The sequence below is a fragment of the Desmodus rotundus genome, chromosome 11, assembly GCF_022682495.2.
Source record: "Desmodus rotundus isolate HL8 chromosome 11, HLdesRot8A.1, whole genome shotgun sequence".
In the NCBI taxonomy this organism is placed as follows: domain Eukaryota; kingdom Metazoa; phylum Chordata; class Mammalia; order Chiroptera; family Phyllostomidae; genus Desmodus; species Desmodus rotundus.
Window position 1 is genome coordinate 1,599,360 of NC_071397.1, and position 71,135 is coordinate 1,670,494.

The 71,135-nt window shown below is 45.7% G+C and overlaps 3 protein-coding genes across 3 annotated transcripts in view; 1 reads left to right on the forward strand and 2 right to left on the reverse strand.

The window, feature by feature from the left end:
* Positions 1-26,085: 26,085 nt before the first annotated feature.
* LOC112302160 (SLA class II histocompatibility antigen, DQ haplotype D alpha chain) lies at positions 26,086-32,721 on the forward strand. The gene is made up of 5 exons (XM_024557754.3): positions 26,086-26,245; positions 30,464-30,712; positions 31,143-31,424; positions 31,679-31,853; positions 32,015-32,721. The coding sequence occupies exons 1-4, from the start codon at positions 26,164-26,166 to the stop codon at positions 31,831-31,833; spliced, it is 768 nt and encodes a 255-aa protein (XP_024413522.2). The 5' UTR covers positions 26,086-26,163; the 3' UTR covers positions 31,834-31,853; positions 32,015-32,721.
* A 9,259-nt stretch (positions 32,722-41,980) lies between these two features.
* Positions 41,981-49,282, reverse strand: LOC123479457 (SLA class II histocompatibility antigen, DQ haplotype C beta chain). The gene is made up of 6 exons (XM_045193052.3): positions 49,092-49,282; positions 46,997-47,266; positions 43,939-44,220; positions 43,330-43,440; positions 42,872-42,895; positions 41,981-42,305 (listed from the first exon to the last, which is right to left on the reverse strand). The coding sequence occupies exons 1-6, from the start codon at positions 49,192-49,194 to the stop codon at positions 42,292-42,294; spliced, it is 804 nt and encodes a 267-aa protein (XP_045048987.2). The 5' UTR covers positions 49,195-49,282; the 3' UTR covers positions 41,981-42,291.
* Positions 49,283-69,982: 20,700 nt separating this feature from the next.
* Positions 69,983-71,135, reverse strand: part of TAP2 (transporter 2, ATP binding cassette subfamily B member) — a 13,974-nt gene continuing 12,821 nt past the window's right edge. Inside the window, exon 12 of the mRNA XM_024557839.3 lies at positions 69,983-70,886. Coding sequence (XP_024413607.2) covers positions 70,710-70,886 — 177 coding nt within the window. The 3' untranslated portion in view covers positions 69,983-70,709. The remainder of the gene's footprint in view (positions 70,887-71,135) is intronic.

The following is a 71,135-nucleotide window of genomic DNA, read 5'->3' on the forward strand; positions in this document are numbered from 1 at the left end:
CTGAAGAAAATACACGAAAACGACAAGCAGGGAGGCGAAGGGTGAAGTTGCAAGCAGGAAGAAGAGCCCTGGCTGATATGAGAGAAAAGTTTCCGACGAGGAATGAGAACAGATATAAAGAGTGGAACCAGCTCAACAAAGCAAAAGAATTGTGTGGCCGCAGGCAGAAAGGGAAATGAACCAATAAGTCATCTTGGTAACTCCAGTGTGGCTAGAAGGCTAGGAAGTGACAGAATGTAGGGTTTGGATTTACTGGGCACTAATATTCTCATAACTGTGCCAGGAAATATCATCTGTTGAAGAGAAAAAGAGGAGTGTTTTCAGAAAGAATTCACCTTCCCTCTTCTCAGAGATAGTAAGTACAGACTCAGCCTTCAAACCCAGAACCTGCCTCATCAGTGTTAATTAGGGTTTGGGGAAGGCACTCCAGCTTTTTGCACTGAGGCATTTTAAGAAAGAGAAGCATTCCTGGAAATCCCCATCCCTTCATCGACCTTTCTCGTCCACCAATAGGAATAGAAAGTGAAGCAGCATCACTCGTCTCCAACAGAGGTATCTACTAAGACGGTCTGACCTGATGCCAGGTCCTGGGAGGCAGGTGGGACAGGGCCACTGTGTGGTGAGTGGCACAGCTGACAACTGGTTTCATGGAAAGAATCAATACGCCACGTGGAGAGCCGGAATACCACGTTGTGTGGTTGTGGAGCAGAGTGGAGAGTGAGGGTCTAAATATTGAGTGCTGGGTGGGGCGGGGAGGGTACCTGATACTATTCGTGCACCTGTGGGAAGTCCCTGCTAGTCGGAAAAGAAAGGACATGGCTGTGATGCTGAGTTCCCCCTGCTGGAGGCGCGTGAGTTCCTGGGGTGCATGCGAAGGAAACTGAGGAAAAGCCCCTGACCGCAGGTGCTGATGATGGTCATGGGACAGTCCGAGGGAGTCGTGTTATCACTCCCTGGGCGCCCTGTCTCGGGAAGCCGCACTCCTGGGTGAATTACCTCTCAGTCTTTAGACAGACTTGCATTTTTGTTAACTGCTGAGTCTTGCGCACCTACAATAGCTCTCCACATGCAGTAAATATCTGCATGTCAATTAATTAATACATAGGTAGGGCACTAAGAATGAATGAGTTTAAGTGATAAAACATTGTAATTATTAGGATTCAAACCCAGTTCTAAGTCCAAAATCCAGGAATTAAACTTACTAGGTTTTCTGCGATCAGAAGAGTGTCCGGAATAAAAACGGAAGACCGCGTCTTCATTTTATGGATTTCACCCTCCTCGGCTTAATTTTTTTTCTTCCAATGTAACTGATTCTGGAGCTTGGTTAGTGAATATATACTGAACGGTAGACAAGCACTGCGTTCCTTATTATGTGGTCAGAATTCGGGTGCCTAATCTATATGGTGGTCCAGTGATTTACTCTTTTGAGTTTCTATTTCTTCATTGAAATTAAGGGCTTGAATTACATTTCTTAGGTTAATGTTGTGGGGAAAACTTGATTCTTCTTGCCAGTGCAGTGGAGAATTACAGACCAGTAAGTCTATTAGTATGCAAACAAAGTTTATTAGCAGTATGTTCTCAGGGAAGAGACAGGCCTTGCCCAGGTTGGGGAAAAGGGCATAGGCAAAGGGCAAAGGGCAAAGGGCAAAGCAAGGCAAGAGCGGCAAGGCCTCGGGTCCTTCGTTCTGAGGACAAATATAGCTGGTGGGAGGGGTGAGGGAGTTACATATTAATTGGTGGGTAAATGTGGTGCCAGCTTCCCCTGGAGGAGGGGATGTGATTCCATGATCCCTCAAACGTAGGCATCCCAGCGCGGGTGTCCACCCTTTTGGCATCTCTGAGCCACACTGGAAGAAGACATTAAATACATTTTAACACGTAATCACACACACACAAAAATCTCATAGTGTTTTAAGTAAATTTACGATTTTGTGTTGGGCCGGTTTATAGGCATTTGGAGCCCCATGCGGCCTGTGGGCTGCAGGTTGGACGCCCCTGAGGGTTGTCAGCCCTGATCGTTATCTCGCTCCAGACCACATTTGTCCATCTTGTTGTAAAACAGGTTTGCGACAGGAGGCAGTGGACTGAAGTGGAGGCAGTCACCCAAAGTTAGTTATGGGCTCTTTCTGTAAACACTGTGGACCCCTCCTCTTCCCCCTTCCAGACCTGGGGATGGATACACAGTTTCAAAGGCTTTGTTTACCAGACAGTGGAAACGATACTTATAGAACTTCAAGGGCTCCCCTCCTCCTGAGCAATTTTGAGAAAGAACAAAGTGGGAGGGATCACAATGCCTGATATCAAACTGTATTACAAGGCCACTGTAATCAAAACAGCCTGGTACTGGCATAAGAACAGACACATAGATCAGTGGAACAGAATAGAGAGTCCAGAAACAAACCCAAGTCTCTAAGGTCAATTAATATTTGACAAAGGGAGCAGAAGCATAAAATGGTGTAAAAATAGCTTTTTCAACAAATGATGTGGGGAGATCTGGACAGCTACATGATTACCAACTTACACCCTACACAAGATTCTTAGGGTATAAGAAGGCTTAAGGATAGAAGTCTTAGGGATAGAAGACTTAAGTATAAGTCGTGACACCATAAAAGTCCTGGAGGAAGACATAGATAGGAAAATCTCAGACACTCCTTGCAGCAATATTTTCACCAATATGTCCCCTAGAGCAAGGGACATAAAAGAAGGAATGAACAAATGGGATGCCATCAAAATAAAAAGCTTCTGCACAGCTAAAGAAAACAGCATTAAAATGAAAAGGAACCAGCCATATAAAATGTGTATGGGGAAACATATTTGCCAATGATACCTCAGACAAGGGTTTGATCTCCAAAATATATAAAGAACTCACACCACTCCACTCCAGGAAGACACAACCCAATTAAAAAATGGGCAAAAGACCTGAACAGTCACTTCTCCAAGGAGGACATACAGAGGGCCCAGAGACATATGAAAAGATGCTCAGCATCACTAGCCATGAGAGATGCAAATTGAAACCACAATGAGATACCACTTCACACTGGTCAGAATGGCCATCATAAACAAATCAACAAACAAGAAGTGTTGGAGAGGTTGTGGAGAAAAGGGAACCCTAGTGCACTGTTGGTGGGAATGCAGACTGGTGCAGCCACTGTGGAAAACAGTATGGAATTTACTCAGAAAACTAAAATTGGAACTGCCTTTTGACCCAGCAATTCCACTACTGAGATTATACCCTAAGAATCCTGAAACACCAGTTCAAAAGAACCTATGCACCCCAATGTTCATAGCAGCACAATTTACAATAGCCAAGTGCTGGAAACAACCTAAGTGCCCGAAACAACCTAAGTGCCCATCAGTAAATGAATGGATCAAAAAAACATAGTACATTTACACAATGGAATACTACGCAGCAGAAAGAAAGAAGGAGCTCCTACCCTTTGGGACAGCATGGATGGAACTGGAGGGCATTATGCTAAGTGAAATAAGCCAGGCAGTGAGGGACAAATGTCATATGATCTCACCTGTAAGTGGAACCTAATCAACAAAACAAACAAGGGAGCAAAATAAAACGAGAGAATGGAGATAAAGAACAAACTGGCAATGACCAGAGGGGAGGGGGGAGAGGATAACAGGAAAGAAGGGGAAGTGTCATCAAGGAACATGTATAAAGAACCCATGGACAAGGACAACAGGGTGGGGGGGGGGGAGATTGAATGTGGAAGGTTGGGGTGGGTGGAGTGGAGGAGAGTAATGGGGTGAAATGAGGACAACTATAATTGAACAACAATTTTAAAAAAAGAGAATAAATAAATAAAAAGATGTGGATTCTGGAAAGAGCTGAATGCATAGAAGCAGAGAGTGGAATGGTGGTTGCCAAAGACTGGGTGCGGGGAAAGGGAAATGTCGGTCAAAGGGCAGAAAGTGTCAGCTAATGCAGGTGAGTGACTCCTAGAGCTCTAACATACCTACGGTGACTGTAGTTAGTAGTGCTGCACACTTGAAACTTACTAAGAGAGTCATTGTCTCCAAGTTTTCTCACCACCCTAAAAATAAATAAATAACAGCCACCTCTGTAAAGTGCAGTTGCCGGGTCAAAAGGCAGCTCCAATGTTAGTTTTCTGAGGGAATTCCATACTGTTTTCCACAGTGGCCGCACCAGTCTGCACGCCCACCGACAGTGCACTAGGGTTCCCCTTTCTCCACAACCTCGCCAGCACTTGTTTGTGAGCGATGGATGTGTTAATTAGCTTGTGACAATCATTGCACAATGTACACATATATTCAAATATCACATTGTGCACCTTAAATACATACAATTTTGATTTGTGCTTTATACCTCAATGAAGCTGGAAAATTTTTCAAAAGACTAAGTATCTGCTCATTATCAAACTTCAGTAAATAAGGAAGTGGCATTGGTGCAGGGACAGACATATAGACAACAGAACAACAGAAGACCCTGAACCAACTCACTTACATATGGAAATAGTATATATTTTAGAGTTGGCGTTGGAATTCACTCAGGAAAACAGGGCCGTTTTAAAAAAATTATCCTGAGACAGTTGGTCATCCAAAGGGAAGACTTAACACTGGACCTGTACCATGTAACATCCACAGAAATCAATTCCATGCAGGAAAACACTTAAATGTGAACAAGAAAATTTGTTAACCTTTAGGAGAAATTTTAGAAGATTATCTTTATGCACTTGGGTCAGAAAGCATTTCTTAACAGGGACACAATAGCAAAAACATTTAAAAATATTAATAAATTGACTTTATTACACATTTCTTAAAATTATATCAATCCTAAGATACTTTAAAAATATGTCACATATTAGGGGAAAATAAATTTTAATACAAAAACCAATATAGGAAATTGAGATCGTAAAGACTAAAACCTAAATGCTATAAACTTATTTCTAGATTATATATATGTATATATATAATATTTATAAAAATAATAAGGAACTTAACGTCACTGGATGGGCTGGAACTAGATTATGAAGAAAACGACAGTAGACCCACCCATGAGAAAGATTGCCAACCTTATTAGCAATCAGGAACATGCATTTTAAAGCCACCACGAGGTATCATTAAATACCCAACAGGTGGAAAAGTCTGAATGCCAAGGGATGGCAAGGAGGTCTGCTAGTGGGAGTAACTATACACGGACAGTAGCGTGTGGATTTAGGCACTTAGTTGTATCTAGGTAACAGCAAACACGTACACTGCACAGCAACTCCAGTCGTGAGTGTGTGCCCTACAGGAACATTCTACGCGTGTACCAAGGATGGTACGCGTGTACCAGGAGGCACACACAAGGATGTTCACAGAAGCCTAGATCAAAAGGGCAAGCAGAGAAAAGTCAGTCGTGGGAAAGGTGCTCAGACACATTCTCAGGGTATCTTCACCATTCACCAGGGACGCAGAGTCTCGGTGTGAAGAGGGACTGAGATGAAAATGCCCAGAGGAAGGCGAAGGGCCTTCAATACGTCACGTGACGCGGCACAGCTGCTGTCCCCGCGACCAACGCCCAAAGCCAGCCGCTTTCTTCATTTTCCCCAAGGGATACTGAGAGCTCCCATATTAAGGAACCATCAGTAACTGAGAGAGAACTAGCAAAGAAATGTATCCGTGGCCCAGTGGTCCTCAGACCTGCAGGCTCTCCAGGTGATGGGAAGATCGGTACAGAAAGAAGGTAACAGAGATGCTTCCTGTCGGTGTTCAAGTGTCCGAAAGGGTTCCTAGTCTTAAATTAAAACTCAGGTATTGGAAGAAAAGGATTTGTCGGCTTACTGGATGATGCCTCAGCAAGACTGAGAAAGATAAAATAAACTATAAGAGAAAATCCCAGAGAGCTAACTTTGAGCACTCTGTGGTACCAGGCTTGTTATAAACTCCTTGATTTTGTGTGCATCCTGATTCAGCACTAGAAAGGAGCAGCTGTGTGAAGGGGCAGGGAGACACATTCCGAGTCGCTGGTGAATTTACCTAGCATGTGCAAAATCGTTTTCGGAGTCGCGTGTTACCACCGGAGTCAATAGCCGTACGAACTAACTTCACCCAAATTATCAGCGGTCACATTTAGCAAACTCCGTCGTGCAAAGCAAATTAGGGCTGATTTATGGGATTTCCCATTGGACAGGGAGAGGAGAGAGGAGGGCCTGGCTAATTCAGCCCAGGACTCACTGAAGGACTCACTGCTCCAGGAAATACACCTGTGCCCTTACTGATGGCCCAGCACATGCCCAGGGCTTGAGGACTGGCCTCCAGCAGGGGTCCCTCTTATTGCCTGGGCCCCTAACTGACAGTCAGCGCGGCTCCAATCTCTGACCAAGCGTGACCTCGACGGATGCAGCCCCTGGTTAATGCACTCACTGCTCACCTTTGGCCCGGTGCCTTGCAAATACTGAGGCCGTGGTGCTTATTGTCTCGCCGGCCTGGAGCTAGACACTGTTCTCAGCCTCACATCAAACAATTTCTGCTCCTTCCTACTACAGTGGGTTTCCCAAATGCTTATTTCTTTCAGGGAAACGTCTGCGTATCAGTTGCTAAAATGTTAGAATCAGATACCGGGACAGCTCCCTCTACAATATAGTGTCGTATTAAAAACTGCTTGCGGGTTAAAAGTGTTAACCTGCACTCCTTTGATATCCTTACTAATAGATTATCTTTTTAGTTCTGTTCTCATTTTGTGTGATGATTGCTGGAGGATTGGCCAAAACTATATTGCTATTTAAAGTTGATATTGAGAGAAACTAGTAATGCCTTTGATGCTTGCAGGCAGGAGGAAGTTATCTGGGCAGGGGATGTGGATACCAAACCGTGGGTGTGGAAGAGGAAGGATGATGACATAAAGCTTTGCATAAACCAAACTTACATGAAACCATGATGTACCATGAAATACTTTTCCTTCCAGCTAATCAGGTAACAGAGTGAAGGCACATCACTTGTCTCCAGCAGACTGACCCCCAGGAAGGAGTACCCCATGCTGTGTGTGGGGGGGTGCAGGAGGACAGAAATTCCATTAGCTTCGCAGTTCAGTGAAATGCGTATACGGAGCATTTGTTTATGCTGTGTGGAGTTCTGAAGTCGCCTGTTCATGCCATCCCCGCCCTGTCTATTCTCTGCTTTTCTTCCCCTCCCGTAGCCTCCATGGTCCCCTGGGACAATGGTCACAAAGTTTCCAATCTTAGTTGAGCTCTCAGGCCTGCCTTTCAATCCTTTTACATATCTTTAGTCATTTCTACTTCCCATTTCCTGGAATCCAAAGTGTTCTTTTCTAACCACTCATTTCACAGAACTCAAGTAGTGGCTACGTTGTCTCATAGATAAGGAGGGAAGACACAAACACTCCCCAAATCTGAGGAGCCTTAAATCCTGACCCTGTGACCCCGTGGTACTGAAGTGAGCGGAGAGAGAAGCGCGCCAGTGAGGTCACACTCTTTTTCCCGGAAAAGGGAACTTTCAGAAGAAATGTCCAGTCTGGAGTTCAAGCACAGCCACTTTGGAGGTGACATTTAAGAGCTGGGTTGGCTGCAAGCCCTGACTTTTCAGCCCCATTTCACAATGGTCTCAGCTCAGGGACATTTCTTTGGGTTTGAATGAAGCTGGAAAGTTTCGTTATCCTCCAAGTTTTTGAACTTGAGAGATTTGTAGTAAGTCTGACAAACAAAATCTCAGACTGCTCAGCGGATCATGAGGAGTCCAAAGCATGTCACCTGTCTCTTCAATCGCCCAGGTAAGTTACCCTGGACCTGACCAGGAGTGTTCGGCGGTGCACGCACCTGTGTGGATCCAACGCTGAAGGGTATGAGAACCGAAGAACGAGGGAGCACTGTTTTCTATCCAGTCCTCAGAGGAAGGCTTTGTCAGCTGCAGAAATGCAGCTTTCCCCCTGGGGGCCCGCCCTCGAGAAACACCGCCAGGTGCAGGCAGTGGAAGGCGTACTGGTTGGTTCCTAGGTGAAGGCAGTGTCTGGTTCCCAGGTGAAGGCAGTGGTTGGTTCCTAGGTGAAGGCAGTGGAAGGAGTACTGGCTGGTTCCCTTGCGATTATTCCGTTGGAAGAATTGAGTGGTATCGCCAGGGGTCCAGTACCCTTTAGGGGAAGTGTGGCACCAACTGCCCTCTGGGCTGCAGCGAAGCACAGAAATCCCTCTAGCACATCTGAGGGGGGACCGCCTGGGTTTCGATTCCGGCTCCACCTCTTCTGAGTGCCGTAGACTTGGGCAAGGGTCTAACTCCTCCTTGTTACAATTTTCTAACTGGTAAAATGGGGAGGAGAAGTAATAATAACATACCTACCTCAAGGTATCGTCATAAAAATTAAAAGCACTTAGAAGAGTGTTTGGCATACAGTAAGCACTCAAGAGATATTAGTCTTTATTATTATTATTATTATTATTATCGTTATAAATTATCCTTGGGTAACCTGGCAATCTGTCTTCATTTTCTCACCAGGCTGATGGATAAAGATCCAATATAGCTGGGGAGAAAGTCTCAAGTTCAAACACCGAAGCAAGCCTGGCTTGCTTCATGTTGGGTGGGGATGGGGAGGAGGGAAGGAATCCAAGAACAGCCAATTTTTGCTTTAGGCTTGGACGCCGGTCTACCCATCTCTGGGAAAACAAACCAGCTCCCAGACATCTGGGGAGACAGCTAGGTCCCTCCCCTCACCCCCATCCTAATTTCTTTTCCACCATTTACACATCCCAGAATTTGTTGGTTGACTCTGAAATTGCAAAAATCAAGTTCACACCTGTAGGTGAAACGCATAGTTGATGTGGGGATCCATTGGCAGTTTGGTGACCAGAGCCCGGGCCACCACATATCTGACGCGCACTTGGGACCGAGTGGACACAAAGAAATAAATTATTCCCTGCGCTTCCAGAAGTGGCAACACTTCAAGATGCTGTTTATAGTTGTCATTTCCCTGCAGACCTGTGGGTGAGAGTCCACCCTCAGTTCAAGGTCCCACGCTTGATAGCGACCTGGATCACGTAGTGGTGATCTGTGTCCCTCATCGAGTTGCTGAGCCCTGCCCTTCCCTGTGCACGTGGGACATTTTCTACACAGAGGAGCAGAGCTAAGGGCTCACTGCACATCCTCAGCCAACCGCCAGCTCCAGGCCTCTCTAGCCAGGCTTTGGAGACAAACAACTTTTGTGGAAGCCGGGGGGCTAAAGTGAAACCAAAATAAGATATTGGATACTTTCCTTTTGGGCAAATTAAAACTCTGTGGGCGGCAGCATCATTTGTCTCCGGCAGAATAAACCAGGGAGGACTATCAGAAAAAATATTTAGTTATAGGAAAAGAAAAAAGTAGCTACTAATGAACATATATATGTATATATGTATATATACACACACACACATTTAACAAAGAAGAGAAAGAATTATCAGAGAAAATATTACAAAACTTTTCTGAGGCTACAAGAGGAGATAAAAAAGGAGAGCAGAATACAATATTCCCAGAGAGGTATGCAGTATAAAGATTTGACGCAGTTTCAATCAAAATCCACATGGGGTTCTAAAAGTTGATGTTGTGTTTCCAGAAGCTAATATGAAATGTAATTATATATACATTTATATATATAAATGTAATTATACAAGGCTGCCACTGTATTGAACAATTTTTAAAAAATAATCAGTTTTCTCTTCCACTGTACAAGGGGAGGCCAAAAAATGGAATTTATATAAAAATTGTGCATTTATTCTTACATGTTTAAACTTAGTCACCTTCAAAGTACTCTCCGTTTGATGCAACACACCTGTTGAGTTTTTCCACTGCTCAAAACAGTTTTTAAACTCATTGATTTTGATACCTTTTAGTGCTTCTGCTGATTTTTTGTTTCACCTCTTCCACTTTGTCAAAATGTTTTCCATTGAGGACATAATTTTTATCCAGGGAAACAAAAAAAAAGTCACTCAGGATGAAATTGGGTGAGTAGGGAGGGTGGGGCACGGGGGTCATGCTGGTTTTTGGTCAAACACTGCTGAACACTCAGCGCAGTGTGAGCAGGTGCGCTCACACATCACCCACCCTGAAACGGGCAAATGGGTGTATGATGTTTCTTCTTATATTGACATGATTTATTCCATAGTCTCTGATGACAATATTATTAATTATAGTTTTAGTGTAAAGAGCTAAATCCTAGGGACAGGGTCAGGACACCAGGGGAGAGAACCAGGCTCCTCTACAGTGGCTTTGCCACTGCCTTTCTCTGCTCAACACCCCCGCAGCACCGCCTCATGCACACAAAGAGCGTCAGCTAAACTGGAATTTAGTGACAACGAGTATTTGCAGAAGTTGCGTTTAAGTGGCCCAGCAATGTGACATTGACCATGGTCTCTCCAGCCAATGAGGTCCAGATGTAGGGCAGCATCACTTGTCTCCGGAAAACTAAGCCATCAAGAAAAATCGCAGGACAAGAGATACCATGTATAGAAATACCAACAAAACAATAGACAAGAAGAAAAGAATATGATAAAAATGTACTAATGTGTTTAATGTGACATGAAAAGTTGATATCACAAGAAATTCTAAAATTAACAATGTAATTCTAAAAATCACTTGGAATCATGAGCAGGCAAGACTAACGAAAAACACTTTCCTCTTTTACTGAACTTACTACTTGGTTTATAATTACTCTTTTGTCAACCGTGCTGTTTAGTTTTCAAGTGTTTTCTTTTTTAAGCGTGCAATTTATTTTCTTATGTAGACAATAAACTCCAGTATTTCTGCAGTTTGGGAGTGCGGGATATTTCCTACAGTCGGCTGGTGGGAGGCACACACAAACACAGTTCATTCTCTGGTCCTCCACTCCCTGCCAATAAAAACAAAGGCAGGCAGGACTTCAAGGCATCTGCATTCCCCATAGAAATGACCTGGACACTCGAGTGACAAATTTCACGTTAGTTCTGCTTGTAAATTTACAACCCTTGTCACCCCACAGCCAGCCGGTAATGCCGGTTGTGTGGGATGAAGTATTAGAGAATTACAGGGCTGGAGGAGAAGCCTTCTCGAAGTCTGTGACTGCCTCAGCACGCTTGTAGCCTGGACGTGGGACCCCGGGAAACACTCCCCTCTCCATACCACAGGCTCAGGCTGTCACCTACAAAAGCTCTTCTCGTCAGTGTCTCCAACTCCACCACCGCGGCTTTTTAAAGGACTATGTTCTTCCAGGTTTATGACAGCCCGCCCATCATCTGAGGGACCAAGAGCCTCCCCGTTTCACCCCTAACTTTGGACGGCTGTAAGGAAAACAGAATATAATGATATTATTTATGTTAATCCATGGCAGGAGGAGGAAGGAAACGAGGCTGCATACTATAGCAGTAGTAACGGCGAGACGACCTTTTCCATGAGATTTAGGCAGTGAGGACACAGGAAGACTATAGAGAGCAGTGTTCTCCTTCGAGGGCGACCTCCCCCCATCGCCTCAGAGGGCATTTGGAGACATTTTGGGTGTTCATCAGCATCTCGTGGGTAGAAACCAGAGATGCGGCTAGACGCCCTACGAGGCACAGGACAGCCCCACGACAAACAATTATCCTGCCCCAAATGTCAGCAGTGCCCAGGCCGAGAAAGCCGCTCTAGCCAGAGCCTCGTCCCTCCAAGTACCATCTGCAGGCTGTGGAGTTGCTCAGAAATGCCGGCCGTCAGGGCCCCCCCCAGGCCGAGGGAATCAGAATCCGCATTGTAACAAGATTCCCAGGTGATCTGGGTGCACAATACAGTTCTGGAAACCTGCTTCAGAATAGTGGCCTCAAACAGAGCTGCACACCCAGGCCACCTCATGCCCGGCCCTCCTTCCTAGCCAATGAAATGAGAGTATCTGAGAGTACAAACAGCTCGGGCATATTTTAACATCTCCCCCGGTCATCCCTCTGCCCAGCCCGGTCAGAGAACCACTGCATGAATGCCGTGAAAACGCCCACGGCGTGCAGCTGCAGAGTCACAGTCAGCGGGGAGGAGAGCCCTGGCCTGCCGGCGGGGGTCCCGGGCACACACATCAGCAAACAGGCGGGGCAAAGTGGCCTCCGTCGGTGCAGACGCGGAGTCGAGAGGCTGAACTCCAGGAAAGCAAGGGCAGGAGCAGCACCCTGACCCCCAGCCGGGAAGGCAGCCTGATGACAAGTCTGCCTCGGGAAAGGCCACAAATAACATCTCAACAAACCCATCTCTGTGTCAGCTGGATCAATAACCCACCTGACTCAGTCCAGCAATCTGCCTTTGGACCAGCCAGTACAGAGGCCTTTCAGGAGGAGCCACGGGCAGGTTGTGGTGTCACGGACTCTGTGTTAGCCTGGGTGATTGATGGTTAATGCAGACCGCACAGTAGGGAACAGCAGCCGGAGAAAAAGTGAGGGAGAAACACCGGGGAACTTGGCACATTTCTCCACGGGGAACGGTCCTTGCTGTACGCAGAAGAAACCTTGGACTTGTTCTTTGAAGGTTTGTGTGTAAATCACATCTTAACATCTTGCTAGTAAGTCAGTCTAATTTCTCAGCTTTGGGGAAAGATACCTAACTTTCTCAAAATTTTACGCAAAAAACAAATAATAAATGCAAGTGCCAATATTTTTGTGTCTATTTCTAGACTCTCTACTCCGTGTCACTGATTTATCTGTCCTGATGCCAATGCCAAAGTCACTGGCGTCCTGTACCTTTATAGTATCTTGAAGTCAGGTAGTATGAGTCCTTCAAAATATTTTCTTCTTTTAAAAAAATTTTTGCCTATTCTAAGACCTTTGTATGTGTATGTAAATTTTAGAAATAGCTCAGAAATTTCTACAGAAGAGAAGATGAAGAAGAAGATGTGAAGAAGAAGATAAGGAGGGGGAGGAGGAACAGAAAAGGGAAGAGGAGAAGGAGAAGAGAAAACACTGCTGGATATTAATTAATTAGGGCTGTATTGAATCTATAAATCAACTTGGAAGAATTAACATCATAACAATACTTAAACTCCTATTTAATTATATTGTCAACAAAAGAACATCCAGCCTATAAGAAAGTCTTATAAGAGTTTATTTGAGCCAAATTTTGAGGGCATACCAAGAAGCAAAATCTCAATGGATTGAGAAAATGCTCCAGAGAATGGCAGTTTTGCAGTTTATTTTATTCATTAGAATAAAGGAGATGCAGGGAGGGTTACGTGGAATCCATTGGTGGTAGATTAAGGAGGCAGGAGAAAGCAGGGGGTGGGGGAACCTGTAGGACTTGGTAAAAGGCAAAATGGAGAAGCATCCTTTACACTGGCGGGTGCAGGACAGGGAGTAATGTTTACAGCACAGACAGATGGTGTCAGGAAACAGGACGACGAGGTGGCCTCGAGCTCCGGTGGCCTTGTGTCCTGATGCCGGGGGTTGTGCCTTCGAGGGGTAGGAAAAAACCCATGTTGACATTTTCAAGGTACGTTATCTTCAATGTGCAAGAACAGCGGATGGCGTTCACTTCAGGGAAAGATTGACCGTTGCTGAGGAAGCTATAGGCTGAGACAGGACCACCCGCTATGGCCTGTCCAGTCAGGAATTTGTGACGGGGTCATTCTGGGTGGTGACTTCTGGTCACTGAGCTTGTCAGGCCTGCCATTGGCACCCCCGCCCCCAAGCTTGTCGGGCTGATTACTTAACCCCTTTTTCATTCCCAATACATTATATCGATGTATTTAGATCTTATGGAATTTCTCTCAACTCTGTTTTGTGGGTTTTGATTTAGAGGTCTTCCATATTTTTTTGTAATTATTTTAAATTACATCCTGGTTTTTGATGGCTTCCTTACGAGCATTTCTTCCATTTTTAAAATTAAGGTACACCATATGTACAGTAAAATTCACCCTTCTTCATTTATAATTTCGTGGGTTTTGGCAAACACATACAACGTATACAAACATGACCAGCACCACAACCAAGACATAGGACAGTTTTCGGTTCCGGTACAATATGGCAACATCGGGGGATCCTGAATTCACCTCCTGCTACAAATACACTGAATCTAGCTACATATGGAACGATTTCTCTTAAGGAAACCCCGAAACTAGGTGAGCAAATCCTGCACAAGGACAAGGACAAGGACAAGGAAAGAACACACTGCAGTGAGCAGGAAAGGCTGAGACACGATCTCCCGGTAGGCCCCACCCCCGCTCAGCCACCCACTCTCAGGAGGGAACTTGCCACCTGGAGCCCCTTCCTCCCTGAGGAGGGGAGAGAGGGAAGCTCACATGTAGCACCTGAACTTTTAAGACCTGCACCTGAGAGATGGGCCCCCAAACACCTAGCATTGAATGCCAAGGGGGCCTCTGTCCACAAGACCCCACAGACTGGAGCAAACTGGGAAACAGTTCATAAAAAGCTCATGGGGACCCGCCCCCCCAAAGGCCCAGCCCAACGGCATTCATCTGAAAAGCACCCAGACTGCTCTGTGAAGGAGGCCTGTCTGCTCACGTGAAAGCACTGGTCTGGGGGACAGGCATCTAATTTAGCACGAAGTGAAGGGTCTGCCGAAATTCTCTCCAAAAATGGAGGCACCCTCGCACCCTCCCTCTGCCTGGCTCCGGGTCGCCGGTGCCCTTGAAGAACTGCACCAGGGCTCAGGCGTATTGTGAGGGTGTGTCTCAGCCTCTCCTGCTTATTTCTGTGTGTTTTCTCCTTCTTTGCCCAGTGCGGAGGGTTTGCCCACCTAGTTCCAGAAGTTCTTAAGAGTGGGGGAGGGGAAGGCAGAACAAAGGAAGTGGAGGGGCTGTGGGCTCTATTGAGGGTGCTATGTGTGAGCCAGCATAGTCTGCTCCCGTAAGGATCTCCAAGCCTGTCAATGGTCTGGGTTTTCTTTAAACACTCACCTGGGGATATTGTTATAGATTTGGGACAAGAAGGGAGAGGAAGGAAGAAAGAAACATCAATGTGAGAGAGAAACATCACTCAGTTGCCTTCTGTATATGCCCTGACCTGCGATCAAACCTGCAACCTCTTGGTGTACGGACCACGGGACAACCAACTGAGCCACCCGGCCGGGGCAATAGTCTGGCTTTTGTCAAAGGTGAGCAAATCTCCTGGAGCTGAAACCCCTGCAGGCTGGAGTCTGCTTCCTTTGAGGTTAACTCTTAGAACCTTCAAACAAGCAGGCAGTTTATCCGCAGCTACATGTGATTTTCAAGTCCTTATTTATAGAAACCATGGTAAGAGTGATGGGCTGGGTTACAAACTTCTCAGGCGCCGCTGGTTTTAGAAACGCTGCCCAGGGAACATCTGTTGATCACCTGGCTCCAGCAGCAGGGCTTATGCTCACAGTTCCTGCAGAACTGTACCAAACAGGGCAAGAGTTCGCAACCACCTACCACCCCGGGGCGCAATGAGTAGCTTATCTTCCTAGCTGCGGCCTAGGGGAAAGCTCCTAATTAAACACACATCTAAAGGCCCCCTGTAATCCTGTCCACACACCTCAGAGGCTGGGCATTATCTTTGAGCTCTCTCTGCCTTGTTGCAGATGGCCAGCATCTCCTGGAGGGGAGCTTGTGCACGCATCCAGCTGGCACCTGCTGGTTACATCTGGTGCCTTGGTTTTTGTGGGTGCTGCCTAGTGAACACCCCATGATCACATGGCTCTTGTGGGGCTTGCATTTAGAAGTGCCATGTGACTGGGACAGAGAGACAGTCCTCGGCTGGCTACCACCCTCAGGACACAGCAGAGGCAGTGACTTAAGACACAGTCCCAGTCTTTCTGAAAGATGGTTTGTCTTGGAATGTCAGCCTGAGGGGCTTGCTTCTGGGTGGCGCACATTCAGAAGCATACAGAGCTGTTGTCCAGGCAGAGGCCAGTGTGCACCACCTTTGTGCTTGCCTCCTGACTCGCTCCCAGTCACCACTATTTCCAGGGGGGAGCCTGTGCACTCATCTGGAGCCCTGATTTTTGCATCCGCCACGAAAGGAACACCTCTTAATTACCTGGTTCTGGTGCCCACAGTGCTTGCCCTTGGTCCTGCAGAACCATAAGAGGTGGAGGGGGAGGTGCTAGCTGACTACACCCCAGACACATCAGAGAAGCTGTTACGGAACCACTCCCACCCCGGCGATCATGTTACTCTACAGTTCCTACTGCCTGCCGCCAGTAAGAGTTGTGGCTGTCAATGCCAGAGTTTGGTAAAAAAGAAAGGAATTATTTAATTAAAAGTTATAACGGTTTAGCCCTGGCTGGTGTGGCTGAGTGGATTGAGCACTGGCCTGCGAACTGACAGACCTAGGCAGGCCTAGGAAGAATGGAAAATCGCCAGGTGGGAAAACTGCACCGTGGGAAACTACTGTGGGAAACTGCCTGCCGACCCCACCCAGGACAAACAGATGCCCGGCTAAGATCGGGGTCTGGGCTCGGCCTATCCGCATAACACGATGCAGCTTTAACTTGAACCTGACAAGATGTATCAAGAACAATGGTCAGCCGAACTGGCACCCGGCAACCAGCTCCAGCCAATCAGACTCTGACACCCCAACCAGTTGCCCTTTGCAGGTTTTTGCACTTAAAAACCCTGCCCTAAGAACAACCGAGCGAGTCTTAACATTCCCTAGGTTGGCTCCAATTTCCCTCTTATTCCCTGCTAATAAACCCTGCTCCTTGGCTCGCTGTGTCCACCTGGTTTCTTGAGCGACTCTGACCTAACATGAACCAAAGGGTTCCTGGTTCAATTCCCAGTCAGGGCACATGCCTGGATTGCGGGCCAGGTCCCCAGTAGGGGGTGCTTGAGAGGCAACCACACTTTCTCCCTCCCCACCCTCTAAAAATAAATAAATAAAATCTTTTAAAAAAATAGAATGGTGGAATTCTGCTGTTAAATCTCACTCCCTTCAGAAACAATGCTACACCCATAAGCATACAGTCCTACCCTCCACCCTTTGCCCAGTCAGGCCAGTCTCAGGGCATGACAGCCAGAAGTACTACCTTCTAGAAGAAAAAGAAAAACAAAACAGAAGCCCATAGCTCACTTCTCCCTGTTCCTTCCAGTAGTCCTTGCTTGGCTGGCAGGCCTCCAGTGGTTCCCAGCACCATCAGCTGTGTCACCACGATCTCCAGTTCTTAATCCAAAACCACGTGGCACCTGCTCATGGCCGGCAAGAGTCCTTTCACCTCCTATTGACCCTCATGGTCCAGCAAGGTCCCACACTGTCCCCTCTGCACATTTTGGCCTGCCTTTTTGTTTAAATCCCAGCCTGACACCTCTGTAACCCCATTTCCGACTCCTCCCATACTCAGCTACACGTGGTAACACTCACATATTTTCTGCCTTTCTTGGCTGCCACAGTTAGTCTGGGCAGGCGTGGTCCTGTGCTGTGGACAGAACCATCTCCAAGCTCTCGCTCCTGTAACAGTAGGAGCTGCCTCTCAGCTACATTTCAGCTCCCAGGCAGACTGTTCAGTGTTTCCATGAGGCCAGCCTGCAGTTACTGATACGTAAAACTCCCAATCCCTGGGCTGCTGCTTTTTCCCAGCCCCCAAACTAGGCTTTGGGGCTTTTCAGCCTATACCCCATTCTGAACCTCATTACACACCCATACAAAGCAACATACTAGAAGGCTAGTCTTTCTGTGAAAGAGGCCTGTTAGCTCATGTTCATAGCTGTGGCCGGAAGAGCAGACCTCCAATTAAACGCACCGCTAAGGGAGAGCGATAATCCTTTCCAGGGACCTCAGAGGGCAGGGTTGTCTCCGTGCTCCCCCTCTGCCAGGAAGCTTTCACATGTGTCTAGTGACGCATTTTCATGTCTGGTGCCCGGTTGTTGTGGGTTCCACCCAGTGGTATTTGATCACCTGGCTCTGGAAGCCAGAGGGTCTTGCATTTCTGGGTCCCACAGGACTGCAACAAAGAGACAGCTCTTGGCCGGCTATCAGTTTGCAATTCCAGTTATGGGTATTAATCCAAAGAAAGTGAAAACACTAACTCAAAACCATTATTCCTGCCTGAAGTCAGCTGCTATTCTTCCCCCACCCCCCTCATATAATAGTCTTATTTCCTTTCCACCTTTATAACGTTTGGCTAGTTGGGTGAGGATGTCATGGTTATTGCTGTTCTTCTCCAGCGGTGTTCCTACTTTCTCACTATTTGTGCTTTAAATCCCATAGGATATCCTCCTCCTGTCTTAATCCATTTTGCCTTCTCCTGCCCTTGATCAACTGAGTTAAGAATTTCATTTTAATTTTTTTTCTTTTTTTCCATTTCTTAGCCTGGATTCTATTCCTTACTCATAATAGTTATCCTCCCCTACCCTCTCAAAATTATTTTCCTCTATTGCAGACAGACATCTCATATTCTCTTTTCTCTTGTGTATAATGTTCTTATTCCCTTCCACCTTTATTAATCTTTGCTCAGCTATTGTTGCTATTGACCCTGCTGTGGATTTTCTGCAATTTTGTCCCTGTTGGTTCAATACTGTTTTAATTTTTATTTCAAACCTCAAAGTGTACTCTTCCCTTTTCTTACTCCATTTTTGCCAATACCCTTCCCTGTTTCACTTACATTAAAAATTTTATTCTCTTCCTTTCTTCACTTGGTTTCTATTCACTACTCTCATTATTTATCCTTCTTCTTCCCACTCAAAACAATTTTTCCCTTTTTTAGCCATCTCATATCCCTTATTCCTATCTTATAATATTCTTAATTTCACTCCAGTTTGTTAATCTCTGTTCAATTGCTATTGATATTGCTGGTATGGTGCAGGGGTTTCACTGGCAGGGGGTTGATATTCTGGTAATATTGCCTTCTTAACCAACACCTGTACAACAGCATACAAGATGTGGCAGGAGTTGTGACCACCAGTCAGCCAGCTGGACGGGGGAACCCACCAACTAAAGAGCCACCAGCAAGCAAAGTCCAAGTACAACAGGAGAGCCCACGAATGCTGGATAAAGCACAAGTCTAGAGCATCCAGATCAGATCAAAGAGACCGCACCACTGAGCCCCACAGAACTCATACCACAGAAATCCACCCTCTGAAGACAGCTGGCAAAGCAGAGCATCCTGAGATGCAGAAACAAACAAACAAAAAAGTCACCTAAAATGGGGAAACAAACAACCAACCTCCAATCGAAAGGAATGAAGGAATCCCCCAAAAAAGAGATAAATGAAATTGAGGTAAGCAATCTATCAGACATAGAATTTAAAGTAATGTTTATAAGGATGCTCCCTGAACTCAGTAACAACAGAAACTTAGTGTGAACTACAGTGGCATGAAAAAGGAAATGAAAACTATGAACAAAAATCAGTAAGAAATGGAGAATACAATATCTGAAATGAAAAATACACTAGAAAGAATGAAAAGCAAGCTGGATGAAGCAGAGGCCTGAATCAGTGAGCTGGAAAACAAGCTAGAAAGAAATACCCAAGCAGAGCAAAAGAAAACAAAACAAAACAAAAGACTCAAAAGAGAATGAGGATAGTTTAAGGGACCTTCAGGGCAACATGAAATGTAACAACAGTCACATCACAGACCTATCAGAAGGTGAAGAAAAGTAGGAAGGAATAGAAAACCTGTTTGGAAAAAATAATGACAGGAAACTTCCATAACTTGGTGAGAGGAAAAGTCACACCAGTTCAGGAAGCACAGAGGGTCCCAGTCAAGATGAACCCAAAGAGGCCCACTCCAAGACTCATCAGAATGAAATGCTAAATGTTGAAGACAAAGAGAGAATCTTAAGTCCACGAGGGAAACATAGCAAGTAATGTACAAGGGAGCTCCAATGAAGCTATCGGAAGATTTCTCAACAGAAACACTAAAAGCCAGAAGGGATTGGAGTGAAATATTCCAGATAATGAAAAACAAGGACCTACAATGAAGACTATCCAATCCAACAAGGCTCTCATTGAATAAGTACCTATCAGTAATAGCCTTAAACGTAAATGGATTAAACGCTCCAATCAAAAGACTTAGGGTAGCTGAATGGATAAGATAACATGACCCACACAAGTGCTGTCTACGAGAGACCCACATCAAAACGAAAGATCTACACAGACTGATAAGTGAAGGGATGGGGAAAAAAATACTCCAAGCAAACAGACATGAAAAAGAAAAAGCTGGGGTATAACACTTATATCAGACAAAATAGATTTCAACAAAAATCATAAAAAGAGACAGAGAAGGACACTTCCTAATAATTAAGGGAAGCATCCATCAAGAGAATATAACCATTGTAAATATATATGCACCCAACATAGGAGCACCCTCATATATAAGGAAAATCTTGGAGGACTTCAAGAAAAATATAGACAGCAACACACTTAAACTAGAGGATTTTACCACCCACTGTCAACAAGGGATAGATCTTCCAAAGACTCCACAAGGATATGGTGGCACTGAGCGGCACTCTAGATCAAATGTGCTTAAAGGATATATACAGAACCTTTCACCCCACAGAAGCAAAATGTACGTTCTTTTCAAATGCACATGGGGCATTTTCAAAGAGAGAAGTCATGGTAGGACACAAAAGAAGCCTCAACGGATAAAAGAAAATAGAAATCACATGAAGCATTTTCTCAGATGGAAATACCTGAAACTTGAAACCAACCTCAAGGAAAAAACTCAGAAACATTCAAAATCATTGAGACTGAATACCATGCTATTAAACAGTGAATGGGTTACTAATGAGCTCAAAGGAGAGATCAAAAACTCTCTGGAAACAAGTGCAAATGAATGCACAACAGCTCAAAACCTACCGCACACAACAAAGGCAGTCCTGAGAGGGAAGTTCATAGTGGTACCGGCCTACTTATAAAGGTAGAACCATTTCATATAAACAACCTAACTCTACAAGTATGAGAACTACGGGAACAAGAACAAACAAAGCCCAGAGCAAGTAGATGGAAGGAAATAATCAAGACCAGAGCAGAATTAAATGACGTAGAGAATAAAGTAACAATTCAAAGGATCAACAAATCCAGGAGCTGGTTATTCAAAAAGATAAACAAAATCAACAAGCCTTTAATGAGACTCATCAAGAAAAAAAGAGAGAGGACCCAAATAAATAAAATCGGAATTGAAACTATGAACAACTATACAGCAAGAAGAGTGACAACCTGGGTGAAATATCTAGAAACATAAAATCTTCCAAAATTAAATCAAGAAGAACCAGAAAGCCTGAGTAGACCAATAACAGCTAATAAAATTGAAGCAGTAATCAAAAACTCCAGGCACACAAAAGCCCCGGACTGGATGGCTGGTGAATTTAACCAAATATTTAGGGAAGACCTAACTCCTATCCTGTAAGGCCAGTAATATTCTCATTTTAAAACCAGGTAAACACACAGTAAAGAAAGAAAACTACAGTCCTATGTTCTGAGGAACATAAATGTTAAAATTCTCCACAAAGTACTGGCAAACGGCATCCAGCAATACATTAAAAAGATCATACACCATGATCAAGTGGGATTCATCCCAGCAATGCAAGGATGATGCCATAGTCACAAATCACTAAATGCAATACATCACATAAACAAAATGAAAGACAAAAATCACATGATCATATCAATAGATGCTGGAAAAGCATTTGATAAGGTACAGCACCTGTTTATGATAGAAACACTCAGCAAAGTGGGAGTAGAGGGAGCATTCCTCAACATAATGAAGGCCATATATGAGAGAGACCTACAGCCAGCATCATACTCAATGGGCAAAAACTAAAAGCTTTCCCTCTAGATCACGAACAAGACAAGGGTGTCTACTTTCACTACGTCTATTCAACATAGTATTGGGAGTCCTAGCCACAGCGATCGGACCAGAAGAAGAAATAAAAGGCATCCAAATCAGAAAGGAGGAAGTAAAACTGTCATTGTACGCAGATGACATGATAGTGTACATAGAAAACCCCATAGGCTCCACCAAAAAACTGCTTGACCAAATAAGTGAATCTGGTAAAATAGCAGGATACAAAGTCGATATTCAGAAATCAAAGACATTTTTATACACCAAAAACGAAATGTCAAAAACAGAAATCAGGAAAAAAAATCCCATTTGCTATAGCAACAAGAAAAATAAAGTACCTAGGAATAAACTTAACCAAGTAGGTAATAGACCTGTGCATGGAAAACTACAGAACACTAGAGAAATTAAGGAAGACACAAACAAATGGAAGCATGTACCATGCTCATGGATCGGAAGAATTAACATCATCAACATGGCCATACTACCCAAAGCAACCTATAGATTCAATGCAATCCCTATCAAAATAGTATGACATATTTCACAGGTACAGAACAAATATTTCAAAAATGTATATGGAACCATAAATGACCCTGAGTAGCCTCAGCAATTTTGAGAAAGAAGAACAAAGTAAGAGGGATCACAATACCTAATATCAAACTATACTGTAAGGCCACTGTAATCAAAACAGTCTGGTACTGGCATAAGAACAGACACATAAATCAATGGAGTAGAATAGAGAGGCCAGAAATAAATTCATGTCTCTATGCTCAATTAATAATTGACAAAGGGGACAGGAGCATAAAGTGGAGTAAAAATAGCCTCTTCAACAAATGGTGTTGGGAGATCTGGACAGCTATATATGCAAAAAAATGAAAGTTGACCACCAACTTACACCATACACTAAAATAAACTCAAGATGGACAAAAGACTTAAATATAAGTCCTGACACCATAAAAGACCTAGAGGAGAACATAGGCAGGAAAACATCAGATATCCCCTGCAGCAATATCTTCACAGATACATCCCCCGGGGCAAGGGATATAAAAGAAAGAATAAACAAATGGGACTTCATCAAACTAAAAAGCTTCTTCACGGCAAAAGAAAACATCAGCAAAATGAAAAGGAAACCAACTGTGTGGGAAAACATATTTGCCTATGATACCTCCACAGTCAAGGGTTTGAGCTCCAAAATATATAAAGAACTCATATGACTCAACACCAGGAAGACAAACAATCCAATTTAAAAATGGAAAAGTTAGTTTTTTGTTAAAACGATATACCATTCCTCCACCTGAATATAATCCACTAACAATTTCACTCTATGTGAAAATTATGAGCTGAAGACAGAAGCCACTGGGACAAAGGTTACTGTGTGATACGGGGATGAAGTGGGGAGAGGACACGCAGAATCAGGCCAGGCACCGAGAGCTCCTCCAATCTCTTAGCTGGTGACAGTGATTTACTTGGGCTTTCATTCTCCCCACAGGATGTGAGATCTGACACTGGACCTTCAACTTCCCGTTCAACGTACAATTCTGACCCCGCATGTTTAACACCCTAACTTCCTAATTTAAGTTTATTTTTTTTAAACTATTATATTCGTAGGTGAAATTTTTGAGTACCATCAAGAGAGGTTTCATTCATTTGCCAAGATCTTGAGTAGTTTCTGCAAGATACAAGGCAGTGAAGGCTGAGTCCAGGAAAAAGCACCAGAACGTGTTACTTACTGCAGTAAAGAAGGGCACCACATGGTAAACGGAGCACATTTCCAGTGCGACCTCTGGATTCACAACGGCAGAGGCTAAAGAGCAACAAGGCCACTGTGACACAGTGTCGAATATGCATCCTAATTGCTGCAGGGCACTGCATTCTGCATCCACACAGGAGACCTCCCTCCCCCAACAAGGACTCATGGCTTGTCCTTGTCACATTTCATCTCTGCCACTTACCGGCTAGGTGAACCTGGGCAAAATCCTTCACTTCTCTGAGCTTCAAGGGCCTCCTTATAAAATAGGGCTGATATTAAAATATGACAAGTATATTTAAAAAGTCCTAAGAATTCATTCCAAGTGCAGTTTATGGTTACTCCTCCCAACAACCTAATGAGGTGTTCGCCGTCAACGTCCCCAGCCAAAGCCCACCAGCGTCACACCTGTGGATGAACTAGCTCATGGTATTATCATTCATTGCGTGAGGGAGAAAACTTACTTTGGGGGATTGTGAGGCATCTTAGTAAGAGGGTGTTGGAACCAAAGAAGCAAAATCAGTAGAGGTCTATTAAAGGTAATTTTTGCAAGGAATTAGTTTACACGATTACGGGGACCTAGGCGAGCCCAGGATCCACTGGGCAGACACTGTTAGGAGAGGCAGGCTGGAACTCAGCGCAGACTGAAGCTGCAGCCCAAGGTGGAATCTTATTTCCTCAGGGAAGCCTCAGCTCTGCCCTTGAGACTTCTTAACTCATTGGATCTGGCTCTCCAGTTATCCAGGAAACAATCTCTATCACTTAAAGTTAGTAGATTATGAACTTTAATTGTATCTACAAAATATTAATGTTTAACATTGGTGGTATAGTGGTGAGCATAGCTGCCTTCCAAAATACTAATGTTTGATTGAATAACTAGGGACTATAACCTCCCTGACCCATAACACTGATCATGAAACTCATAAGGTGTGAGCTTGTGTTGGGTGATCTTGGGAAGGACTTAAGGAGCAGAGACTTTATTCTTAATTGGATTCTGTTAGGAAATGGGTGGTGGGGCAGGGTAGTTCTATAATTGAGTGTCTTAGTGAGTCTTATCTGAGAGGAAGGAAGACAATACTGGAGCTAAAGATTTAATTGGTTAAAAAAAAAAAAAGGCAACAGCAGTCACCCCAGGCTGGGTATCTCGGTTGGTTGGAGCATCGTCCCGATACACCAACGTGGCAGGTTCAGTCTCTGGTCAGGACACGTACAAGCAACCAATGAACGTATAAGTAAGTGGAACAACAAATCTCTCTTCCTTTCAAATCAATCAATAAAAATAGGTTTAAAGAAAAGAAGCGGCCGTCATTCATGTTATCTGGGAGAGTGGTGAGCTTGGTCACTTTTGTGGTTCAGAAATGTTCATGTTTTGTTTGTATTCAGACGGTTACCGAGTGACCTCATTTTCTGGGTTGACCCACCATGGCCGCAGAGTATGTGTCCAATACTGATATGCTATTGAATTGCTTATGCTCAGCAAGAAAACACCAGAAGCTGGCTGTGAGCACCAGGCAGCTCCTGGTAACACCAGGCCTGGTCACCAGCACCAGGAAGCTCCCAGACACAGGGCTTTTCTGTCTCCCCTTCTTCATGTCGTGTCACCATGAGGTAAGACAGACGGCTGAGAAACGGGGGGTCATCTGACAGCGACAGGGTAGCTGACTCCAAATGGAACCCCTAAGACCTTGTGGCTTCCAAAACACACAGAAAATGAATTCTTCTGAAACAGAATGTCTCCCTCCTGTGGCTTTAGCTCATTCCCTAGTCCCTCACAAATATATGGAAATTTCACGTGGCTGGATAAAGGCTATGAAAAGATCCAGCAAGTTGAAGGGAAGAATCAATGTTCTAAGTCACAGCAATCCCCCTCGTTCTCCCTTAGCATTTTATTTGACGTTCTTAAATTAAAAAAAAAAAATCTTGGAGTGAGCCAGCAGAGCTTTCTTTACTATAATCAATGCCCTCAAATTTCCTTTAAATGTACACAGGCAGCAGCAAACCGCAGAGCAGGAAGAGTACGCAAGGCAGGGGACATTCAGGTGCGAGACCATGCAGTTACTGTAGGAAGCGCTACGTTGTAACTCCTTTTATTGCCCCAGGTGCAAATACTGGAGCTTTTGAGGGTATTTTAAAAAATAATAATAACTTACTCAACAGCATTCATACGAGTAGAAAAGGCAAAAGTATTCCTTGGCTGCCACAGGCAGAGATGCCCTTGAGGAGTGAGTGGGTCAGCTCAAAATTTGGAGTCCATATGCACCGTGGATACAAAAAGAAAGACGGCTAAGCCACCCACGGAGACCAGGGACGGGGATTGGGCTGGGCTGTCGGGGAGGGGAATCCACTCTGGGGAATCCTTGAAGGTTGTAACCCCGAAAATCCTGAAAGACACCATGTTAGCAACGACTGCATCTATCCATGCGGCTTCCCAGAAACTCCCACCCCTGTGGCCACCAGCAGGCACACACACGCAGGAGAGAAGATCGTGATTTAATGGTCCCCTCCTTTCACAGGAAACTCCCTCGGGTCCACTCGGAGTGGAGGCTGCATCAGAACCAGGGGACTTCCCAATCCCGGCCAGGCCTCTACTACAAACTTTTCAACTGGCAACTGAGGTGTCATCGTAGGGGATTTTTCTGATTGGCCAGATCCTGATCGACAGGCTTTGGTTTGGGGGTTTTTAGATTTCTTTCTCAGCTCTACAACTCAGAACGGCGACTGCTGAGACCACCTCCAGAAGAGGATGATCCTAAACAGAGCTCTGATTTGGGGGACCCTCGCCCTGATCACCATGATGAGTCTCTGTGGAGGTGAAGACATTGTGGGTGAGTGCCCTGCTAAGTGAGTGGGAACCAGACTTGGGAAAGAGAATTGGTGGGTAAGAGAGGTGGACTTGCACAGAATAGTAGATAGTCCAAAAGCAGATCCAAAAATTATGGTCCTTCCTTGTTTTTAAAACCAGAGCCCCCAACATTATGCTAAGTGAAATAAGCCAGATAGTGAGGGACAAATACCCTATGATCTCACCTTCAACTAGAACATAACCAACAAAAGAAAAAAGCAAGCAAAATATAACCAGAGACATTGAAATTAAGAACAAACAATAACTAGAGGGAGTGGGGAGGGGACAGTGGGGGGAGGGGTTTCCAGCAACTACTGTAAAGGACACATGGACAAAACCAAGGGGGAGGGTGGTTTGACTGGGATGGGGGGAAGTGGGGGAGGGTGGAAAGGCAGACAACTGTAATTGAACAATAAAATAATTTTTTTAATTAAAAAAATAAAACCAGAGCCCCAACCCACTCCCTTTGCTACATGTGCTGTTGCCCACTTCACCAGGGACATCACTGTGCCTCTGATACTGGGTCCGTGGGTATAGTCTGCGGGCTCCGTGCATCCATGCACAATTGCCGCAAAGATTGGGGATGTTTTCACGAGTGGGTGTTTTGTTACTAAAAATTCATGAACTATGGCTCCCAAATTTTGCTGAACAACTTTTTGAGCCTTTTATACATTTCTCCTGTAGTTATCTTGGGGCAAAGAGTTTTGTGAATCATGAATACTATGTAGCTGTAAAGAAGGGTTCTTTGCTTTGTCTCAGATTTACATACATTTCCATGCTGAGAACTGGCACAGGTGGGGAGTGGTCCTCACTTAATCAGTTACTTCTTATGAGTCACCTCACAAATTATCAAGTAAAATAGGTGTGTAGATATACTTCCTAAGTAATGAAGACCTATAAACGTCAATGATATTCTTATTTTTACATTATTCCTATTACAGGTTAGCTTTTTAATTTTTCATTAACAAAGTAGAGAATATCGTTATCTTAAAATTGAGAACTTTATTATGAATAAGACTGCTGTAAGCACCTGTGTACAAGTCTCTGTGTGGGCACATTTTCATCCCTCTGGGGTAGATACCTGGTGGTGGAATTGTTGGGGTTATATGTTAACTCTAATTTTTTGAGGAACTGCCAGACTATTTTCCACAGTGACTGCAATATTTTACACTCCCATAAACAATAAATGAAGGTTTCATTTTCTTTAAAAAAAAAAAAAAAAAAAAAAAAAAAAGCTACATCCTAGTATGTTTGAGATGATTCAGTAAGATAACGTATTTGTATATAACAGCTAGTATGATGCCTAGCACAATGAAGTTACTGCACAAATATAGGCCTCTTTATCTTCTTTATAAATATGTATTTTTTGCTCTCTCACCTTATGCCATGAAGTACCTTGAGAATCTTGGAAGAAAGCCTAGAGTCCTGCCAACAATGACTTTAGCTTATATTGAGTATTGTCGTAAAGTTTCTTTGTTTAATACCTTGGACTACACTTAGAGTCAAGGATACAATTGGATATTTTCCTCAAGTTTCTGGGTGGGCCTCAATTGAAGACAAGTGTAAATGCCCAAATTCTTTAGCCTCCTGTTTCTTTGAATAAGAGTCTTGTTACTATAGGAAGTTTTCTTTACATACAATGCCAAATAATAAATTCTTCTTTCCATAAAAAAAAAAAAAAAAAAAAAAAAAAAAAAAAAAAAAAAAAAAAAAAATTGAGAACTTTATGATGAAAACTTGGTGAATTAAATTATATTAGTCTCAAATTGTCAGCCCAAATGGCCTGTTCTTCACCCCATCAAAGGAAGTGTAGGAGGAAGTGTAGAGTAACTATGGGGTCCCCTGGGCCCCTCCACCTTTGCTGTTTACCTCTTTCTACCCTCTCTCCCTGCTTTCCTTCATCCTCTTTTTTTCCAGGATCCATCTCTGGCTCTTTCCCCTGCTGTTTCATTGGCATGAAGAGAGGGTTGTAAAAACCAAAGCAGAAAAGACAAATCATTCAAAGGGGAAGTGGAACAGAGGTCACTCTAACCTTCGGTGACTTTGTTAGCCACGCTGCTCCCCTTCCTTCTTAGTTTGGTGGTGGAAGTGTAACGTGCTTCTCCAGAGCACGCACAAATTTCCCATTCACCCTTACACCAGGGTGCCCTGGTCAGGCTCGACTTACCCATTAACACAGTGGGCCCCAGGCCAAGGGCTTGAATACCTGTAGGGCCCCATGAAAATACTTTAATTTCTTCAAAAATTAGAAGAAAAATGAACTTTTAGGGTAGAAGAAACTATTTTAATTTACTCTGGATTATCTTTGTCTTTATACCAATATGTATGGTCATAAAATATGACTTTTTAATATTTTTTTTTGGGGGGGAAGGCACTACTTAGCAACAGTGCTTAGGGCTCACACATAATGCAGGCCCTGCTCACTGCTGAGTCTTATTTTCATCGGATTCTGCTACCTTTGTGTCTGCCAGTCTTTCCCCAAATCTCTGTGATCCTTAAGTATAGCAATTGACAATTTAATACACAGTGGGAGCACACAGCAAGCTAAGCATTGGGCTGGCGAAGAGGAGAGATGTGCTGTCTGCTCCCTAGAGGGTGCTCAGTTAGCAGCGAAGACAGTGTGGTGCAGGAGAGCAGGACAGCGGACCGGGAGGCCAAAGCTGGGGAGGTGGGTTAGTCCCAGCTGGCCCAGCAGTGTGCGGTTCTCCCACAACAGCTGGCCGCTGAGGACGCACTCCAGGTGAAAAGAATAATCGCATATATTCATGTTTGAAAAAGGAGTCAGAAGATCCATTATTAGGATGAGGAGGCTTTGTTGGAGGGCCTTTTAAGAGACCAACCAAGGGGGTCCTGCTGGGTGGGCACAAGGAACAGACAAACTTATAAAGAAGGACATTTGGATGGAAGGGTTAGAGACCATAATGTGGTCAAAAGTATGTGTAATGACGGAACCTAGCTAAAAAGTTAGTAGCTAAACAGAAACTTCAACAATGAACTGGATGTATCTAGAAAACCCTAAAAGATAATTTCAGGGGGAAAAACAGACCTTTGTAAAGACCTGGGAACCTGAAAGGATAACGTCATTTGGTTTGATTACAGATGAGGTATCTGTGGAGGACTCAGCCCAGCACCCCGTACTGGCTCCTTCTCTCACCTGAGGCTCCCCCCACTCAATAAGCTCCCTGACAGCAGAGACAGTGCGTGATGCCTGTTTCTCTCCCTGCTCCTCACAATGTCCGAAACCTTGCTGATGCTCAGTAAATGAGGAGGGGTGGGAAGAGGAAATGCTAACAGGCTCAGATGTGTCTGGACAAGGGGTTTAGTCAGGCTCAGCTGGACAGAGTCGGCCTGTGGCTGCCCATCTGCTTTCCATCCTCAGAGAAGTGCAGGGCCAGAATGTACCCCGAATCCTCAACAAATGCAAGTGTTGAGGCAGAGAAAGGAGAGGTTTCATAATGTCCTTCAAGAAAAAAACGGGGTAAGGCACAGCAGAAATCTAAAATCTGATAAAACTTTCATTTTTATTTTAGAGGAACTTGGGTGCTCTCCTCTAAGAATCACTACCGTTACACAGAGAACTTAGAAGTGCTGTTTATGTTTTATGTATTTTGTAATATTGTCACTGCCCTTATTGTACTCTTTCTTATCCCCTAAAGTAAAGAAACTCCTTTAAAATAATAGGATCTTGAGTGCTTTTCCTTGGCTAAAAAGAAGAAAAAGGAGGAAGGAATCTTTGTACAGAAGGACCCTGTTCTGAACCAGCCCTGCAGGGACAGGAACCATAAAGAATGTGCTATTAACTGATGAAGAAATTAAGTGAGAGAAAAACTTATGAAACAGATTCTCTGATAAACTGAATCTCTGGGAAGCAAAGCTAATGCCACGATCACTCATTCATTCTTTGTTTCATCCCATTACAGTATTTATCATAAGCCCATGACATGCCAGGCACTGAGTTAGGCCTGCAGGGAACAGCAGTAAACAAGCCCGTGAGATTCTGTTTCTGCGGAACCTACGTTAGAATGGAAAGGCAGGCTGGGTTCTAATTGGACAACCAAGGGGAGGAAGCGAACATTGGGAATTGTCTAAAAACCCTGCCAAAGGGGGAGCCCACAATGTTTCAAAGTCAGTCACTTTGTTTAATAAGATCCTTTTCTCTCCCTGTTTTCCACCTCCCTGCTCCCCACCCCCAACTCATCAGCTGACCACGTTGCTGCCTATGGCACAAGCGTCTACCAGTCCTACGGCCCCTCTGGCCAGTACACGTTTGAATTTGACGGAGACGAGGAGTTCTACGTGGACCTGCAGAAGAAGGAGACAATCTGGCGGCTGCCTGAGTTCAGCAAATTCGGAGGTTTTGACCCACAGGGTGGACTGAGAGAAGTGGCTACATCAAAACACAATTTGGAAGTCTTAATTAAACGCTCCAACTCTACTGCGGCTGTCAATGGTGCGTGTCCAGCAATCTGGCTCTTTACTGGGTCTACCCCTTCATACCAGGCCTCACTCCCTTCTTGCCTCAGGTAGATACCCTTCACTACTCTGTAAAATTCTCTCCTTTCCAAGGAGTCCCCAGATCTTCTCATGGTAATTGCTGAGCCCCCATCCTCTCCCTCCTTACAAATCGCATATTTCCATGTAATACAAAGATTCTTGCTCCCGTATTGTGATCCTTGAATCCTTCAAGGACAGGCGCTGTAGACCTCCCGCCTTAGCAAGCAGGCCCTCAGAGGATGAAGCCCACGGGGATGAAGCACAGGCAGTGTGTAATGGTACACAAGCAGAATGGAAAATGGTGGGTGGGCTCCTCCAGGATGCAACGGGAACCTCAGGGCAGAGCTATTTGCAACTCTAATTCTAGCACTGTTTCCTCATCACAGAGGTTCCTGAAGTGACTGTGTTTCCTAAGTCTCGAGTGGAGCTGGGTCAGCCTAACACCCTCATCTGTGCCGTGGACAATATCTTCCCTCCTGTGGTCAACATCACGTGGCTAAGCAATGGGCACCCAGTCACACAGGGTGTTTCCGAAACCAGCTTCCTGTCCAAGAATGATCATTCCTTCCTCAAGATCAGCTACCTCACCTTCCTGCCTTCTGCCGACGACATTTACGACTGCAGGGTGGAGCACTGGGGCCTGGACGGGCCACTTCTGAAACACTGGGGTGTGTACGAGTTCCACCTGTGTTGGTGCCTTCTTTTCTCCATCAGGTCAGAACATCCTGCCTTCCAGCTCCTAAATTTATGTCCCAAAGCTTGTTTTCTACACTTCAAGGATTGGTAATGGTAGACTTTATTATTCTTCCTAGACATGGTGCCAAGTCGTTGTATAACCAACACCACCCCTCCCTCCCCATCTTACACACAGGCATGTGAATCAGCCTTCTACCTTCTGACCTCCACAACTTCACTTTTACAGAGCCTGAGATTCCTACTCCCATGTCAGAGCTGACAGAGACTGTGGTCTGCGCCGTGGGGCTGGCCGTGGGCCTCGTGGGCATCGTGGTGGGCACCGTCTTCATTATCCAGGGCCTGCGCCCAGGTGGTGCCTCCAGACACCCAGGGCCCTTGTGAGTCACGCTCCAGGAAGGAAGGTAAGGATTCAGATTTGTTAGAGCTGGGACCTGGAGGAATGAAAGTGGGGAGAGGGTGTGGGCACAATTGTGGTTGGAAAATTGTAGAATCGTGTGTCAGCATGAAGCTCTCACAGGATCCCCTACGACCTATGGATCTCCGGTCTGTCCTATCATTGCAGGCGCATTGAGAGTCTTTGAGAAGAGTGGACGTGCTAGATGACCGAGCACTATTCTCTGGCGAGTTCGTCACAGTCCTTCTCTCTTCCATTACCCTTCCTCTTGTCTCGTCTCTGGGGCTTCAGCTGCTATTCTCTCAGAGCTTGCAAACGGCTGGAGTTTCGCCCCTCATCTCCCGAAATTTTTTTCTTTTCTCAGTCCTTACCTACCATGGGGGGCCCTGTGATATTCCACCCATCTACCTAATTCCTTGCTACCCCGAGCTCCATGGGAGCAATAAATCCCCTTTATGCGGACTTTTGTTGAATTTTTTCCTTTCTTTTAACACAGGGCTGACTAGGACCGTGGCTAAAAATGGCAAACCCTTATGCTTCAGGCCCCTTCGACTTTATCTTCCAGATCGTATTTCATGCTCAGTAACACAACCAACTATAGCTTGATGATATTTTTGGTATTTTAGATGAGGTTGAGATTTCTCTATTACCCTGACAGGTGTGGCTCAGGGGGTTGAGTGACAGCCTATGAACCAAAAGGTCACTGGTCCAATTCCTGGTCGGGGCACATGACTGAGTTGTGGGCCAGATCCCCAGTTGGGGGCCTGCTAGAAGCAACCAATTGATGTTTCTCTCGCACATCAATGTTTCGCTCCCTCTCTCCCTCCCTTCCCCCTCTCTAAAAAATGAAATAAATAAAATATTTTTTTAAAAAATATTTCTCTCTTCATGTGGTTTCCACCCTCGGCCACTGCCACTCACCCCTCATTTCGGGCATCAATAAAGATAATAAATACCCTGTGCCGTTGGTGTGCATTTGTTACAGCAGAAACACAAAAACCAAGAAGGAAGTCCATACTCACTATAATACAGCTTTTAAAAGTTATGACAGAGAAGGGAAAGAAAGTTTGAATTTCAAAAGTACCAAAAGTCAAAAAATTTTCCCAAAACTTTAAATTTATAAAAAATGAATGATATTAGAAGTGTTCCTCTCTTCTCTTTACCCTTGAGGAGATAGGAATTCTCTAGGCGGGAGAATAAGTGGACGTTAATTAGGAAAGCATTGGAATATGACACTAATGTGTGTATCTGAGAAGGACCAAATATTCAGTCTACTTAACATTGGTAACAAATGGAAAGGGGTGGGAGTAAAAACCACAGACATATTTTGGGTCCTTAGAGTAGAGGTGTAGTTTGCCTCCCCTCCCAGAGGGAAGTCCTGCTACATAACCACGTATGTTTTCCTGTGCTACCATCGTATGTCAGGGACAGGAGAGGGAATGTGGCTGCAGTGTGTGTCCCAGCAGATAAGCTGAAGTCAGGCCCACTTAATCCCTGGGTGTCCCTGTGGGCCCCGAGAGCAGCAGATCAGCCCGATATACCGAGTGCCCTGGCCCTCTCTGCTCCTGGCTAAGGAAAGCATGAGCCGCCCTGGCCGGTGTAACTCAGTGGATTGAGTTCTGGCCTGTGAACCAAAAGGAAAGCATGAGCCTGTGAGAGAGAAAGCATGGCGGGATGGCGGGGCAGGGTGGTGTGTGGGGTAAGGGGTGGCAGGGGTGGAGGACAACAGGGGTGGAGGATTCATCATATGTTATAATGATCACAAAACAAGTCTTTAAAAAAGTAAGAAGTTTAAAATAATATCAAGTATCTTCTAACTTTATATAATGGTATAAAACTAGAAATTTAAAAAAAAGAGGAATGTTGGAAAATTCACAAATATGTGAAAATTAACATACTGCTGAACAACCAGTTGGTCAAAGAAATCAAAAGGAAAATCATAAAATATATTGCGACAAATGAAAATTGAAACACAACATACCAACTAATGAAATGAAGCAAAAGCAATTCTAAGAGGAAGTTTATGGTGATAAATGCCTACATTAAGAAGCGGAAAGATCTCCAGAAAAAAAACAACCCCTAAATATACACCTCAAGGAACAAACTAACTCCAGAAAAGAGGAACAAAGCAACTCCAAAGTTAGTACAAGAGATAAGAAATAACAAGTTCAGAGTGGAAACAAATTAAATAGTGGTTTAGAAGACATAGAAAAAGATCAACAAAACTAAGAGTAGGTTTTTGAGAAGATAAACAAAATTGACACACCTTTAACAACATTAAGAGAAAAAGAGAGGAGACTCAAATTAGTAAAATGATACACAGGGGAAACATTACAACTAATAGCACAGAAATACAAACTATCCTAAGGATCTGCTATGAATAATTATGCACCAACTAATTATCACCTTGGAAGAATTGTAAAAATGGCTGGAAACACACAACTACCAAGACTGAATGTGAAGAAATGGAAAATCTGAACAGACTGATAAGAAGTAAAGAAATTAAATCAGTAATCAAAACCTCCTAACAAAGAAAAGCCCGGATGATTTAACTAGTGAATTCTACCAAATCTTTAAAGAACAATTGATGAAAATCCTTCTCAAATTGTTCCAATAATTTGAAGAGGAGGGAGCACTACCAACTCATTTTGTAGGGCCAGCATTACACTCATACCAAAGCCAGATAAGGACACTATGTTCCTTATCGAACTAGATGTAAAATCCTTAAACAAAATATCAGCAAACAATTTAACGGCACATTAAAAAGATCATACAACATGATCAAGCAGGATTTATCCCTGGATGTAAGGATGGTCCAACACACGCAAATAAATAAATGTGATACACATTAGTGGAATGAGAGGTGGAATTAACGTGGCCATCTCAATAGGCACAAAAGAAGAATTTATAAAAATACAGTGTCCTTTCATAATTAAAAAAAAGCCCTCAACAAATTGGGTAAAGAAGGAATGTCCCTCAACACAATAGAGACCCTATATGACAAGCCTACAACTAACATCATACTCAATGGTGAAAGCTTAATAGCTTTTCCTCTAAGATCAGAAACAAAGGTGCCCACTCTAACCACTTCTACTCAAATAGCATTGGAGGTCCTAACCAAGGCAATTAGGCAGGAAACAAAAGGCATCCAAACCAGAAAGAAAAAAAGAAAAAATATATATATATGACATTATTTGTAGAAAATCCTAAAGATTCCAACAAAATAGTGTTAGACCTAATCAAGAAATTCAATAAAGTTGCAGAAATACAAAATAAACATACAGATCAGTTGCATTTCTACATATTCACAATGAGCTGTCTGACAATGAAAACAGTCCCACTCACAATAGCATCTAAAACAATATGATACTTAGAAATAAATTTAACCAAGGAGGTAGAAAGACAGCACTGAAAACTATAAGGCCTTGATGAAAGAAATGGAAGAAGACACAAATAAATGGAAAGATATTTTGTATTCATGGGTCAGAAGAATTAATATTGTTAAAATGTCCATACTATCCCAAAGCCATCCATAGATTCGATGTAATACCTACCGAATTACCATGTCATTTTTCACAGAAATAGAAAAAACAATTCTAAAATTTGTATGGAAGCACAAAAGACTCTAAATAGCTCCCCCAAAATCCTTCTAAAAGAACAAAGCTGAAGTCACTATACTTCCTGATTTCAAGCTATATTACAAAACGACACTAATAAAAACAGAACGGTACTAGTATAGAAACAGGCACACGGACCAAGGGAACACAACTGAGAGCTGAGAAATAAACCCACGTCCATATGGTCAACTAACACTCGACAAGAGAACCAAGAATACTCAGTGTAGAAGAGACAGTCTCTTTAATAAATGTGCTGGGAAAATTAGATATTCACAAGTTAAAAAATGCGGTTTTATTCTTATCTTCAACTAGTCATAAAAATTAACTCAAAAAGAATTAAAGATTTAAATGTAAAACCTGAAAACTTAAAACTCCTAGGAGCAAACATAGGGGAAGCTCCTTGACGTGTTTCTTGGCTCTGACGTTGTGGATCTGATACCCAAAGCAGAAGCAACAAAAGCAAGAATGAACAAGTGGGACGACGTCAGACCAAAATCTCCGCGCAGCAAAGAAAACCGCCATCGAAATGAAAAGACAACCTACAGAATGAGGGGGGGTATTTGCAAACCACACATATTACAAGGGGTTAATATCCAAAATATGTATATAAGGAACTCATACAACTCAATAGCAATAAAACAATGTTCAATTTTGAAATGTGCAAAGGACCTTTCTCAAAGAAGAAATACAAATGGCCAATAGGAACATGAAAAAGTGTTCAATATACTAATTATCAAAGAAATACAAATCAAAACCACAATATGATATCACACTTTATGCCTGTTAGAATGGCTATTATCAAAAAGACAAGAAGTAACAAGTGCTGGTGAGGTCGAAGAGCAAAGGAAACCTTTGTGCGCTGTTACTGGGAATGCAGACCGGTGCAGCCACTGTGGGGGGCAGTATGGAAGTTCTCAACCCCACTTGTGGGGAAATGAAATCAGGATCTTGAAGAGGTACCTGCATTCCTGCAATGAAATAGGTCAGATAGAGAAAGACAGATATGGAATGAAACCATTTACGTGTGGAATCTGAAAAAGGCAAAATCATAGAAACAGTGAGCAGAATGGTGGTCGCCAAAGCCTAGAGAGTGAGGGAAATGGGGAGATGTCAGTTAAAGGTACAAATTTCCACTTTAAAATGAATAAGTTCTTGGGAATCTGATGTACAGCAGAGCAACTATAGTTAACGATGTCTTATACTATAAGTTGCTAAGAAAATAGATCTCAAATGTCCTCATCACAAAAAATGGGTATCACATGAGATAGTAGAGGTGGTAGCCAACCCTACTGTGGTGATCATTTCACAATATATAGTTTATCAAATCATCATGTTGTACTCCTTACACTTATGCAATGTCATATGTCAACTCTATCTAAATAGAACCGAAGAGAAGAAATACCTACAAACTAAAAAAAGATTTTCCTGATACAGTAGTTCCCCCTTATCCACCTGCAATATGTTCCAAGTCGCCCAGTGAATGCCTGAAACCAGGCCCTATATATACTGTGCTTTCTCTATACACACCTCTGCTCAAGTTTAATTCATCAGTTAGGCACAGGGGTTAGTAACAAGTAATAAAATAGAACAATTATAACAACATACTGTGAATACAGTATCTCTACTTCTCTCTCTCTCAAAATATATTTTGGGTTATTTATTTCTGAAATTTTCAATTTAATATTTTCAGACCATAGTTGACCAACGTAACTGAAACTGTGGACAAGAGAGGCTACTGTACCTGTTACATCACACCAGTTCTCTCATTAACTAGTGAATTAAACAAAACCTTTGACATGTTTTTTTTTTTTTAAGGGGAGACTATGAAGACAGCCCAGGGCATCACTGAAAAGAGATTCAGCGTAACTGATATTTAAAAAGTGTTAAACAACTTTTTTCAACGTTTAGAAATCAGCTCTGAGCAACCCCCAAGACAATCATTGTTACGGCAGAAGTTTAATATTTTTGACTTTGACAGTAGGAAACGGTGCAGTTCCACGTGCAGTTTGGCACGAGCAAGTGTGCAGGGGAGGAGAAAGGGAGAGCAGAGAGGCAGATACTGCCATCTTCCAAGAGCGCCACACTGACCGGATGAAGACACAAGAATAAATGCATGGAAATCACAACAGTAACCGAAGGGATGATGTGAGGTGACTTGTGGTTTAAGGCAGGGTTTCAGAAGTTGAACTATCATACAGTCAAATGAGGTCCTCATCAAAATCTGCAGAGTTCGGAAGCTGCCAGAGCTCTTTGGAGTCGGCCCAAATTAGGGGGAGGTTCGGCACCTCTGTCCCCCACACTGAGCAGTCACGGAGGAGAGTGCCCCTGGGAAGGGGTGGGTGAGGCAGCTCTCCTCACCTAAGGCAATTCTGGAGGAGGCCTAAGGGCTGAGGACTGTCAGCTGGCGACCCAGGGAACAAACCCTTCAGTACCAGAGGGCGGAGTCCAGGCGGACCAGGGCAGCATCACTCCAGAAGCATGTTCTGGTCACTGGAAATACATGTGGTTTTTTGCGGGGGAGGGTGCGGGGGGTGAAAACAAACAAAGAAATAAATGCTTTTAGAAATTCATCATCTCTTAATTTCCATTAACTCAACTGGCTCCCCTTATTATGAGCTCTTTCTCTTAAGTGAAACATTCCAAGATAATCAGGAAGGGCAAGGTTATGCTGCACTACAGTATTAACCTGCAGTAAACATTAAATCTCAGGGTTTAACTCAGCAAGTGGGACTCAATTCTACAGACACTCAAGGGATTCAGGTAATGAGTCTCCAGCATCTTGTACGCCTTCACCTCAGCAATGGCCTTCAGACTTGCACTAGTAGGAAAACACAGAGCAGACAGAGCTTACAGCCACTTTTAAGTTCTGTTGGCTGGTACTAGTCACATGACCCCACCCTAACCACCGAGGAATCTGGGAAATGTGCACAAGCTTATGGAATATTGGCGAGCACACTGTCCCTGAAGGTTACGATGCAGGGTGGAGCCAAAGGCTGAATACTAGCAGGCTTTCCTCTACTACACCCATACCCCGTCTCCAAGATGTATGCCTACTAAGACACTGCCTTTTTTATTGGAAAACTTGTTTATAAAGAATGTATTTGTTGTTTGTTTAAATTATCAGTTAAAGATCCTATTACCCAATGAAATCCGAGTACAAAAAAAAATAGTTGTCTCTAAGAAACTGTCACTGGAAGGGAAGAAGACTCTGACCCTCTCGTTAAAAAGACTCTTCCAGCAGGGGGACCCGTGTGACAATGTGGAACTATACGAATGTCCCATAATATAGTCTATTGTTGGGAACCGCCCTGCCTGGTTTCAGAACCTGTAAACCCCCATGGCTAAGGCTGAGTCAGAGACCTTGGGACCATAAGCCACTAAGAAGACAAAGCTTATCTCCCTGGCAGGGGCGCCACCTCTGCCCATTTCATTTCACCCTGCTTGGCCCCCAGTGCATGATCAGTTAGCCAATGACGGGTAAGATTCCTCAAGGGAGGGACGACCTAAGACAGGCATGGTCATGAAGAGGCCCACAGGGAAGGACTTAAGGGGCTATAGAAAAAGGGGGTGATGGACCCTCGCCCCTCAGCTTTGACAGAGCCTGAGTCCTCATTCTGTCTGCAAGAAGTCTCCTAATCTCTTGGCTGCCTTATTCCCCTGCCTGACTTAAGCCTGAAACAATGACAGAGGGCGGTGCAGCCCTGTGCTGGAAAGAGCAGATTCCCCGGGGCTATCAGGTTTAAGAAAGAATGCATAAAATCCTGTGAAATCTGCTTTGCTAAGAATGCCCTCAGTTTTCTGATAAGGGTCCAAGAATGAAATGAGCTTGTTTCCCAAAGTTTTATGGCCCTTTAGCTAACTGACCCTGACTCAGAATAAGCCCTCAGAGTTCTTTGTATGTTATCTATTGTTTGATCCTTACTGCCTGACAATGATTGATGAGCTTTACCTGTATTCCTGTGCAAATTGAACCTAATAAAAGCCCATTGAGGGAAAGGCTCTTGGTCCTTCTCCTTTGAGAGATCGGCCACCTTTCCTCCCCAAGCAGATCATGTCTTGGTAGACTTATTCTCATCCGTGGCAGCCGGGGGTCTCTGCGGGCAAAGCTCCCCCACAGTCTATCAGTTACCCTCAGAATAGAGCTTATGTTTCAACTAGAAAAGTCAGGTGTCAATGTCTCCCTAAGCTCCGGGTCTGGTTCAGCATCCCTCCCTGCCTTTTGTCTTTGCTGGGTCAAATGCGAAGAGCTACATACAAAGACCAAAGGCTTCCTGGACACCCAGCACAAATCCTCTCCATTCCCCTAAGTGTCACTCCCTCTTGACTCCAATGGTAAATGACAATGTCCACCTTTAGGAAGATGACAAAACCAGCACAAAACCTCTGATCACTCAGCATCTTGTTCTGGGCAGATTCAAACTATGACCTTGGGAACAGAATCGTCCTGAGAGTATTTGTCCACACATTCATACTGCCCGTGCCTGGTGACCTGCATTACTGCCTGGGGTACAGAAGACAGTGGCCGCAAGAATGCCTAGTTCTCCCTTCTGACTTCATCCAGGAGAGGGAAGGAGCTTCCATTGGCTCCTCAGGCCCAATGAGTGGGTGAGGGAGCAGGGAGGAGGGGATGCCTGCTCCTCAATGGATGGCCTTCCAGACCCTGAAGAGAAGCTCCCAGAGACCTAGATAGAGACCAGCTTTCAGTGCTGGGCTCACGTTGTGGGAGCCTCAGTGGGTAGCAACCTCCTTAACCCTGGAAAGAGAACGTCATCAGGAGTCACAGGTCACTGTGTCCACCAACAAGGAAAGCTCTGTCCTCTGAGAATTCTAGCTCAGCAGTGCCGTCAGGGGACGACTGTGCAGGAGACGAGGGATGACAAGACTGTGCGTCAGCATCACCAACACGGTACCCTAGAGGCGGAGGAAATTGCCCTTTATCTCCTGGGGTCCACAGGAAACAAACTGCCCCTTATGCCCCTCCACTGTGTTGGGGTTTGGAGTCATTTACAGCATCGCCAAGATCTGAAAGGCCCCGTCCATGTTCCTACTTAGGGGGGAGAATGGCTATCTGCATCCCACATATTTATGTGATGATGTTTTTAAGAGGTGTGCATGGTACTCAGATGTGGTCGATCATGATCTTTCCTAAAATTGTTCAAACTCTGGTAGACACTCTAGAAACACACAACAGAGACAGGCACACACGTGCACAGAAACACAGATAAGTTGTGAGGTGATGAGAGAAATGCAGGAAATAGAGAGGGATGCAAAAAGAAATACAGAAAGGTCGAAAGATGCAGGTAAATACTGACAAGGGGAAGCTAGAGAAAAATAGGGAGACAGAGATGCAATGAAAGAGTAAGAGACACAGGGATGCAGAGACAGACACAAAAAAGCGCAGAGAGACACACACAAAAATACGCAGGAACAAAGAGATAAAGCGGCACAGGTAGAGATGGAACAGGAAGCGGAGACAAGACCTCACTGAACATCTGGATGTGGTCCCTCCTGAAACCAACTTGACCCCAGGCCTCTCTGCAACATGAACAAACTAAATTTCAGTCGGGTTTCAGGCATTTGGAACCAAAAAATATTGCTTTTATTGCTGGTTAGACTTTTCCAAAAATAAAAATTGACCTTGACCAATGGGAGTTGCCCAGATATATCTGAAACACCAGTTTGGTTCTTTGTGACACCAGGGGCCCCTCGGTCTGTGCCCAGGTAATTGCACCTGCTGACAAACACGCCTCTCACCAAACTGGAGGCGGGGCCAGCACATCCTCGGCCACCGCCCTGAATGTCAGCCTAGAGACCCGGGAAGGACAATGCCTGAATTGATTTCTGTCTCCTCCGCCCACATTTCTTTGTCTGTCCATTTATTTTGTTTTTATATCCCACACGTAAGTGTATCACGTGGTATTTTATGTTCTCTGTGTGACACATTTTACTACGGATAATACTCTCCAGACCAACCATGTACAAATGACGAGATTTTACTACTTTTTATTGCTGAAAATATTCCTCTGTGTGTGTGTGTGTGACATTCCGTATTTTTTACCCATTGCTCCAATGGTGGATATCTAGGGGGCATCCATATCTTGCCTATTATTCGTATTGCTGCAATGAACATAGGGGTACTCGTTACCTTTACTATTAGTGGTTTTGTTTTCATCAGATACATACCCAGAAATGGAATTACTGGATCATGCAGCAGGTTAATTTATAGTTTTTGAGGAACCTTTAGACTGTTTTCCATTAGTGGCTGCACCAATTTCCAATCCTCCCAACAGTGTATGAGGATTCCCTTTTCTCCACATCCTCACGAGCACTTGTCCTAAGGTTTTAAAATGTGTTATTGTATTTTATTCTTTATGCTATTACAGCTTTTCCTCTCCTCTGCCCACTCTTCACATGGCTCCCCAAGGTGCCTCCAGTGTCCCTCAAGGAACCAAGTATGTTCCTCTCATTCTGCAGGAGTTCCCTGCCTCCCTCCAGCTAAGAAGTCTCGGTATACAGATAACATATAACACGTTTAATTTTGATAAAGGCTCTATGGTCAGGCAAAGGTTTTAACGTGCTTCTCTTGAACAGTCTGTGGGAGGAAATAGAAACAACAAAACACTTCGGGGCCTTGAGTAGGTTCAGCTGGCCGCCCCCAGGCCCAGACTCCAGGGTCACAGGAGGCCACCCAGCAACTGCACGGGAGTCACTGCAGGACTCTGGTCTCAGAGGGGGACAGGCTGACAGGCAGGCAGCTGGGAATTCTGGGCCGGGGCAAGCAGGCATTACAGAAGAAACAGCCAGTCCCAGTCAAAGTGTCCTCCGGAGTCAGCGCAGGAGCCCTGTGAAGGAGAGAGCGGTCAGCACCCAGCGTTCTGAACACAGCCCCTCTGCCCTCTTCTCAGGGCCCCTGCAGCATCGGAGAACGCTGAGGTCTGGGGCATCGGGCCACCACCTCCCCTAATATCTGCGTCAAGGTGAGCCCAACCAAAAGGACATGCCCTTCAGCTCCACACGGATGTGCAGAAGGCAGAAGAACAGCTGTTATGCTTTGGGGCTGGGGGATATTTGAGCACATCCATCTTTTTAAGCAAATTTAATAACTAACCTTCCTTCTACCATCAGTAGCCTCTTGCAGTCACTTATAAATGCCCACAGGCAGTAGCCACCACATGTGGCACAAAGTGGGCATCGTCCTGGTGTCTGACACCCAGGACGTGGCTCTGGCTCCAAGTTTCACAGGAAGATGGCACCCAAGTTAAACCCTGGTTCTGCCCAACAAACCCCAGGGGGTCCTACAGAAACTGAGCAAACTCCTCCCCTAACTCTTGACCCCCTGGCAGGGAATAAGCCATGTGCCTGCCCTCACACCCCCCCTACCCCTACTGAGTCAGAGCAGAAACAGTACCTGCTGGCGGAGGCCCGGGAGATCCTACAAAAGGAAGTTATACAAAAAAGGTCTTGTTACACAAACAACCAGTGTCTCTCCCACTCCAAAGAGAAATGAGATAAACAACCTAATTGGAAAATTTATTTCCTCCCTACCCATTGGCCACAAGGCCTTAAATGCCACAAGCTAAAATCCCCAATGAATGGACATCACCAGAAGGAAGGGAGGGCAACACCCTGAGGAAGGGGACCAGTGAGATGATGATGAGCTCTAGGTGCTAGGACACCACTGGTCCTGTCTGCGCCAGGGCTGCCTTTCAACCAGTGCAATCAGAGCCCAAAGCCTCCCCTAGGCCGTTCTGTCTCCTCCCACCACCAGCTGAGCCTCCTTCCTTCCAGGTCAGGAAGTAAGACACCTAGAAGCAGACACCTTCCTCAGTCACAGATCATCTCCCCGACTTCCCCAGAGTTCCTTACCCTTCTGTTTCCTCTGGCGAATGAAAAGGCCCAGCCCGAGGAAGATCAGCCCCAGCACGAAGCCCCCGACGCCACTCAGCATCTTGCTCTGGGCAGATTCAGACTGCGCCCCTGGGTAGCAGAGCCTGAGGTCAGTGTTTATGCCCACACCCACCGTGGCCCTTTGGGAAACCTAAAGTCCAGTCTGAGGTAGAGGAGGTGGAGGTGCCAGGGGAACCTAGTTCTCCATTCTGACCACCCCCAGGGGAGGGACCAGCCAAGAAATCCTTGGACACCACAGGTGGGTAAGAGAGAGGGGGAAGCAGATCCCTGCTCTTTGAGACACATCTTTAATCTTGGACCTGCGACCCCAGTCACCAGCTGCAAGAGTCAATCCTTCAGAGCTCTCAGGGCTGTGCTCTGGGACCAGGATATGCACAGTGACCTCCCTAGTGTCTGGAAAGACAATGAGACCAGGAATCTGCTGATGCCAGGCCATGGCTCTCACGTCCTATGATGTCCAGCTCAGTAGTGACATCAGGGATAGGGGATGAGGTGGGATGGGCCAGGGGAAGCTCTGCTTGCTCTCTGTCCCGTGGGCCCACAGTGAAGGAAGCAAGGGCCCCTTACTCCACTCCACTGTGATGGGGCTCTGGAGGCTGGGGTGCTCCACGTGGCAGGTGTAGACGTCTCCTCGCCGGGGGATCATTTCCAGCATCACAAGGATCTGGTAGGTCCAGTCCCCGTTCCTAATAACGGGGGTGGATACAATGCCGGCTGTCTCTTCTTGGTTGTTCCGGAACCATCGAACTTTGACCTGGCCTGGATAGAAATCTGTCACCAAGCAGACGAGCATGTTGTGGTGGTTTAGAGCCTCTGTCTTGGATGGGGAGATGGTCACAGTAGGTTCCACTGAGGGGAGGAACAGACAGGAACAGACAACGTGAGATGTGAGACCACATGGGGTGTCCCCCGTGGGGAGAGTCCCCCATGTACCATAGTGGCAAGAGCCCTGGGCTCCGAGTCTGGGATGAGGATCCAAGCTGGGCCACTTCATTAGCTCAAATACACTCATCAGTCAGTCCACTTCTCAGTCTCAAGAGATAATAGTAATCATTTTATGGGAGTCATTCTGTTGATGCCAATTGATAAAAATGAAGCCCTTTAAAATTTTAACTTGCTGTATTATCCAGGCCACTATCATTGTATTTTTAAAAACAAGTATAATGAACCTGGACTTCCTGTCCCTCACCCTCCCTAGTGAAGGAGACCACTGGGTCAGCTCTAGGATTCACACCGGGCAGTGACACTCTTTTCTGCTGGCCCCGCTGCTCCGCACAGTAGGGAAAATCCATCAGCTTTGAGTCTCCTGCTGCCCAGGAGACCGTCAGCACTGGTCACGCCTCACAGACAGTGACATGGGCTGGGACTAACAATGTACAGGCACTTGTACGTCCAACAAAGCAGGACAGCAGTCACCGTCGCACCCTCCTTCCGCAGCCACGCTTCTCTGACAGGCTGTGTTCTGCGACTCTCAGCGCGTAACACCAACAGGGTTGAAGAGGAAGAGCACCTCGTACATGTCACCTGTCAAGAGAGCATCCCTCCCAGCTTTAGCCCAACCTTAGCTCAGATGCCCCTCTGCGGAAACTCCCCGTGAACTCGTGTGTTATTAAATGCATGGACTTCCACGTCCACATCATGCAAGCCACCTATACTACAGTCACTTACTGATTCATTTAGTCAACACATGTAAAATTCACAAGCATTAGCAAAGGACGGAGAAACAGCAGACCATGGCCCCTGCCCTTATAGAACTTGCCTAGTAAAACGAACACAAAATGTCATTTCAAAAGTTTGTAATTTTTGAAGGAAAAGAAAGGGAAGCTTGAAAACAAGTATCACTAAAAAACATCAGATTCCTGTCTCCACTCCCTTATCTTCTCAGGCTGCTATTCACGGCCAGATATGCCATGACCATCCCCACCTACTTACATTCCGATCCTGTACCTCTCCAGCCATTTTACTGCATCTCCTTTATTCCCACAGTGTGAAAGTACAGTAAACATATCACGTGTTTTATCTATTTGATAATGTTATATTCACTTATTTACTTTTTTCCCTAATTTTTTTAAAAGATACAAGTGAGTTGAGTTACGAGCAGCCTACCTTACTCTATCCCCTTACTATTAAGAATTTCTTCCTTGTTCTGAAATTGGACCTTACTATCGTGTATGTTCTCTGTAGAAAGTAATCTGAGATTCTTGCAGAGACGGGCCTGGGTTACCGAGAATGTAAGCTGAACCTGTAAGTAAGTGAGACGAGCCGAGGTCAGCAGGCAGCTCAGCACCCCTGTTATGTGTAGGGCACTCCTGAGCCTTCACCTGGAAGGAATCACGTGTTCAGCTTCGACTTTAACTCTTGTCCAGGGTCTCCCGCCTGGAAACTAAGATCATGGTTGGCTAGATGGCCTCATAAAATCTGTCAGCTTAGACAGAGTAAAAACAAAGGGCACAAGTTCAAGAGAAAAATGTCAGAATAAATTTTATGACAAAGACCTGAAATAGGAAAAATGTAAGTACTTGGTGGGATTAGGATGTGGGTCAGAAGGCAGGAGAGTGGAAAGCCAGCTGCAAGTTTTGTGGACGGGCGTGTCTCACACTGGGGTCAGAGCGGGGGGGGGGGGGGGGGGGGGGGGGGGGGGGGGATTCGTCAGTGACTTTTCAATCCCCCGAAAGTTTCGTTTTGTGTCACCAGCACTGAAAATAGGCAAGAACAGGCTCATTCTGCTGCTTCTGGTCAGAACCGGCTTTAACGAGGCTTTGCTTCCATTACGTACCTGTGGTACAGAACATAATGACCTGTGTACTTTGGGGGCGGCTTCAGGACCTGGTGAGTGAATGTGGGTTAGTGTTTACTAGGTACCAATATTAGTCTATTGAAGTGGTGATGCTAATTTCTAACACACAAGTAGTTGTGACATTAAATCACATAATACACATGTTATTATGTGGTAAGGCAATCCCCAAGAAATAGATGCTCATTCAATGGATACAATTAACATGCAAAATAGCTCCCCTGGAAGTGGGTGATGGTTCTGGGAGGAGGGGAGGCAGGGGGAGGGGGATAGGCAGGGTCTGGGGCAAAGAAACCTGAAACTATTTTTATTCAATAATTTAACAGCACCAATTTATTTACTCCAAAACTTCAGCTGTATTGAGTCATTTGTTGAGCTTTTCTGCGAAATTGCCTTCTGCCTGACAAAACCATTGAAGTGTTGTTCTGCTTTTTGCAAACACTTTCCCCCTCAGACTCTGCATTCACAAGCCCTAAATTAAGATCCAAGTACAATTTGAGTTTAATACATTAAGCAACATAGCACAAAACAATTCACGAAGTCAGTTTTTAAAGCCCCGCTTACCCTTCTGTTTTCTACTGAGCCTAAGCGGACGGCAGCTGAGAACGTTTATCCACTGCTGTCGCCCGCAAAGGCTCACTGAGCTCACCAGCTAGTCAGAGGAGGGGGGGCGCGGGGCGGGTGCAGGATGGGCGGAGGGGCTGCAGGCGGCGCGGGTCGCCCGGGGCCGGGCTCGCGGTGTCGTGGGCTGGAAGGCGGTCGCCCGCGTCCCCGTCCCCCCTGCGGCCCGGGCTGCGCCCCAGAGGCCGCCCCTGCCGGCGCGACGCTCACCTCGCTGGTTCAAGGTCATGGCTTCATCCATCGGGTAGTTGTGTCTGCACAACGTGTCCACCTCGGCCCGCCTCCGCTCCAGGTCGTCCTTGTCCCGGTTCCAGCTCTCGGAGTCCCGCCGCCCCAGCTCGGTCACCGCTCGGTACTCCCCCACGTCGCTGTCGAAGCGCACGAACTCCTGCCGGTTGTAGACGTATCTTTCCACATGCCGCACCCGCTGCGTCCCGTTGGTGAAGTAACACAGGCCCTTAAACTGGAACACGAAGTCCCCTGCGGGGAACGCCGCCCGGTCAGCCCGCGGCCCCCGCACCCGCCCGCTCCGGACACTGCGGGGGGCTCCTCCCGCCGCCCCCTCCCCCGCCCCGTCCCCCGCCCCGGGCTTCGGAACCTCCTGCCCGCCGGGAGGGGACCGGCGCTGCGACTCGCGGTCCCTGCCCCAGCCGCACACCTTGGCCAGGCGGGCAGCCGGGCGACCTCACGTCCATCCCCGCCCTCGGAGAAGTCGGGACGCTGTCGCAGGAAAGCCCGCTCTCCACAGAACCCCGGGGGCCTCGGGGACCAGAGCCCGCACAGGCCCGAGAGTTCGAGGGAGGCAGGGACGAGAGCGGTCTGGAGCTCAGCCGTCCCCGTCCCGACCCCCAAAGTGCCTTCCACCCCTGCGCCCCCGCTGGGAGGGGCGGGCACCTGCCCACGCCCGACAGCGACGTTCACTCGAGCGAAGAGCACAGGCTTTCGATCGGGTGCATTAGAACCCAGTTAAACTGCGCCGTTTAGCAGCCTGGACGGGTCACTCGGAGCGTCTCCGGCACAACTGTCACTGTGCTCAAAGACCACAATACCACGCGTGGGGCGTTGGGAAGAGCCACGGAGAGGCCGCGTGAAGAGAGTCCTGGGTCCGAAGCAAATGGTCTGTCTATGCGCCATTCCCCTCTTCACACTCTCCTTTCTCTGAAATTCAGTCCAACTCAGCGCAAGACTCTCAATCCCACTCGACTTAGTGCTTGACCCACATCAGTGAAACCTGCAGTTAAGGCTCCCTGTCCGTGGTCGCCCAGTCAGCCCGCCGCACCGAGGGCCCGGAGTTCACCTGCGGAACCCTCCTCTCCCACTCAGGGGAGTGGGGTCCTGCCCCTCAATTCTGAGACCAGAGCCCACCGCTGCCGACCTTTTCCCAACTCAAATCCCTTAGTATTGGGTTGGCCAAGAAGTCCGTATGGTTTTCTCCATAAAACAAAAGGCATTTTTCATTTTCACCAATAACTTTATTGATTTGGAGACTTCGAGTGTGCCGGCTGTCTCCCGCTATGGGCTTCTTCCCCTGCTAGAGGCCAGGGTGCTGCTCAGCATCCTCCCAGGCATAAGGCAGCCCGACAGCAAAGAATTAGTTGGCCACAGTGTCAATAGTACCAAGAAACTTCACAAACCACTTTTGATACTTTTGATCGGTCACAGCACCTTCTCCACACACTGCACAAATCTCTTTATGTTTCAGGTGCGTTTTGACCTTTCTTGAAATAATAAAGCATAACACACCAAAAAGGTTGCATCTTCTCTTCCATCTTCAACACTAAAATGGCTGCACAAAAGCTCACCAATTTTGAATGATTTTTAAAAAATGTACGCTGACAGGACAGTGTCACGTACAATCTAACAAAGTTATTTTGAATGAAGTTAAAGACAATTAAGCACTACTAGAGCCGTCGTACAGAAAACATTAAACAAACTTTTGGCCAACCCAATATTTAGTCCGGACTAGATCTTGGGGGACCCTGAAAGGACAAATCCTGCTGTGTCTTCCTTGGAGAAATTCTTAGCTTCAAAAATAACCCGCTTTCCTGTCACTGGTGGCAGGGCCACACCACCTCCCCCCTCCCACTGTGGCATCCCCGGGCTTGGGCCTGAGGGATGGCATTGCCCTCACCTTCTCATGGGAAGGTGACAAAGAGAATGTAACACAGCTCCCTTTCCCGAAGAGAGGAAACGAGGGATAAAAGAACATAATCTCAGGTCACAGTCCCCCACGCCCCAGCCCAACAGTCCCTCACAGCCTGGTCCCCAGGCTGCTGGCCCTGGGCAGCGGCTGCCCTGCACTCACGTGGGGAGTCACTGCCCTCAGCCACCGGGACACTCAGCACCACCAGCGTCACCATCACAGCTGCTGTCCAAAGGCCTCTGGGGATCTCCCTTTTCCCAGACATAACTCAGAACAAAGGCAGAGGGAATCGTAGTGAACACAGCTCCACCTGATGACTCTGAGGTGGACTTCAGAGAATAAAACCCTGTGAGTGTCCATGCAAGGTGGGATAGGAGAGTCCCCAGGAAAGGAACCAATCAGCACTGCAGCTGAACACCCTCATCTGTCTCTGGGCAGATGTTTTTTTAAGAAGGTTCTGTACCTATGCCTGGAACCTAGTCTTCATCAAAGTGCACTGAAGATTTTCTGTTATAGAAGATCCAAGATCGAATGCCTTAGGGGTTTACAGAACCAAAAGAGAAAAATGACTTGAGTAGACATCTTTGTGATATTTACTTAAAACCTATAGCTCTTATACTTGAGATTTTTAGTAGGGGGGAGTAAGTGGGGATCATCTATCAGGGGAGAGAAAATTGCTGTCCCAGAGGTGTTCCCTTCTGTGACCTTAAACACTCCAGGAGGCTCGAGTTGCGGTGGGGAGAGCAGGGCTCTGAGGGAAAATGGTTTGGGGCTGAAGCTCTATCTCGAATGTGCTTTGTGAGAGTCAACAAATTTCTACTCAACCTCTTTTTGCCTTGCGCTTCTCTTTGGAAAATGTGGATCGTGTTTCGTGTCTCTTACACCTACGTCTTCTTATCCACAAACTTACCGGTGGCATCGCTGGCTAATGTCGCAGCGTTCCTCTCTCCTGTCGTGTGTAGCTGTTAGGAACGTCACAAACAGACAAACAAATGACGCCCAGCCCCGCTGGCAAGTGATTCTGCATTACGAAAGAATCTATTGCATTTGTGCTCTTTGAATGAAAGTATTTGCAAGCTAAGTTGGTTTTTCTTTTTTTGGAGGAAAAGGGCATTGTTTGTATGTTTGTTTGTTTGTTTGTCCTCGATGCAGCCTAATGCAAGCTCCGAAAGCTGTCCACATGAGGGTTTTCTCAGCCCGCAGTTGGGGCAGGCCACAAGAACTGGAGGTGTAATGGCTCTGAGAGTATCTGTTGGCCAGTGAAAGGTGAGAATCAGGTGATAAATGCCCCTGGTCCCTCACTTATCAAAGGAGATAACTCTGAGGTGGGTTCTACGTTGACGCTGATTTTTCTCTTAGAAGCGCTTCCACTGCTTAAATCCTCCCTGAGCCATGAAACAGATTCTTCGGTTGTCAGCAAAGGCGCAAGGCACAACCATTCACAACATTCAGACACAGTCACCTTCAGTTTCCAGAACAGAGAGCAAAAGATGTGGAGAAGCATTCCCTGGGGCCTGAACAGCATCAGCTGAGGGAGCAGAGGTTCAGAGTCACAGCTTATACGGTGCCAGCCCATAAAGATCAAACCCCAGGTGGCAGAACTATGGACGCAGGGTTTTTGACAAATTGTTATTTATCAGGCTCCTCTTGCTCACGACTAGAGGTAGTACTAAAAGTTATAGAGCACTTAAAACAACGCCTGGCAAACATTAATAAACAAGATAATAAGCATCTCCCTCGCTTCTCTACCTTCTTCCCTCTCTTCCCTGTGTTTTAGCATCTCCTTTCTAAAGTTGAGGACAGGATCTAAAAGCAGAACATAAGAGGTTTGCCAGGTAAAAAGAAATAGGGAAGAGGCAAGACAAGAAGTCTCATTAGTGGCACATGGAAGCAGTAAGTTGTTCCAGTCTTCTCCATTGGGCGCATCATTCCAGGGCACCTGAGCTGGGGAATTTGTCCCTGGGCTTCCTCGGGCAGTGCGGTGTCAGGGGCAGCGAAACTCAAGAGTGAGGGTAGAAGGGCAAACATCCAACTCAGACCTGGAATAGGGCTTGGGGACAAGAAAGAATAGTTAGTAAGAGAAAGTACTTGAAGGTGCCTCAGTTTCCTCAAGCCTCATCTCAGGGTCCCTCAGAATAACAGAGGCCCCTGGTCCATTCTCCCGCCCCTCCCCTTCCCGGTCCTAAAGGGAAACTTTGTCACTTCTGTTCTGGGGATGTGCAGCTGAGGCTGCGTCAGACCTGGGCATTCCCCATCTCACAGGCCTCTTCTCACAGACTTCTCTACTAGCAACAGAAGTGTCACCTTAGCCTCCTTTTTCTGATTGGCTGAAATCTCATGTGAAAGGCCCTGGTTTGGGCATCTTCCAGCTGCTTGCCCTGACCCCGTCAGCATTCTCTACATTTTCTGGAGTTTCCTACACTGTCCCTATCCTGGCTACATTCTTCAGTGCAGCCACTGCTGGCCTGGTGTGAGACAAAGGCCACTCAGACAGACATCCCCGATCCCGGCACCTCACCTGAACCACCCCACTGGCCCAAAGGCAGGGCACTGTGGAGGAGGCCAGTGTGTGCCCATGTGGGTAGACAATGAGATGAAGAAACAGTCATTAATATGGGTGAGGGTACAGTAGGGACACCCCCCACGGCAACAGCCTCTCTTCCCTCAGCGTGGAAGGTGAAAAGTGTGGACTCCTTAGCTGTGGAAATTCCGGGAGAAATCTTCCCTGGTCAGCATCCCTTGGAATCTGAGCGTGGTCAGTGTGTTACCCATGAACATAATAATTACCTTGTCACCTATTTTTACTCCACTTTATGCTGCCGTCCCCTTTGTCAAACATTACTTGACCGTAGAGACTTGGGTTTATTTCTGTTCCATTGGTCCATGTGTCTGTTCTTACGCCAGTACCAGGCTGTTTTGTTTACAGTGTCCTTGTAACACAGGTTAATACCAGGTATTGTGATCCCTCCTGCTTTGCTCTTCTTTCTCAAAATTGCTGCAGCTATTTGGGGTCATTTATGGTTCCATATAAATTTTTGAAGTGTTTGTTCTATATCTGTGGAATATGCCATTGGTACTTTAATACCTATTGCATTGAATCTATAAATTCCTTTGGGTAAATGGACATTTTGATGATGTTAATTCTTCCGATCCATGAACATGGTATATGTTTCCATTTGTTTGTGTCTTCCTTAATTTCTTTCTTCAGTGTTGTGTAGTTTTCTGAGTACAGGCCTTTTACCTCCTTGGTTAAGTTTAGTCCTAGGTATTTTATTTTTCTTGTTGCTATATCAAATGGTATTTTTCCCTGATTTCTGTTTCTGATGTTTCATTGTTGGTATACAAAAATGCCTTTGATTTCTGGATATTGATTGTATCTCACTGTTTTGCCAAATTCATTTAGTAGGTCAAGCAGTTTTTTGGTGGAGTCTATAGGATTTTCCATGTACACTATCATGTCATCTGCAAACAATGATAGTTTTGCTTCCTCCTTTCCAATTTGGATGCCTTTTATTTCTTCTTCTGGTCTGATTGCCGTGGCTAGGACTTCCAATACTATGTTGAATAGAAGTGGTGAAAGTGGACATCCTTGTCTTTTTCCTGATCTTAGTGGGAAAATTTTTAGTTTTTGCCCATTGAGTATGATGTTGGCTGTAGGTCTCTCTCATTAATGGCCTTTATTATGTTGAGGAATGCTCCCTCTACTCCCACTTTGCTGAGTGTTTTTATCATAAACAGGTGCTGTGCCTTATCAAATGCTTTTTCTGCTTCTGTTGATATGATCATGTGATTTTTGTTTTTGCTTTTGTTTATGTGATGTATTACATTTATTGATTTGCGAATATTGTACCGTCCTTGCATCCCTGGGATGAAACCCCTTGGTCATGCTGTATGATCTTTTAATGTATTGCTGGATGCGGTATACCAATATTTTGTTGAGGATTTTAGTATTTATGTTCATCAGCGATATTGGCCTAAAGTTTTCCTTCTTTGTTGTGTCTTTATCTGGATTTGGGATTAGGATGATGCTGGCTTCATAAAAAGAGTTTGGGAGTCTTCCATCTTCTTGGAGTTTTTGGAATAGTCTATGAAGGATAGGGGTTAGCTCATCCTTAAATGCTTTGTGGAATTCTCCTGTGAAACTGTCTGGTCCAGGGCTTTTGTGTGTTGGGAGTTTTTTGATGACCGCTTCAATTCCATCAGGTGTTATTGGTCTATTCAGGCTTTCTGCTTCTTCTTCCTTGAGTTTTGGAAGATTATATTTTTCTAGAAATTTGTCCATTTCACCTAGGTTTTCACATTTCTTGGCATATAGTTCTTCATAGTAATTTCTTACAATCCTTTGTATTTCTGTGGTATCAGTTGTAGCCCCTCCTCTTTCATTTCTGATTGTGTTTTTTGGGGGGTCCTCTCTCTTTCTTGATGAGTCTGCTAAAGGCTTGTAGATTTTATCTTTTCAAAGAACCAGCTCCTAGATTTTATTGATCCTTAGAATTGTGCTTTTAGTCTCTATGTCATTTAATTCTGATCTGATCTTGGTTATTTCTTGCCTTCTGCTTGCTCTGGGCTGTCTTTGTTGTTCTTCTTCGAGTTCTTGTAGGCTTAGGGTTAGGTTGTTTATTTGAAATGTTTCTATCTTTTTAGGTAGGCCTGTATCGCTATGAACTTCCCTCTCAGGACTGCCTTCGCTGTGTCCCATAAGTTTTGGGTTGTTGTGAGTTCATTTTCATTTCTTTCCAGAAACTTTTTGATTTCCTCCTTGATCTCATTCTTGACCCATTCATTGTTTAATAGGATGCTATACAATCCCCATGAGTTTGAGTGTTTTTGAGTTTTTTCCTTAAGGTTGGTTTCTAGTTTCAGTTCCTTGTGGTCGGAGAAAATGCTTGATATGATTTCAATTTTCTTGAATTTGTTGAGGCCTGTTTTGTGTCCTATCACATGGTCTCCCTTTGAAAATATTCCATGTGCATTTGAAAAGAATGTGCATTTTGCTTCTTTGGGATAAAGGGTTCTAGATATATCAGTTAAGTTCATTTGATCTAGGTCATTGTTCAATGCCACAATATCTCTGTTGATATTTTGTTTGGAAGATCTCTCCATTTTTGACAGTGGGGTGTTAAAGTCCCCTACTATAATCGTGTTGCTGTCAATATCTTTCTTGAAGTCCTCCAAGATTTTCCATAATATTTGGGCGCTCCTATGTTGGGTGCATAAATATTCACAATGTTTATGTTTTCTTGATGGATTCTTCCTTTGAGTATTATGAATGACCTTCTGGATCTCTTTTTATGGCCCTTGTTTTGAAGTCTATTTCATCTGATATGAGTATTGCTACCCTGGCTTTTTTTTCCAGTCTGTTTGCTTGGAAAATTTGTTTCCAGCCTTTCACTTTCAGTCTGTGTAGGTCTTTTGTCCTGAGGTGTGTCACTTGTAGGCAGCATATGTGTGGGACAGGCTTTCTTATCCATTCAGCTTTTCTATCTCTTTTGATTGGAGCATTTAATCCTTTTACGTTTAAGGTTATTATTGATAGGTGCTCATTCATTGCCATTTTTTCCCTTTGTACTTGTGTTCCTCTCCCCCTCTCTCTTTTTCTTCATTTTCTTAAAGCAGTACCTTTAGCACGTCTTGCAATGCTGACTTGTTAGAGATGTGTTATTTTAGTGTATATATATATATATATTTTTTTTTTTTCCCCTGGTAAGCTCCTTATTTCACCCTCTATTTTAAGTGAGAGCTTTCCTGGGCACAGTGGTCTTCGTTTCAATACTTTGCTTTTCATTACTTGGAATATTTCTTGTCATTCTCTTCTGGCTGGTAGTGTTTCTGTTGAGTAATCAGCTGTAGTGTTATGGGGCTCCCTTGTATGTTACTAGCTGTTTGTCCCTTATTGCCTTCAAGATTCTCCCTTTGTCTTTAAATTTTGTCATTTTAATGATGATGCGTCTTGGAGTGGACCTCTTTGGGTTCATCTTGATTGGAACCCTCTGTGCTTTCTAGACTTCCATGAATTTTTTTCTCATCCAGTTAAGGAGGTTTTCTGTCCTTACTTTTTCAAACAGGCTTTCTATGCCTTGCTTCTCTTCTCCTTCTGGCATTCCTATGATGTGGATATTATTACATTTCATGTTGTCCTGCAGCTCCCATAAACCATCTTCATTCTTTTTGAGCCTTTTTTCATTTTGTTGCTCTGTCTCGGATTTTTTTCTACCTTTCCCCCCGGCTCACCGATTCAATCCTCTGTCTCACCTAACCTGCTTTTAATTCCTTCTGCTGTGTTCTTCATTTCAGATATGGTATTCTGCATTCCCTGCTGTCTTTTGTTGATAGTTTCTATATCCTTATTCATGCTGGTGTGGTTCTCAGTAAGCTTTTATAGCTTCCTTGGAGTTCTCTTTGTTCTCACTCAGCTCATTGAGCATCCTCATAACCTTTATTTTTAACTCAAAGTCTGACAGTTTGCTTGATTCTATTTCACTTATCACTCTTTCTGGGGATTCCTCCTTTCCTTTTGATTGTGGGTTGTTTCTTTGTCTCCCCATTTTATGTGACTCTTCTTGTTTTGTTTTTCTGCACATGAGGTTGATCTGCTTTGACCCCCTATCTTTCTGATGCAGCCGTCTATGGTAGAAGACCTGTGGGACTCAGTTGTGCAGTCTCCTTGATCTCCTGAGCCTGATTTCATCCTCTTAAGATGTTCTTTATGTCATTTATGTTAGCTCTCTGGATGTATTGGGTTTTGGTTGTTGTTAGATCATTCTTTGGTGGGTTCTTCCCTCTGGCTGGCTGACTGAGAGTCACTCCACCCACCACGTCTTGTATACTGTTATACAGGTGCTGCCAGAACAAAACCAAACAGCCCAGAAAACAAACCCACACCTTCAAAAATAACCCCCACCCACAACCACACTATCGACAGCAAATGAGCCAATATTAATAAAGGTATAATAAGATTAAGACCATTATAAGAAAGGAAAAGTGAATATGAGATGACTGACTGAAAGAAAAATGATTTTGAGAGTATAGAGGGATGACCTATAATAGTAGCTGGGAATAGAAACAAGGTGAAGAGGGAAAGAAGATAAAATTGACATCACAAATAAAAATGGGAGGGGAAAAAGGCAGAATGAAGTAAGAGAAGCAAAGCATATAATATTGTGTTTAAACAGAAATTTAAAAAATATATGGTGAGAAATAAAAAATATAGGCATCAAATCAGGAAAAGATCTCCCACAACAATACCAACAACAGATGAGCAAAGTGTTATACGTGAGATGGGAATGACAGGAAAACAGAAAGGAAGAGAAGCTAAGGGATGTCTTGAGAAAAGGGAAGTAAATTTTGAGACGATAGAGGGAAAAGGAATGCTCACAGTGAAGAATGAAAACTAGGCTTAGACAGGGAAAAATTAACATTTAAAACAAAAAAAGGGCAGGAGGAAAGGAAAATGGAGTAGGAGAGGGGAATGGTAAAATTTGAGATTTGAAATACAAAAATAATGAAGATCTAGACATACAATTGAAGAAATGCAACAACAGCTGACATATCGACAACTGACGAGCAAAGATTGATAAAGACGGAGAGACAATAAGGGTACTTTAAGAACAGGAAGAAGAATGTGAAGTGACTGATGACAAGGAAAATGGTTATGAGAGGCTGGGGTGGTAGAAATGGTAAGAGCATGGAGTAGAAACAAGTTGTAGCAAGAGAGAAAATAAATTTTACGATGAAAATAAGAAGAGGAAAGAAGAATGGAAAGTGGAGTAAGAGAAGGGAGGAGCAATATACGAGGTTTGAAATACACTGGAATATAATAACCAGTGACATAATAGGCACAAACTTGAAGGATAAGAATGAGTGTTAAAAAGCTTGCAGGAGGGAAAATAATACGAACCATAAAGAAGACTGCAGTGGAATTTGTCGCAGTGGAATCTCGGTAAATAATCTCAGTAGAATCTTTACCATTATCTTCTCTGTCTGGGTCTGCCCCTGGTGATGTCACATAGTGTCCCAGTCTGGCCCTAGGCAGCCCGTTGGAGACTTCCAGGGACCCACAGTCTGTGGCTGTGTCCTTCAGCTGTTAATCTAACCAATCTGTAATCAGCAGTCAGGCTTCAGCACCACAAGGGCGGGGCAGGATAATTTCTGAGGGTGGGCCTCTTGCTTCCCCTTAGGTTGACACCGTTCAGGGAAGAGTGCTCAGCCTGAGAGGGATGTCTCCTACAGCATGAGCAATCCTCAGCACGGGGATCGTGTAGCTGTTCTCTCAGTTTTCTCCCCAAAGCCACCAGCCCCAGACTCTCCTCAAGCACCTCTAGTCCACTCTGCCCTCCCTCTGCCAGAGCCCAGGGTAAGTGGCTGCAAACTAAATTTTGTAGGTTGGCCCTTTAAGAGGCTGCCTGCATCTCTAACCATCACTCCCTGGCAGACAGAAACCCTCCTGCTTTTCACAACTGGATGTGATCTGGGTTCCTTTCCTGCTCTGGTGCTACAGGCTGGGGAGCCCAGCTTGGGGTTTAGACCCCACACTTCTTGTGGGGGAACACCCCCAGCCACTGAAACATCCCTCCAGCACTTCAGCTGCAGCCCGTGGGGGCCCAGCCAGCCCGCTCACATCCCCTCTGCACTCCCTGCCAGCACTTTGTGGTGAAGTGGTTTCTTCTGTCTGTCTGTGGTTTTAAGGCTTCTCTCCAGCTATTGTTCAGTTGGTTTTCCTGGATGCTTTCTCTATTGTTTATTTGTAATTCCAGATTGGCCCTGGGAGGAGGTTAGCATAGCTTCCATCTACTCACCCACCATCTTTGATTTTCCAAAAGATAGTGAAATGATTTTAAGTAACAGAACTGGAAGAAAGTGTACAGAGAAACATTGTTATACTATATTTTTTAAAGTTTGCATTTAAAACTCATTGTAAATGCCACCACAAGTTATATAAAAATCACAAGTTAAATATGAAATGATTATCAATCATTAAGCATCCAGCTATATAAAAAGTGCTTAAGATGCGGTATTAAAAACTTAAATGAGCAAAAGGTACTGTCCTAGTTTTCTACCACAGCCATAAAAAATTAGTACTAACTTAGCAGATTAAAACAACACCCCTTTATTATCTCTGGTTTCCAGGTCAGAAGTCCAGGCAGGGCTCAGCTGTGCTCTCTGCTTAAGGTCTCACAAGACTGAAGTCACAAGCTGAGGTTGTGGTTCTCTGCGGATTGGGGTCCCCCTCAGCCGAGCCTGCTGGCTCTTAGCAGAATTCTTTTCCTTGTCTGTGTTGAATTCCCGTTTCAGGCCGGCTGTCCGCAGGGAGCCACTCAACTCCTGGAGGCACCTCTCAGATCCTTCCAGTGGCCCTCCCCACACTCAAAATCAGCAACCGCAAATCTCCCTCACATTGAATCTCTCTCTGAAACAGCTGAGTTCTGTTTAAGTGCTCACCTTACTAGGTCATGCTAACCCAGAACAACGTCTGTTTCTTAAGGTCAACTCACCTATGAACTTTCAAATCACACGAACCCCCCAAATTAATTTTTCCCTTAAGCTGGTATGAGTAGGGTTTTCATCATATGCGACTGAAAAAGTGCTGTCTAATAAAACCCCCATTGCTGATTACATTGGGGTGAGTCACATTCAACTGACAATCATTGGTTTTGCCCCAGTGCACACAGACAGGCCCTTGACAGGAGGCACCTGTGCTGTCGGTTCCATTCCTTACAGCACTGGGCCTAAGGTTCCATGACTGATACACAATGAACGAACGCACTTGCCCGGTGCGTGAAACTCATCGGACCACGGTGGGGGCCAGGAGAGGCTGCTGCACGCCACCCCAGCTCCAAGGCCCCGTGGAAGGTGGAAAATTGAATGTGTTTCATACCTCAAGTCACATTCTTATATGGCACCCGAGTCAGACCAGGTATGGAGACCCATGATTTTTTGTCTCCTTGCCTGGGTAGTGCCTTCTTTGCAGCGTAAAGGAACTTGAGAATCTGACTTTTGCTTTGCTCGGTGTTTCCCCACTAAGCACCCCCATTCTACACGAGCAGAATTGGAACACAAGAGACGTGCAAATCTATTTAATTTGAAAAACTTTATATAAGAACTTGAGATTGAATTCATAGTCAGTCTTCAGAAAGAGAAGATCTGACGTGCCGATTGAGAATACCTGGGGTTCACACAGACACAGCCGGCAGCACAGGGCAAGAACCTCCAGCTCCAGGGTGCAAATCAGACACAGGCAGAAATGAGGGAAAGACAAGAACCAAAAGAAGACGTGGCAGCTGCTTCTCAGTCCTGTGGGAGCAGGGTCTCGGTGGGTGACAGCTGGCATGGGTGGCTTGCTCAAGGGCCTGGTGGAAGGCAGGCTGGGTAAAAGCAGGACAAGGCCAAGGAAAAGAGGTGACGGATCCCAGGAAGGAGAATGTTTGGGTCAGACACAGTGTCCGAGCCCCGGAGGAGAGAGCAGAAAGAGCCATGAGCCACACCACCCCTGAGTAAACTCAGCCCCCGCCCACCCTGGAGGCCTGTCTGCAGGATCAGGGTGGGCGGGGTAACTCTTGTATCAACACCCGCTCCCCACCCCTCTGCTGGCAATGAGTAAACACCACACTCTGCTGAAGGGAGCACAGACCTCAGCCTGCAGGGGCGTAACAAAATGCTTTGGTGAAGCACAGTGCAGGGACTAAATTCCCTGTCGTCTCAAGTTCAGCAAGTTCAGCAGCATTTTCTGTAATTTGGACTCTGGGGCATCATCCGAAGCTCACTGAACAGCTGAGGCCAAAGTTTGGGTCTTAGTCTGGGCAGTGATCTCTGAAGTTTCCTGCAGAGACTATGCAAAATGTTCCAGAATTTTCTCTGGCCCCAACTCACATGAACGTGGCATGAAGCCAGGACAACCTAACAGAAGCACGTCAAGACAAACCCACTCACCCCCTTCTTCTACCTTATGTGAGTCACAGTTCTGGGCAAGAAGAGTGCGTATGCCTGTGGGCGGAGCCTCAGGCTGTTCTATCTTCAGGAAGAATGAACAGAGACAGGAAAAAACTGATAGGCCTGAGTAGAGGGAAAATCGCATCTGTTTCTCCTTACCTGGCCCTCCAGAAGGAAATTCACAGACTCCAGATGTTCTTCCTTGCACCCCGACCCAGGCACAATAGGACTTCATCTGCCATAACGTGAGATCACCCCAAAGTCACTGAGCCGGTCACTGAAGGAAGATGAAGAGAGACTGTCGTGCACTGTTGGTGGGAATGCAGACGGGTGCAGCCACTGGGAAAACAGTGTGGGACTCCCTCAGAAAACTAACAATGGGACTGCCTTTTGACCTGGTGCTAGAAAGATTTAGTGAGGTGGTTTGTGTAATGAGATCACCACGGGACTGTCAAGTAAATATTAACTTTTCTTGTTTTTCCCCAGTCACATAGCCTTATTCCCCACCAGTACTGACTCAGGGTTGCGCATCAACGCAAACTTAGTGACAGTCACTGCATGTCCTCGGGCCATGAGGGGTCTCATCTCAGACGCCACGGGCTCACATTACCCCCGTGAACCCGCTGCTTGCACGGAGGAGGGGAGCTGCGCTCGTCAGATAGGGAGGTACAGCCCTGAGCCCACCCTACCTGAACACCTCTCGTCCCAGAAAGTCCCTCGGGAGGCAAATCCTTTTAACTGACTCTGAGGTTTCTCAATGCATCTCAAGTGGCCTCATGCGTTTTCCTTTACTTATTTATTTACTAAAGTGTAGTTCGAATACAATGTTCTGTTAGTTTCGGGTGTGCGACATAGTGATTTGACATTTGCGTGTCTTATGATGTGAACACCACACTAAGTCTCGTAGCCACCTGCTGCCGCGCAAAGTGAATGATTGCCGTTTGCGGCAACGCGGATGGACATAGAGGGGATCACGCGCAGTGAGTGAGTCAGGCAGAGAAAGACGAACACCACATGATTTCACTTACGTGGAGAATTTTTTAAAAAATCAAAACAAACGAGAAAACAGAACAAAACAAAAGACTCATAGAAACAAAGAACAAATGGCTGGTTGCCAGAGGGGAGAGGGGAAAGGATGGGTGGAAAGGAAAAACGTGAAGGGGAATATAGTCAGTAATAGTGTGGTAACTTTGCTTTGCATTTGGTATAAAAACACACTTTCTCTTTTTCTTCCAGCTCTGAGACCCCAGTCTTTTCCCTGAGAGAAACTACCCTCCCTTCAACTAAAGAGGTTGAAAAAGGAATCTAACAAAATTCTTTTGCCTGAGGAGGAGAAATCTGGACTGTCCATAGGAGCTCTTCCAAATTCTACCTGAGATTTGGTCAGAATGCAACACATCTGACCCTAAGTCCCAGACCCCCCAAGAAATGAATTCCAGATCTGGGGTCTCCGGAGGGCAGCTGTCCAGAGCACCGCCGTGGTGAGTCATGGGAGTCCTCGGCGCCGTGAGAAGAACCGCCACAGTTCCAGCTCCCGTCCTGGGGCTCCAGGGGGTCGTCACTCAGGTCATCTTTCCACACTTGAAACAGAAACAATTTCACAAAACCATTGGCAGACGGCTCAGCTGCCACCAATTCACCTGATGTTTCACTTTGCAGAAAATGAAAATGAGAAAGCCTTCTATGAAATTTAGGATTGGACCATTCTTCGGGGAAAAGCCAATCTCCCCAATAACTTAAGTTCTCACTAGTCTCTGGGGAAACACTTCTGATGAAAGCTCTCAGCGCAGAAATGTATTCACGGACCACCCACCTGGTGCCCAGCACGAGGTCATCACCGAATATCACTGAACTTGGTGATGCACTGAAAGCATGTTTGGAAGTTTCAGGAACCAAGAGGAGACTGCGGTTTGGAGAACTTCTTCCTGGGACATTAATTTCTCTGATTCTTATGTTTAGAGTTTGACAGTAGGAAAATAGAAAAATGGAATGTTATTCCCTGGGAGAGAAAATAATTAAAACCTGTTTATTTTCTTCCTTGACTTAGCACTGAGACACCGTGGGATATGGTGTAAGATGATGATGATGGTGGATGATAGATGGATAGATGGTGGATAACAGGCCGGCTCGGGGAGGGAGAGGGCAGGAGGGCTTGTGTGCGCTGGCCTGTCCGTTTCTCCGCCACGTCTGCACAAAAGCATCAACAGCCACAGCTCAGGCTGCAGGCCCAGCGCCGCGCTCACAGAGGAGGGCAGTCTTCCTGCAGAGGAGTGAGTGTGGAACGAAGGGTGAGGGTCTGGGAAAAGTCTAAAACATCTCCATGCACAAGTTACAGACTCACTTGAGAAGTGGGAACTTCTACGGCCAGGGGTCAACCGCAGAAGGAAAGGCACCCACGTGGAGAGTCTGTGCTCCAGGGCTGGGACCTCATGTCCTCGTGGCTCCCGCCCCCCTTTACAGGCCATTTGTGAGAAGGTGGCCCTGTCAGTGCAGATGTCCAGCTTACTCTGGTGCCAAGAAGAGAGGATTTGGGCACAGACACTTGAGAGTTATCTGGGGACCTTCAGACTGAGGAGTTGTGATCTCGGGCTGGGGAGAGGGGCACCCCTCTGGCTGATGGGACGTTGAAGGCTGGCCTCAGTTCAGGCCGTCAGCTGGCAGGAGAGGTTCCCTGGACCAGCTCGCTCAGCGTCAGGCCCTCCACTGAGCACCGGGGCTGGGGCTTCTCCCCTGGTAGCATGGCGGTGGGTTAGGGTGGGACACCTGTGTGGCAGCTCCACGGCCAACCCCGTGGTCGGGGAACAAATGGCGAATGGAGGCTGCAAATACAAGCCCCTAGTTAAAAACTGTCCAGCCAAAGTCAGAATTGCAGAGCTGCCGAGCGTGGTTTGTGGCCAAGTTGTAACTTGCATGCAGAACACTTACAGCGTATTCTAAGGCCAACAAGGGTGGGGATTTCAGTGTGTCCCTCAAGAAACACCAGATAGTGACTGTGTGTGTCTCTCTGCGCATATGCACGTGTTTATGTGCCTGTGGGCCTGTGCTTTCGTATTCAGATGAGGCCTAACGTGCTAACAAACTGTCCGTCCGTCCGTCCGTCCGTCAGGGGAAGAAATATTGTAGCGAAGGAGAGAACTCTAATGAGTGTGGTCAAGATGAAATCAAGAAAATAATGTATCACTTAGATACTGCTAACAAAAAGAAAATCTTTCCAGTTCTCTGACAACTAAACTGCTTTAAGAGGGCGTGAAGACTTTAATACAATAAATAAGGCTAAAAGAGTCAACATAGAAACATTGTTGATATTAGACAAATTAGCGAAAGGAACACAAACTGAAGGCTAAAACACCCAAGTTCTAGAACCAACCCTGCCACTAACTGGCTGGGTGACCCTGGACAAACTATGTAGAAGGGTACAGCCTAGATTTTTCTACTTCGTTTTTTCATTAAACAAATATTTATCGAGCGGCACTGTTCCAGGCCCTGGGAATACATTGGTGGGAAAAAGGGCGACATTCGTGCCCTTCAGAGCTCGGTTCGAGGACTGCATTACACTCCGCAACGTGCACGGCCTGACCTCGGGGTTCTCTCCTGTCCCCTCTAGGCCTTCCACCTGCGACTGGTGCCCGCGGGTGTCTCATGGTGACTGCGGAGCTGGCCGGTGCCCTGAGGCCACGAAGAGCCGATTTGCCAGGTGGACTTACTTCTTGCAACTCTTAAGTTTTAATTAACCAGATTTTGTTTTGTATCCGTAAGACCACTTTGTAGATTATTAAATTAAATTTGTCCTTGACCCAGGTTTCTATAGCACTGCAGACCTTGGTGATAAAAGTCAAGCAAAGTGATTAAAACCAGCAGCCGAAGATGGATGGACCTCGAGTGAATTATGCTAAGTGAACTGTCTAGTCAGAGAAAGATAAATACCATGATTTCACGTACATGGAATCAAAAGAACAAAATAAAGAAACAAACAAAACAGACTTATAGACACAGAACAGACCCATGGCTGCCAGAGGGGAGGCGGGCTAGGGGGCTGGGTGAGAGAGGTGAAGGGATTAGGAAGTACAGATCGGTAGTCACAGAATAGTCACGGGGATGTGACGCACGGCATAGGCAATAGAGTCAATGATGCTGTAATAACTGTGTGCGATGTCAGCTGGGGATAAGGGGAACCACTTTGTAATGCACGTGGTTGTGTAACTACTATGCTGTACACCTGAAACTAGTACAAATAATATTGAGTGTAAACTGAAGTTGAAAAATGTTATAATGATTTCTTAAATAGAAATTTAAAAAGCAGCAGCGGGGAAGGGCGGTTCAGGGGAAGGGCCCAGCAGAGAGGACACCGGAGCAGGAGGCTTCCCAAGGGCGAGACAGCTTCCCGCCATCACTTCTCCCTTCCCTGAATTTCCACACCCCCGCCGCTCCTTTCAGAGCCTCACAGATGAAGGTAATGTGAGAAAGGAAGGAGACACGAAGGCTGGCTCGTGGGGAAAGCCCGTTAGAAACCGAGGGTTTCCACGTGGGAAGGCCCCCCCCCCCAAAAAAAAAAAAAAAAAAAAAAAGCTCAACTTAAATTTCGGTCTCTGTCGACATCTGGCGGTCGAAGTGACACATTACATCCTCGAAGCACTGTTCCCTGCATGAGAAAACCGGGCTCAAGTGTAAGATTATTTCTGACCTTTTCCCAGCGGAATTTTTTTTGATGGTTAATCTGACATCGTGAGGGTGTCCCTCTCTTTGACATGAAACCCCATCTTATTTCAGCTTATACCTGGCTTATGAAGGGTGTTGGTTTATTAAATGAGATCTTTCTGTCCCTAAAACCCCACCCGCAGAGGACCTGTGACTGCCTCTCCAACCTTAACCTTCTCATCCAGCAGCACACCCGGTGCCCCAACCCTAAGAGGTGTGTGGGGGGGTGTATATATAATTCCTCCCACCTAAGTTCTAGGCTGGGCTAGTAATCAAATTACTAGGGACAGAATAACACGAGAAAAGTCAGGTTTTAATACATGCACATGGGACATTCACATAAGCACAAAAATTCCAAAGACAGTGAGGCAACACTGGGACCTGGGTATGGCGGTGGTGGGAGAACAGCTCCTGAGACCTGCAGGGACAGTGGTAAAAGTCTCCTGAGTGACCTCCACCTTCCCATTCCAGGGGCTCAGCGGGTGGTGCCTCCCAGCCAGAGCCACCTCACATCTCACCCCCATGACGTCCCACTCTGGCCAAAAGACTAAGAGAATGATCTTAGAGACAAGGAAGAAATTACACAGACAGCTGAGCATCCACATTATCTTGGAATGAAAGAGGGGGAAGGAACACGATGTCCCAGTGAACTCTAAATGTCGTGATTAATTGAAAAGCAGTGGATGACCCGCATCAGCGCTCTGCCCACCCCTATTGTTCTGGGCTTCAGTTTCTTTGGGGACCATCTCTGTCCCTAATCTCTTTCCCAGAGCACCCTCTCGGAAACTGGAAATGTGAGAAAATCTCAAAACCAGATAAGTCGTCCCCCACCCCCGCCCCAAGGAGGATGTAGGCCTTAGCAGACGCTCCCACAATTACCCGCTGTGTTTGACAGCACATGGGTCCTTAAAGTCCCTGAGAACCCGGGGCCTGGGACCAAAGTCAAGTGAACTGATCTGTGAGGATAACGAGTGAGTCACAGTTGGGGACAGAATTTATTTACACAGAGACTCTCAGCTCCTAATCCACTTATCCCGAAGCAGGAAATTTCCTGACGAGGAAGAAGAGTGACCACGGCCAGAGATGCCGGACCCCACCAGACCTCACCCTCCACCTCAGCTTTCTCCCCCCAGGGAAGGGCGCCCCCTGCTGGTCCTGTGTCTGCAGAGCATCCACAACTACACACGTTCCACTTCTCTCCCATGGATCCGGCCCACGAGCCACAACTCGGCACCAGCTGGTGTGTCAACTTCACTGCCTCGTTTCTAATCTGCTCCCATTCTGCAAAGTAATTTAATTTGTCAGAGCCATTTAATCCGTCCTCGGGGCCTGCTTGAGAAAAAGTGCGGCCCATTCGTAGAGCAGTGTGCTATGATCCGATGTTACGTTCCCCCAAAGTTCCTGTGCTGAAGTTCTAAACCCCAAAGGTGGTAGTGTCATCAGGTGGGCCTTTGGGGATGCTTTAGGTCACGAGGGTAGAGCCCTGAGGAAGGGGATTAGTGCCGTCACAGAGCCGGCTCCAGAGAAATCCCTCACTACGTCCACCACGTGAGACAAATTGAGGAGGTGCCAGCAGTGAACCAAGAAGAGAACCCCCACCAGAACACAGCCCTGCTGGCACCTGAGCTAGGACTTCCCAGCCTCCAGAACTGGGAGAAATAAATTTCTGCTGTTTATAAGTCACCCAGTCTGTGGCATTTTGTTACAGAGCTCGAACAGACTAAGACAGTGAGTGATGTTTGTCTTCGATTGAAAGAACTGGACAAGTTTAAGACCCATACTGGTAAGTGGCTCTGGGATAGTCTCAGTTGGCCTGAGTCTAGTTCTAAGTCCAGTTGTTTTACACAGAAACAGACGTGGGCCCTCCTACCCTGTTTCCCCACTGATAGGGCTGGGTTTGGGGTCACATCCAGCAGCACGGAGGGAGGGCTCAAAAGCATAGCATTAAGTGACAAAAGAAAACACGATACAACGCACAATGACATCTGTTAAAATTTTAAAACGCGCACAGAATAAACCATGCTACGTTTTTAAAGGCCACCCTCACACTTAAGGGCATAGCAGACCTATTAGAATGGGTATCTGTGGAAGAGGGGGAGTGAGAACGGAGGCGAGGGAAGAGACGAGAGGGTCTGCTCCCTGACCAATGGCTGCGGCGCTGTGAACGCACTGGGAAAGAGTAACTCCAGCCTGTGCACTTGAGAACAGTAATGAAAGGAAATTTAGGTGGTTAATAATGCAGGTTGGCAGGAAGGATCTCCCTGAAGAAAGGGCATTGAAGTTGAGACTTAAACGATCATTGTTACTGATCTTAAGTTGGAAATTCACTTTCACTTCCAAGTTCAGAGGCCTCCTCCAGGAACGGCCGTCGGGGCGGCAGGGTCCTTTCCTGGGTCGGACACACTCCTCTCTCCCTCAACAGCTAATTTCGGAGGCAACGACTGACTAACAACTGAAGTGCATCGATACCTCTACCGTCCTTCCAAACAAGACAGAAGCTTTATAACACTTTTACTTCACTGCCTCATTCTCGTGTGATTTGCGATTGGTCCCTCTTGTTCCTAAGTTTAGCAGCCACTATTGCTAGCGATTTTCACAGTTGCGGTCACTTTTCGTTTTCCGGTCAGACAGCTTCGTCGTTGCCGTTGTTTGCTGTGGCGTCTGTGTGTGTCTCTCATCTTTGCTGCTTGCACCTTAATTTTCCCCTCCAAGTTCGTAAGTGGTAATAAAAGAAAATCAAATGACAACTACAGTATGGTGCTACTTTTTATCCATAAGACTGGAAAAATCTAAGAGGTTAACAAAACTGGGTTGGTGAGAATGTGGGAAACGGAAAACCTCATATTGCTGATGGCACTGTGTGGCAGCACAATCGCCAGGAAGGCAATTCTGCAGTATCTGTCACTATTACTAATACGGTACACTTGGCCCCCGCTGGTGTGGCTCAGTGGATGGAGCGCCAGCCTGCAAACTAAAGGGTTGCAGGTTCGATTCCCAGTCGGGGCACATGCCTGGGTTGCAGGCCAGGTCCCCAGTAGAGAGCGTGTGAGAGGCAACCACACGTTGATGTTTCTCTCCCTCTCTTTCTCCCTCCCTTCCCCTCTGTCTAAAAATAAATAAACTCTTTAAAAATACATATATAGTACACTTGGACTCAGCGACTCCCCCATCAGGGTTTTATTGTGAATTTCTTGCACATGGTGTTTTACAAAATCTATGCAAGACGTTACTTACAAGAGTGAAAAACTTCCAATAGCCTAACTACTCATCCATAGCAAGAGAGGACAGGCTAAGTGAAATATACAGTACTTCTTTTTTTTTTAAATCATTTATTTCTAAGATCTAAAAAGTAAAGCTCAGAACAAGGAATTTAGGGGGTTGCTATGTGTAAAAGTAAAAGGCAGGCATACACACACACGTCTGATTAAATACACATTCCACTGCTCTGGAAAGGTAACGTAAAGCTCCAAGTACGGACTACCTACGAGGGGCACTGGCCCGCTGTGGGGAGGGGTGGGAGTGAGACTTTCCTCCGCACACCCCTTGGTGTCCTAAATTTTAAACCACGTTAACGTATTGCCTGTTCAAATAAATTGCTTCTTTTAAAAAAGAGAATAATAGGAGGGGAAGTGGATGCGGAGAGCACAGGCGACTGTTTTGAAGAGTTTTGTTGTCAAGTTGGGCAGAGTTCGCCTTTTCCTAGTCTGTGGCCCAGGCAAGTTAGTAAATGTTTGTAAATCTCCGTTTTTCTCGTTCCCAGCATTGGGGGGAGCGATACCTGCCACATAGAGTTACCTTGAGGATGAAATAAGAAGATATGTTCAGGCACTTGGCACAGCAGTGGCGCACAGGGGAGTCTCGGTAAACGACTGTGATTGTTACTGGATTATTCAAGCTCACGAGTCCAGAAGACTCTAGGTAGAAAACCCAGGATTTCCTGGAACCACTAGGTGGCACCAGACTCACATAAATGGGTGTTCCTTTCACTCACTGAGCACCCAAAATGGGAGATACTTTTTTCCTTATTCCCTAAGTCCTTTCCCCCCAGATTCTGACAACTCCTCTCTTCCTCTTCTTGATTCACCCCTGCCGTTTGGCGGCTACCCCACTCAAAGGACTTGAAATTCAAGACCAAGCAGAGCAGATGAGGTGGGGGCGTTTTGGGCTACAGAGAAATGAGTGTCTTAAGATTCCCCCTTTCCATTCATGTTTTCCTTTGGAAGAAATAAACCATGACTGAGTGGGGGAGATACCGAATGTCAGCGGCGAGAGTAAGAGGGAATCAAATGGTGTTTCGGAGATAGGAGGAGTGATTGAAAAGAACTAGAACCCCGGGACAACAGCATCACTAACACCTGTGGTGACAGGCAGACCACACCTGTAGGGTTTGTCTGTCGAGGCTGACCACCTTGACCGTCAGGAAACATTTTTCTGTGTCTCTGACATAAGGTGGCAGTTTCTCCTGAGACGACAGATTTGGGGGACATTTTAGATCCCGAGGTTGGCTGCATTTTCCTGTCCCACCGTCCCCCCAGCTCTCTTACCAATTAATTAGCTGCGTCATTTCAGGACACTTTCCTCTACTCTCAAGCGAGATTTGGCTGCTGGCTTTACTGTTTTTAGGAGGCCTTCAGGCTGAAAGGATTATGAGTCTGGGGGTGTAAATGGGCTGAGGATGTCACAGAATTTTAACAGATCATGTTCCACGAGGGCCACGTACAGTTTCCACGGTTGGGAGATACAGGAATTATAATGCCCATTGTATACATACAGGAAGGACACTTGGTGGGAAGGGGGAGGAGCCAGGCAAGCCTTCCCTCTCTGCAAAGGTACGTTTCACCCCCTGACATTTGAGAGACAGAGATGTGGAGCTGCAGGGTGCGAGCAGGACGAAGCAAAGGCTTCGGTGCATAAGGAGCTTCTGGTCCCGCTGCCTACAGTTGCCAAGCAGAACAAAACCCCACGCAGCAGAAGCTCTGGCTAGTTCATTGCCAGCGCCGGAAAGTACCTGCTATTTCTGGGAACGTGAAGTTTCTGTTCCTAGAACAGGAATCTTTAACGGCAAGTCCATCCCAGTAACCGGTTAGGTGTACAGCTTTGGATTTTCACTGGTTGGTCCACGAAAGGAGTATTGAGAATGAGGACAGTGGAAGGAGATTTAATCATTTATCCAATATTTATTATTGTCTGCTCTGAATCAGGCCCTGTGCCAGAGAGTGGATATAAAGTTTGTTATGATATACGGCCTGGTGTGGACTCTGAGGCCAAGCCTGCATTCAAACGCCAGCTCTGCCACTGTGCAAGCTTGGGGAAGTTGTTGAATCTCTTTGAGACTCAGTTTCCTCATCTATATAATGGGGATAAAGATCAACTTCATAGGATTATGAATAAGAACGCAAACGGCAACACACAAAAAACGCTCAGCACAGCTCTGTCGTTAAACTCTATACACAGTAGCTATCATCAGTTTTTTAATTTAATTTGAGTTTTTTAGGGAGAGGAAGAGGGAGATAGAGAGAAACATCAATTTGTTGTTCCACTTATTCATGCATTTGTTGGTTAATTCTTGTTATGTGCCCTGAACGGGGATCAAACCCAAAACCTCAGCATGGCGGTAAGACACTAACCAACTGACCTACCCGGCCAGGGCCTATTATCAATTTTTATTAACACTTAATTATGAAACTATGTTCTGCCCTTCCACACCCTTGCTCCCAAATATCAGACACTGGTGGGAATGGGGAAGGGTACAGAAAGGCAACCTCATCCATATTTATGTCAAACTGGCTAATGTATACTCAGAGAACAGATAAAAGACTAATAGGATAGCCAGCAAAACAGTAACTGGTATCTCTGGGAAGTGAAACAGAGGTTACATTTACTTCTCTGTATGAATGTGTGCTATTTATATAATGCACAAGAGTGTTTTAAAGTACATTTATTACGCACAGTACACTCAGCACCAGGCACAGCTCTGCTCACCAAGGAAGTAAAGCCCTTGGACACAGACAGCAGTCCCCTCTCCCGTGGACAAAGGCACGTGTGGTCCAAATCTCCATCACAGAACAACCAAGTACCAAGAGGCGCAGCCCCAGGGAGGCTCAAAGCGGAGCTGCCGGGCCGGGAAGACGGCCATGGGAAGGGCCAGTGTCCAGGGCCTCAGTCCTCCAGCTGCTGCGCCAGGCGGGAATAAAGGTCCTGTCCTGCCATGAGCTGGGCGCGCTCCAGCAGCCGGCCCTGCCTGAGCACCAGGACCTGGTCGGCACTCCGGACGGTCTTCAGCCGGTGCGCAATCACCAGCACCGTCCGGTCCCCGCGGGACTGCCAGTCCTGCAGCTGAAGAGGGAAGGGGTGGGGGGCGTAATGCCTCAGGAAGAGAGAACAGGATGGACACCACACCCTCACTGGCCTGTCTTCTTGTTTAGGGTTCAGAAGGTGTGGAACAAGAGAAGGTAGGAGAGAGGGGAGGGCACAGGGCTGCCCTCCTCCTGCTGGCGGATGGGAAAGGCAAGAATGCCCACGTGGGGCTCTCCCCACAGTACCACGTTCTCCATTCCACTTCCCACCGCCAAAAAGACACAGATA

Excerpts from the sequence above, each read along its gene's own strand:
- LOC112302160 (XM_024557754.3), top strand. The coding sequence starts at position 26,164 with ATGATCCTAAACAGAGCTCTGATTTGGGGGACCCTCGCCCTGATCACC. Across the intron at positions 30,713-31,142 it reads CTCTACTGCGGCTGTCAATG|AGGTTCCTGAAGTGACTGTG; the intron begins GTGCGTGTCCAG and ends TCCTCATCACAG. Across the intron at positions 31,425-31,678 it reads GCCACTTCTGAAACACTGGG|AGCCTGAGATTCCTACTCCC; the intron begins GTGTGTACGAGT and ends TCACTTTTACAG.
- LOC123479457 (XM_045193052.3), bottom strand. The coding sequence starts at position 49,194 with ATGTCTGGGAAAAGGGAGATCCCCAGAGGCCTTTGGACAGCAGCTGTG. Across the intron at positions 47,267-49,091 it reads TGAGGGCAGTGACTCCCCAC|GGGACTTCGTGTTCCAGTTT; the intron begins GTGAGTGCAGGG and ends CGTTCCCCGCAG. Across the intron at positions 42,896-43,329 it reads TCGCCAGAGGAAACAGAAGG|GATCTCCCGGGCCTCCGCCA; the intron begins GTAAGGAACTCT and ends TTCCTTTTGTAG.